Raw genomic sequence first — 63,382 nt, forward strand, 5'->3', positions numbered from 1 at the left:
TTTGTGGTTTTTCTTTTTCTTCTATTTTTTTTTTTTTTTTTTTGTAGAGATGGGAGTTTTGCCATGTTGCCCAGGCTGGTATTGAACTCCTGGGCTCGAGTGATCGCCCACCTCAGCCTCCCAAAGTTCTGGGATTACAGACATGAGCCACTGTGGCTTTCCAGGAAAGAGTTCACAAATAATTGTGAAACAAAAAGAATTAAATCCCTGAGAAGAGGTGCTTCTTAAGAAGAGAAGTTATTTACTGCAGCAATATCTGAAAAAGTTTTCCCTTTGTTCCAGACAATTATTTCTCTGAGGCTAAAATCATTCCACATTAAAATAGACAATATATGAAGATGGGTTAGCTCTTCAGCAATTTGGGGGAAATATACATCAATTTAGATTCAAGAAAAAAAATACAGATAAATCTTAGAAGTCAACTGAAAAATAAAGCCACAGAAGAGAGAGAAGAAAATAGAATTGTATAGCATTTTACAGAATTTTGGAGGTTGGAGGATATATTATTAGTTTGCTAGGGCTGACATAGCAAAGTACTACACACTGGGAGGCTTTTCAACACAGAAATTTATTTTCTCACAGTCCTGAAGTCTAGAAGTCATAGATCAAGGTGTCAGCAGGGAACCAAACCAATCTTCAGAGGCCTCTCTTCTTGGCTTGTAGATCGCTGTCTTCTCCCCGTGTCTTCACATGGTCCTTCCTCTATGTCTGTTTGTGTCTTATCTTGTCTTTTTAGAAGGACACCACTCGTACTGAATTAGGGCCCACTGAGATTATCTCATTTTAAATTAATCACCTCTTTAACGACCCTATCTCCAACTATAGTTATAGTCCGAGATACTGAAGGCGAGGACTTTAACACGTGTTTTGAGGGGACACAATTCAGCCCATAACAGACGGAAACTGATCTCAAAAGGAATAGAAGAAACCACAAAGGAAAAAAGCCGATATGGTGGTACATGCCTGTAGTCTCAGCTATTTGAAGGCTGAGGCTCAAGAAGATTACTTGAGCGCAGCAATCTAGCCTGGGCAAAATAGCAAGGCCCCATCTCTAAAAAACAAACAAACAAACAAAAAACTAACTTAAAAAAAAATGAAAAGTAAAGATAAACATTTCAATATGTCACAACAATGTTTAAATGAAAACAAAAATATAGGAGAAAAGAGTTAATATCTTAAAAAATAGTTCATACAAATAATTAAGAAATACTATGATTCTAATAAATAGGCAAAACAAAAACAAAAACAAAAACAGACAATGCCGGCAGTGCTTATTTTCCATTTAACAAGTGATGTCCACTGTTTAATTAATTGTGTAGAAGGAAAGCAAGAGTTTGTTTTGAAGCTCAAATTTATTTTAAAACAGTGAAATGAGGCTATGATATAGCATCAAAACAAAACAAAAAGTTTGCATAATATGATATTTGGAGTTCTTTGATTTTGCATTTAAAAATGCAATTTATTATTTTTAAAGTACATACTATGTTTTGTTTCTAAATGATTAGTAAAGATTTCAAACTACTAATTTTAAGTATTCCTCAACTAATTAATTAGCAGGGTGAGGAATTTTTATTCACAATAAAGAAAATGTCAAGTTAAATTACCACTGTGTGTCCTCTTTTTAAAGATGTTTTAAGGTATCATAGACATCTTGGTGGTCTTTATAAAACTCAACAGAAGATGATTGCCTCTCAGATGTGACAAAGACCACTTTGGAGACAAATTTGCAGAATTACCATGCACCTTAGTAATTTATAACCTTATGTTATGGTGCTAAAGCAATCATTATAAGTTAAACAACTTATGGCTAAAAATAAAAGCAATTTAAACTGCATTAAAGTTAAAACCATCAACACGCTAGTAGTGGTCAGCAGAATGACTGAGTCATGAGTAAAAACATTAGTTTCCCCTAACACATGGTATAAATTTAGAAATTTTCAAACTCTTTTTTAAACTGAACAAAGTTACAGATACCCATTTTAGGTTTTGTTTTTTTTTTTTTTTTCGGTGAGGGGTTCACTTTGTCACCCAGGCTGGAGTGCAGTAGCGTGAACACAGCTCACTGCAGCCTCAACTTCCCGGGCTCAAGTTATCCTCTTACCCCAGCCTCCTGAGTAGCTGGAACCACAGACACACGTCACCATGCCCGGCTAATTTTTTTGTATTTTTTGTAGAGACAGTTTCACCATGTTGCCCTTCTGGTCTCAAACTCCTGAACTGAAGCCATCGACCTGCTTCAACCTCCCAAAGTGCTGGGATTACAGGTGTGCACCACAGTGCCCAGCCTGATTTTGGGAGGCTGAGGCAGGAGGATCGCTTGAAGCCAAAAGTTCAAGACTGGCCTGGATAACATAGGGAGACCCATTTCTAAAAATATATTTTAAAAAGTTTATTTAAAAAATTTAAAAAGACACAGAAAGAAAGATTACCACCTTGGATGATATTAACCTGCTGAAACACCTCTATGAGCTCCAGGGACTAGAAACCCTTGATGTAGCATAACCCTGTTTGCCTGAACTATTTATGAAGACCAGAGAAGTTAAATGGGTTGTCCCACACCACAGTCATTAGTGTGGCTTCAGTTCTCTTTAGATATTGTCCATAAGACAATTTATCATCCCATTTACAAAAGCTGCTTTCATTTGGCTTGCACATTTGAAATATAAATATACTGACATATTGGGTAAGATAGTTATCCTAAATTGCATCAAATTTGCTTTTAATAATCACAACATATCATTTTAAAGTTTTTATTGTGCATAAACTCTTTGAAGATATTGTGTACCATTTTTGAAAGTTTTCTCATTATTTCAAGTCTAAGAACCCAAACTTTTGAACAGATTGTGACTTCCATAAAGTCACAGGTGCTCTGTAAATTCAATATAGCAGGAACTTACAAAGTACCAAACTTTTCAAACAGTACGTCTAAGAAGCAGTTTGACTGTTGCTTTCTTTTCTTTATTTTATCTGTAACTGAGAAAAAAATAAGAATAGCAAAGAGGTAAAAAAATGAGAGATGTCCCAAGGAAAGAAGAGTCCTGGGGTTTTGACAATCCTTTAATTAATGTTTTTTTTTTCTAGAAAGTTGTTTTTGGTCCTGTTTAAACGCTCCCTTCTCTGAATTGCCCCAACAACTTTGAGCTTTGTTTTCCCAAAGATATCTGTTAAAAGTGAGTAGGGAAAGGACTTGCTGACCCAGAGCTATCTTTATCCTCAAGTGAAGGACTAATTCTGACAGCAATCCCCTAGACTAATCCTCATTTCAACCATAGGCTACCACATTAATACCTTCTGTCTTAGTGTGAGTTCCCTAAAAGCAAAACCTAACAAGATTTGGATGTGATGACTCATTAAGGGGATGCTCTCTGGAGAAAGGGAGGGAAGGAAACTTGAAAAGGCAGAGGAAGAAGCTAAACCAAGATTTCATCTCAACTTGAGTCTGGCATCAGCCTAATCCTTTCAGGAGCTCTGGAGCATGAACTGCACCAAATAGTTGGCCCCACCTTGAGACAAGGGGCCGGCCCTTTGTGCCCCCACCCATCAGTCACTGGCCATGGGAAGCTGGAGGCATCACATCCAGGGTAAAACTGCTTCTTTTTAGCTGAGGGCAATTCTCCAGGGGAAGTGATTAGCTAGGAACTGGACAGGAGAATATGGGAGACAGGTGCACTGGCCCAGTAGAGGGCATCTGGGCAGGGCATCAAAAACATCAATCACACACACTACACTTTGTCATCACACCTTCTTCTGAAACACCACCTTGAAATGATAAGGAAAAAGATGAACTATTAAAACTATACCAGTTTATACATAGTAAATAAAGAAAAAATGCCTGTTAAGAGCTCCACAGTTGTGAGGGGCATGGACGCAAAAAAAAAAAAAAGTCAGTTTTTTTTTTAATTCACATCGTGTGGATACCATGAGGCTTATCTTCATACTTCTCTGATCTTCAGATTCCAAGGATCATAGGCTGAATGTCCCCAGCTGAATCTGCCACTTTTTCATTCAGCATTTTTTCCAACCCCAAGGAAGAAAATTACAAAATATTCAGTTCCATAGCTATAAGCAAAAACTTTTCACACTTGGAATCTGGACCATACTATAAAACTATCAGAAATATCTATTATAGAAACTTTGTATCTTTACTATCTTAATATAACATATGGTAACATATAACAATGGAAAAATTCAATATTTTATTCAGTTCTGAGACACAACATGAAGTCTTAAAAATGTTTAAGACAAATACTCTTAGCATCGCACAAAAGTTAATGTTCTACAATGGTAGCAAAAAATGTATAAAGTTCCTTTCTTAATTTAACTCTCAAAAAGTAGAAATTAAGAAGTAACTTTAAAGAGCTTTATGTAGTTCCATTTAACACTTATTTCTGTCTTCACATCTAGAAAGCTTTTCTGTGTGACAGCAATGATTTTAAAGTAGCATGTATTTAGTTGGTTTTAAGGACCTCTGAAACTCTTTGAGCTATGATCACAATTCGTATTCCTATAAGACTTGACAGCAACTGACTGAAGGGACTCAGGATGCTAAACATAACTCTATGAGAGATTTAAACCTAGCTGGTTAAAAAATGCTTTGAATGTTTTATGGTCTCTGAAGCGACCGGGGAACTTACTGGTCTGTATGCCTTTTCCCAAGAGGCATTGCGGATATTACCAGCATTCAGCTCAGTTATGTAATAAGGCATACGTAGATACATCACAATCTATTTTATATAGAAAGTGGAATTGGAATCCTTTGATGAGAAAAAAAGATGTCAATCGTTGTAAGTAATGATGGCAGGAAATGCCTCAAAGGGAACTGAAACACACCTGGGGATGCTTGGCCATGTCTTTCCAGGTACGCCCATAGTCATTGCTCTTTCCTATTTCTTCCCATGAGCAGACCCTCCAAAACTCAGAAGGGAGCTCACGGATGAGATACAAAGTCAGCTGTTGATATCTCATTTAGCATTAAAGCAGCAGAGGCAGAAAATAGACCGTTATAACAAAATGACAATCCTGCATAACCTCCAACTTAAAAGAAAATTACATTACTGAAAAATGACAAATGTAAGTCTAAGATAGAAAGCAAGCAGTCTGTATTTTAGAAAAATCTTTAATGTGTTGTTTTAAATAATTATATGAAACTTAAATATTTAATGTAATTATATTTTCCATTAACCGATTTTGTTGTTAAACTCTTCCCTCGGGGCTCAATGGTTCTAGGATTATCAGTGACACCTAAAATTCTAAGAATGTCTTACCAAGTCATAGCTGGTTGTAAAATTTCTTCAGTTTCTATTTAAAAAAAAAAAAGATCTCTTCAGAACTCAGAACTTGGACAAGGGAAGGTATGCTACATAGTGAGGACTTTTTATTTTTATTTTGTTGGCAGTTCAGTTCAGTTGGTTTCAACATTTATTGAGCACCTACTATGTACCAGGCACTGTACTAGATGCTGGAGACACAAAGATGAATAAGACATGGTCCCTGTCCCCAAGAAACTGATAGTCTCTTGGAGGCAAACAGGTAGTGCAAAGATGTGGAGTTTAAAATGAATAAAAATTTCAATAATATAGTAATATTGGGCTTTTCAACACAATGGTATGTCATTGTAATGTCAAGGCAGACAAATAAAATGCATTTTCATGTGATAAAACAATAAAACCATTACGAGCTAACTTTTAAAGATTCACATGATAAAGGTAGTTAATACTAAAAATGTACATCATAGTTTTTCAAGTATTTCATACTTAGAAATATTATTGCCCACATTTGTGCTACAGTCAAAGCCAAATCCAGGTTGCCGCATCATTCGCATCTCAGCATGCTGGGATTCAGTTTCTCACTAAGTTTATGAATTAGAATGGCTAATTCCTCAGTTGCTTGGCTCTTGTCTTCCAAAAGTTCATAACGAAGGCTGGAGATATCTTGCTTGATTTCTTTTAATTCACCTATAGTATTGATATTAAAAAATTATTGGTAAGTTGCTCTTTGCATGTAGAAAAGAACAAAGAGTGAAATTCTTACAATATCAATGTATTTGCTTCATAAGGTCTCCAAAGTAGCTACTTCAAAGTTTTTTCTTTAAAATATTTAAGAAACATCTGTCTTTAAAGGTATACTGACCTTTGAAAAAAGCTATAAAAATAGTCCAGCTATATTTTTTAAGAGTAACACTCAGCTTAAAGTATTGTCCTTTTGTTCACCCACCTTTTAACATAAGGTGATTCTCTGTAAACTAATCTATAGCCAGGATATCTCCTTTCTGACTACAAGGGAGTCCCTTTGTTTCTTTCAAGTGTAAAGATTGACACCTGCATCAAACATTTCCCATTGCTAGGATCAAAGGGAATCCTAGAAAAACTAAATTTTACTAAAAATGAATCAATCTGTCTGACAGGCAAATAATTTTAAGGCAAATATGAAGTAAGGGAAAGAAAGAAAAAAGAGTAGAGAGTGTTTACTAGGGAAGGTAATGGCAATGGACATGAAGACATTAGTTTGTCCAGCATAAAGGATTAATGTATAAGGAAGTAACAAGCAACAGCGCAATTGAGGAGTTTAGATATGATACCACTGGCAATATATTCTTGAAGAGAATAGAAAAGTTTGGGCTATAAAAATAAATTGTTCCCATAGTTCAGTTTGGCAATATTTAGAGCATACGTGTATTGCAATTAGAAACTGGATTCTCTTCAAGGAGAGGCAGTATTTGGTTAAAAAAGAAAAGAAACACTGGATTCTCTTGCAAGTGACTGTAATGTAGATAAATCACTGACTTTCAAAGTGAATGTTGGAGCAAGAATTTACCTTGAATCTAAGAAATGATTCTTCAAACCATTGACTTAGCTTTTTATAATAAAATGGCATTTGAAACACACCTTTGATGATATTTCCTCGTATCTTTAATATGCTTTAAAGTATAATTTCAATATTCTTCTATTACATAAACATCAGAGCCTTTTTATTTGAAAAAAATTCTAACTCTCAGAAATACAGAACATTTAAGGAGCCTTTTGTGGCAAAAAAAAAAAAAAAAAGTGCTTCCTTTGGCATATGGCAATATAAAAGGAATAAACTGATCTTATTTGAAATCATGAGGCAGACTTCGGTGGAAGGAGTGGATTCTCACACCATTCAGTATCATAGAGGACCCCCTGCCCCATTTCACCTTCTACTATCCTTTCTTCCTTGTTCCCCACTCATGGGGAGACTACAACCTATGTGTTGTATTAAATATTTACTCTGCCAATTCAGGAAACACAAGTTACTCAAACTCTTCAGATTTTAATTTCCTCATTAATTAAATAAGGAGGTTATATGACACACTTTCTCAGTAAGAACTTTGTTCAAAACTCCAAATTCCCATTGATTTTCCTCCTTTGTGCAAGGGCTTGGGAAATGCTTCTTGTTTTTTATGCTGTTTTGGCCATACAATTCTTCCACTTTGTTCCTCCCTCCCCACCCCCATGGAGGTTATGGTACAACTGATCAGACTTCTGCTTTCTAAACTACCACCTCATTCCAATCCTTTCTCCTGAGACAGTTTGATTAGGTCACCATGATTAGATTTTTGCTAGTTATCAATTATAAATTCACAGGTTTCTTTTCTACATACATATACTATTAGATTGATTTCAATTTAAAAGGGATTCCTTGTATTAATCAAGTAACGGCTTCAAAGTCCATGAACTATAATATTATGAAGTTTAGCCCTTTCTTCTTTTATCAATGTAGATAGATTTAGTGGCATCTCATTGATGTTGGAAGGTACAGTTTGCATTTTTAGGGCAACTTATTTCTCTCTGGTTGATTTCTTTCCAACTCTGGGCCTGTGTTTAGCTCTATCTCCTAGACTTTTGTAAAAAATTTTTATAGTCCACACTGATGCCCTGCCTCAAATATGCCTTAAAAAAATAAGCTTGCTTAAAGTAAGGAGGCAGGGGGGAAAGTGAAATTCAAAAGAGAAGCACCAGACAAGAAAAACAGGTTAAAAATGTGTTTCTGAACAACAAAATAGAGGTTTTCCTGAGCACATGAATTCTGTTTGAGTCACTGTTCTTTTATCTGCTTAACTGGAAAAATGTTAACACTAATGTGAACTCACTGAAAATGTAACCAATACTACTGACTACTTTATGTCAGAGGGATTAAAAAACTGCTAGAAAGATGTCAGTCTTTACATTCTAAGAATCAGTTAGGGCACTATGAGTAGAGATAAATTGCCTCTGATCAATATTTTAAATAACTGTTTATTTTAAAAGATGAAGTTTTAAAAATGTAACATAAGATCCTTCTCCCATCTGAGAGGCATCCAAACTATAACCTGGGATTGGATTTTTAAAGTATGCCTCAATATGAAGTTTTCTAGGTTCATTAAGTTAGTTATAAAAGGATGTTTCTCAAGTTGGAGATGCTTACCTTCATTAACTTCATCATTTTCTTTGTCTACTTGTGCTTTCAAAACATACCGCTTTATAAGTCTTTTCATTATCTGCTGTTGGGCAAAAGTAAATGATTAGACCTCCACTGATATACATAAGTGCCCCGAATCTTATTTTCCAAAGAGGCTTACATACCTGTAAAGCAAACAACTTGGGAGAAAAATATTTTATAACTATGTATAGAAAAATTATGCAGGTTTCAGAACTTAACTCTCTTAACGCCTTCTACTGAGACTTATTGCATAATCCACCAATACTTTTTTTTGCCTCAGAAATGGAAGAAGCTTTCAAAAAGAAGTTAAGCTTGAAGATTTGAATTCACGGCTTCTCTTTCAACTGACAGTTTCTTTTTGAGTTACATTAATGCTACATTATCACTCATAGACACTACCTTATTTCCCAGTATTTAGAAAAATACATTAATGTATGCTCTCGATAGAGAATTTGTAAAATACAGAGAAGAGCAACTAAATAATGAAATCATTAGCAACCTCACCATCCAATGATAATCACTGTTGTCATTTTGGTGTATGTCCTTCCAATATCTTTTCTTCAAATTTTGTATATATACTAATTACTGTATTATATTTTACATTTTCTAAATGCCATATATTTTGTTACATTGCATGCTTTTCTCTAATATCTATATATAGTGACTATTTTCAGTCTAAATAAATGCTCTTCTAGGATAACTGTTTATCCTTATGGAAAAAAATAAATTGGAGCCCTATTTCATACCATGAATACAAAAATTAATACCATGTGCATCTTAAATGTGAAAGATAAAGCTTCTGAATCCTTAAAATATTATATAAGACAGTATATTTATAAATTTAGGGTAGGCCTGGATTTTAAAAAAAACAAGATTAAAACTTCTGATTACAATAGAAAAGACTGATAAATGCAACTTCATTACAATTTAAAATTTCTGTTTATAGAGATACCATAAAGAAAGTGAAAAGATAAGTCACAGACTGGGAGAAAATATTGGTAATACTTGTAAGTAAAAATAATTTGGATCCAAATACATGAAGAACTTTAATTCAATAAGAAAAACTCAAATAACCCAATTTTAAAATGGGCAAAAGACAAACGAATGTTTCACAGAAATGGAAATGTGAAGGGTCAACAAGCTTAAGAAACAATTTCAAACTCTGTTGCAGGGAAATACAAATTATGACTAAAAGGAGACACAATTTTACATCTAATAAAGAGAATGATTAATGAATCTGGTCATGCCAAGTGTTGGAAAGGAGATGAATCAATGGGGACTTTTATATTTTACTGGCAAGACTGTAGACAACTTTGTTGACAATTTAGTATTATCTTTTTAGTTTTTAAATTGATTTATATTAAGAAAATTTTAGAGGTGGTCTCACTATACTGTACAGGCTTGCCTCAAACTCCTGGGCTCAACGCTGTCCTCCTGCCTCAGCCTCTCAAGCAGCTGGAGCTATAGGCATGAGCCACTGCAGCCAGGTGGTATTATCTTTTAAAGTTGAACATTTGCATGCCCTTTCACCTAGAAAGTCCACTTCTCAGTATAAGGTCTAGAGAAACTTTGCAGGTATGAACCAAGAGACATACAACAATGTTTGTAGTAACTCTGTCTGAAATTGCAAAACACTAGAAACAATCTAAACAAATATTAACAAGAATAGACAAATTGTAGTATGTTATAATGTAATGTTATTGTGTTCATTAATGAAATTAATGCACCATAGCCACACACAATAGTGTGGATGAATCTTAGAAGCATAATGTTGAATGAAAAATTCCAGTTGCAGAAGACCGCAAAGTATGAAGCTATTCTTATGAAGCTCAATAACAAGTAAATCTATAAAATATATTTTTAGGAATATTGACATATATAATAAATTATATTTGAAAAGAAAATCAAAGCAAGAAGAGGAGAAACCCAACTTCAAGATAGGGATTAACTGTTAGGTGAAGGCAGAGGAGTAGGTAGGGAGGTGCATATAAGTAGAGGCAATGGATGGATAATGTTATCATTGTCAGGTCGGTGGTGGTTTCATAGGTGTGAATGTAATTATGCTTCATAATTTATTTTGCATTATACATATTCTTATGCATGTAACAAATATTGTATATAAAAGATAACAAAGGAAAGGGAAAAAGACCTGAACTAAGATGCAGGCATAGCGAGAGTAGAAAATATATACTTCAATTTTAAGAAAGTAGAAATTACACCAAGGTCAAGTAAAAGAGAGGAATCCAGGAAGATTCAAAATGTTATGCAAAGAATAACAAGAAACTGAGAGGGCCCGTGCTACTGAAAAGGAAAAGCTCATTTTACCAGTCACTGTAAGATATAAAACCTGTTGAATTTTATAGAATCTAGATCCCAAGACAGACTCACAGCTGGATGGATCTTAACCTGGATTGATTCATTCATTCGGCAAATATTTATTGAAAGCCAGTTCCGTGGCAGGTACTGAACTAGGTGCTAGGAATACAACAGTGAACACAGTCCCCAGTCCAGTGAAACTTCGTATTGATACGGAACAATTCACTATAATGGGTGAACAAATCAGGGATCTGGTTAAATTTAGGGGACAGTGAAGACAGATTCCTATAAAACGAAAATACAAAGTTACGTGTATCAGTTAATAGCAGCTCGAAAGGCAGTAATACAAATTGATGGAAAAGAAATGACTATTTAACAATTAGTGCTGAGACAAGTTGAGCCTCTGCACAAGGCAAGAAGGCACCTGAGGTTAGACAGAAATCAGTTTCCCCATATATGACACTACCTGGTAATAGTCCATCCCTTTGTTCGTGTTGGAAAGATAATTTGTGAGGATTCTAAAATGATCTGCAGCTCAGAGAAGGAGACAAAGATTGGCCATCCCCATTCTATTAGGAAGCTTGTCTAGTAAACCCAAGACAGTATTGTGTAATAGGCAACAAAGACTCTTGAGGCCTCTCTCCCCCTATTGCAATAGCTCCTGAATAAAATCTGTTTTTACCACTTTAGCTACTGTCTAACTCTGGTTTTCTTTAACACAGTTGAGATTGTGAGCTGCAAGAACAAATCATGTAGATCTGGAACCTTGGTATCTTAATCTGCATAATGGAAATGCTAGACTGTGTCTTGGAAAAGAGACAGTACATGTAAATTACATAGTAGGTCCTTGAATAATATAACTATTATTCTCTCATTATAATCTAAGCTTCTGTAAAGCAAATCTCAATAAATGCATCTTAATGATGGTATCATAAGCAAGGACCATGAAACTCATATGTAACAAGTAAAAGTACCATTTTAAATACTACCTTTAACTAAATTTCCAACTGATTCTTTAATTAAAGCTAGTACTAAAAATTAAACTACCAATAACAGATTCATCTTTTTTCCCTCTTGCTCAAATTGCTAACTAACTAACACAATAGAAGTCGACAGATTAACTTCCACATTCCACAAACCTCCAGAAATTATACAGCTTTCTTGGTACAAGCCTGTGAGTCACTCTTTAAGGAAGATATTCTAACTCTATAAAGACTATTGATTTTCTCTGTACAGGGTATGGAAATCCTAAACAGAGGTTCCAAAACAGAAATTCAGTAGTAACCAGGTAAAGATCCCAGGCGGTACTTACTTCAAACAGTCCTTCCTGCAAACAAACTCAATTTCATTTTTCAACTCTCCATTAAGACTGGGAGAAGAAGTAAGATGTGGGTGGTTGGGTAGCTGTGAGGTGGTTAGATATCTTCCTTCCCAAAAGGAGTGAAAGCTTTTCTTCTCACTTGGTATTTTTCACTGAATCAAATTCAACTAATAATTCTTAAGCACTCTATCAGGTACTTTTACATTCATTCTCTCATTTAATTCTACAGAGAAGCCAAATTGACTGTCAGTAGGTTTTGTACTATGAATTTTAACAATCTAAAAAGTGTCAATGAAGGGTAATAAGACTGATGTAGACAAATAGAAAAAAACTCAGAAGTATAGAGTAAAATTTTAGACAGGAAAAGGACCTTAGGAATCATTGTTTTTCATGTTTTTATACCACTCATGAAACTTTGTGAAAGATTACCATTACACAGCTTCTGTATAAACTTCTGTGACTGAGGGCCTGCTATTTTTTCAGACAGCTGGTTTAATCTATTTTTGGACAACTATAGCTGTTAGAAAACAACTCCTTTGTATTGAAGCCAAAATAACTATCAGTCCAAGTTCTGTTCTTTGGGGCAACAGAGAATAAATTTGTTTATCCTTCTACTTGATTGACTTTTACCTGTTACTTTTTTCTGTTGTTTTTTTTTTTTTTTGAAGAGGGACCTGCAAACCTATGGATTGACTTTAAAATATCCTCTCTTCTAGGTTTCCCAGTTCTGTTGACCTAAAGAAAAAATCTGAGGCAAACTAAATATATAAGTAGAGAGTTTATTTGGGCCAAGTTTAAGGACTGCAACCTGGGGAGCACAGATTCAAGTTGCCCTGGATATGTGCTTCAATTAGCAGCAAGTACTAGTGAGTTTTTAAATGTAAAGAAGAGGCAGTTCCTAAGTTGTTTATCAAGGATTTGAAATAACATAAGCTTTTGAATGGTTATACATTGTTCTTTGCATCACAAATTCCAGGGACATGAAGATAACAGGTGAGGCTGCAAGTCAGGAACAAATGAATTTAGACAACCGTCCTCAGGCATGGGTAGAGGTAGGGGGCTGTGACTGAAAGTCCCATACTCATGTTCTCTGGGCCTGCATACCTCACATAGTTCAGACTGCTCTGAGCTATTTTTGTTTTCTCTATTCCCAAACCATTTATATTTCATTGCATCTATATTTATTTCTATTTCATATATAGGCATAACTATACCACAGAGTATGTAGTGTTATGTGAGTATTTGTCTACTTATTCTTTCCTTTCTTTCTTCCTAACCTCAACACTGCCATTCTACTTCAATGGAGAGATTCTTGAAGCCATGACCTATATCTTTGTATCTGTATAACCTAACATCATGTATAACAGGGGTTGTCCTGAATGTGCCTGGAAGCTCACTGTGAGTGGAGTTCAGGAACATCTCATTTTGCTCCATTTAGAGAAAAACTGTCATGTGCTTCCAGTAAAAACAAGTCATCAATTATATCCTTCATGGACTGGACCAGAGTCCACCACTTGGGCCAAAGACTGTCCAATACTGTATTTGTTTGGACCAACGGTGTTACCAAAGTGAAGTCAGCTGTGAAAGCAGATCTGCCCACAAGAGACAATAGAGAGAATAAAACTCAAGAACCCACAGTCCAACTTCTGTGGAGTCTCACAATAAATTCCTATTTCTTAACATATCATAGCATATCTGCATGCTTTTAACTTGAAATAACCAAACACAAATATTGTTATAATAAATAACAAATAAAATATCGTTAAAATCAGCAGAATTTAATCATAGCCATCCTCCTAAGTATGTTCTTGAGAAAAAAAATCACACCCAGTTAAAAAAAGTTCTTTACACACATAAAAGAATTACTTCAACATGCTATTAATAATTAATTTTAATATAAATACCACTATTGATCAAAACGTTTTTGGTATTTTTGTCTTTTTTTGAGAGAAAGGGTCTTGCTGTGTCACCAGGGCTGGAGTTCAGTGACATGATCATAGCTCATTGCAGCCTCAAACTTCTGGGCTTAAACTGCCATCCTATATCAGCCTCCTAAAGCACTGGGATTGTAGAAGTGAGCCACCGTGTCTGGCCCTGATCAAAACATTTTTGAAACTCTTCCGCTGTGGCCCCTTGGGGCATATTTGAATCTCTGTCTTTAAATAAATTGTTTTGGAGAAAAAACCCCTCATTTGGATATAAAACACATAAGGTGATGACCCTATTGGTGATGGCTACATGTTTGTTGAAGTTGGATGTGATCTTTTTTTTAAAAAATGCAAAGTCATGGCACTAAGTCTTATTAACAGGAATAACTAGCTAAGTTCAGTAACTAGAAAAAAATGAAACATTTTTTGTCTTATGGACTAATTATAAAAGTATTTATTTAAAGATGTTCTAAAAATATTCTGAGTTGTGATAGCCCCATTAGAATTAGTATATTCTAAGAGTTATCACTTTGAAAGAAAATCCCTATTCAGCAGACCAAGTTCTGATTTTTGTTTGTTTGTTTGTTTTCTAGTAGAAACAGGGTTTCACCATGTTAAGCAGGCTGGTCTCAAACTCTTGACTTCAGGTGATCCACCCACCTCGGCCTCCCAGCGTGCTGGGATTACAGGCATGAGCCACCACACCCACCCCCAAGTTCTGTAATAGTTTTAAAGGTAAGTCTTACCTATTATAATCATGCTGCATGAAAAAAAAAATTCTCTAACAACCAAACAATTGTTATTATCACTCACTTGTTCACTTGTTATGAACTGAATGTTTTGTCCACCCCAGACTCATGTGTTCAAATCCTAATCCCCGATGTGATGGTGGTGATTAGGTTCCACCCTTACGAATGGGATTAGTGCTCTTATAAAAGAGATCCCATAGAACTTCCTTGTCCCTTTTCTGCCATATGAGACAGAGTGAGAAGACAGTTGTCTATGAACCAGGAAGCACTTACAGCTACCTGATTTTCAACAAATGCACCAAGAACATACATTGGGGAAAGGACAGTCTCTTCAACAAATGGTGCTGGGAAAACTGGACATCCACACGCAGAAGGATAAAACTAGACCTCTATCTCTCACCACATACAAAAATCATTTCAAAATAAAGTCTCAGGTGTAAGACTCAAAATGATAAAATTACTAGAAGAAAACATAGGGGAAATACTTCAGGACCCTGGTCTGGGCACGGAGTTTTTGGATAAGACCTCAAAAACACAGGCAACAAAAGCAAAAATAGGCAAATGGGATTACATCAAGCATATTTTCAAACTATGCAACTGACAAGGGGTTAATATCCAGAATATATAAGAAACTTAAAACAACTCAACAGCAAAAAACAAGTAATCCAATTTAAAAATGGGCAAAAGACCTAAAGAGACCTTTGTCACAAGAAGACATACAAATGGACAACAGGCATATGAAAAAATGTTCAACATCACTAATCATCACAGAAATGCAAATCAAAACCACAATAAGATTTCATCTCACCCTAGTTAGGATGCCTATTATCAAACAGACAAAAAAATAACAAATGCTGGTATGGAGGTGGAGAAAGAGAACTCATACACTATTGATAGGAATGTAAATTAGTACAGCCATTACAGAAAACAGTATGGAAGTTCCTTAAAAAATTAAAAATAGAACTACCATATGATTCAAAAAGCCCACTACTGGGCATATATCCAAAGGAAATGAAATCAGTATATTGAAGAGATATTTAAAAAATTAAAAATAGAACTACCATATGATCCAGCAATCCCACTACTGGGTATATACCCAAAGGAAATGAAATCAGTATGGTGAAGAGATATCTGCACTCCCATGTTTACTGCAGCACTATTCACAATAGCCAAAATACGGAATCAACCTAACTGTCCATCAACAGATGAACAGATAAAGAAAGTATGGTTGTATATATACACACAGTGGAATTCTATTCAGCCACAATGACATTCTGTCTTTGTGGCAACACAGATGGACCTGGAGGACATCATGTTAAATGAAATAAGCCAGGTACAGAAAGGCAAATATCATATGATCTCACTCATACGTGCCATCTTAAACAGTTTATCTCATAGAAGTAGCGAGTAGAATAGTGGCTACCAGAAATTGGAGAGGGCAAGGGGAATGGGAGGTGGGGAGAAGTTGGTCACCAGGTACAAAGTTATAGTTGGATAGAAGAAGTAAGTTAAGGTGTTACAGGACACAGTAGGGGGACTATAGTTAACATTGTATTGTATGTTTTAAAATAGCTAGACGAGAGGATTTTGAATGGTCTTACCACAAAGAAATGATAAATGAACAAGGCGATGAACACGCCAAATGCACTGCTTTGATCCTTACACAATGTATACATGTATTGAAATATCACACTGTATGCCATAAGTATGCATATTATAATGTGTCAATTAAAAATAAAATTAAAAAATAAAATAAAGTTTGAGAAAAAAGGAGCCTAAAATAGAAATGGATGAAAAATTCAAAATGAATAGGGAAAAAATGGTAGATATGGAAGACAGTCAAGAAGAATTCAGCAGGCTTTAAATTGGTGTCTTTGAAGAAGAAATCCAAAATAATGGAGCAGAAAAAATATTTCAAGATATTTCAATAAAATTATTCAAAAATTAAAAGAAGACTAAATGTACATATTGAAAGGCCATAGTGTGGCCGGGTGCGGTGGCTCATTCCTGTAATCCCAGCACTTTAGGAGGCTAAGGCAGATGGATCACAAGGTCAGGAGATCGAGACTATCCTGGCTAACACAATGAAACCCCATCTCTACTAAAAAAATACAAAAATTGACTGGGCATGGTGGCGGCACCTGTAGTCCCAGCTACTTGGGAGGCTGAGGCAGGACAATCACTTGAACCTGGGAAGTGGAGGTTGCAGTGAGCTGAGATCACGCCACTGCGCTCCAGCCTGGACGACAGAGCAAGACTCCATCTAAAAAAAAAAAAAAAATACAATGGCCATAGTGTGTGCCAGGAAAAATCGATACAGATCCACCTATAGAGCAATCAATACCGAGTTGTTGGATTTCAAAGATAAAGATATTTGGGGCATTCAAACTAAAACCTCAGGTCAACTATATGAGGAAAACAATCAGTCTGGCCTCAAATTCTTCCACATCAACATTCCATTCCACGAGGCTCTGGAGCAACGTCTACACATACATTAAAAATATCACCTAAGTATATTACAGGTAGTCAATATAAATACATAGAAATGGAAACTAATTTAGAATATAAACCCACTCAGAGAACATAGTTCCCATAAACTCTTCTTGAAGGAATTACAAAAAGACAAACTTAAGCTAACAAAGAGATAAATAGAAAATTATGGCAAAAAAGACTGCTGGTGAATACGGACTATGTTTAACTGTGGGACGAAAACTGAACCAAATGTAGGCAATAGTCCTGAAAAGGTAGTGAAGTGGATCAGAGTATGCCACCCCAAAATATAACATTTTGGCATAAGGATTATTTTGAGCCAAAGGCAACTGAAAAGTAGGAAACACAGAAAGAGCTCTCTGCCCTAACCCATCTGCCTAAAAACAAGACATACATTTCCCTTTGTGAAGGTCTTCCTCCTCTCCCCCTCTCAGATTAGGAGAAAAACAATCATTACCACTGGGGACAGAAAGTCAGCACCAAGGTGGTTCTGTACAAGCAAACCTTACTAAAATAACCTGTATCTTCTATCAGTTTCTCCCACCTTCCAACAATTTACTACCTTTAGCAACCCAAACACTTTTTCCTTTGTCATATCACTTCTCCACAAACTACTTGTCCTTTGTTAAGTTGGTATATAAGCCCCAAATGCTAACTACCCCTTTGAGCCGCTCATCACTGAGTTTTTCTACATGTATGTGCACTGCATGCATAAATAATCCTTTTTCCCCCTCCTGTTTATCAGTCATTTATCAGTTTAATTCATAGCCCCCAGGTACTGAACCTAAAGGGATTAAGAAAATTACTATTCTTCCTTCAACAAGCACAGTTCTAATAATTTAACAAGCAGGAGCTGGGAGAGGAAGGGGGAAAATGGTGTAAACACGCATATTGATTTTCTTCATAGTTTAGAGCTGAAGGATCAAAAGATAAAACTTGAAACATATCAATCAATTAACAGAGACCTAAGTATGTTTAAAAGTATTAAGATAAACACCAAGACATATAGTATAGTCCACTTCGGCAGACACTACCATTTCTCTTCCGCAGCTTTTTGACTTGGCGCGTGGCCACTTGAAATTAGGACTTTATTTCCCAGGCTCCATTGCAGATAGGTGGTTTGTGCAACTTTACAGAAGTTTCTTATAGGAAGGAACTTTCTTCTCTATCACTTTCTAACTATATTTTGGAATGTAGAAATAACAGGCAGAGCTCCAGGAGCTTTCTTGGAACATGAGATAATGTTAGACTGAAAGCCATTCATGATGCAGTAATATGATGGAAAAAGCCTGGGTCCCTGACATTGTTAGGTACCACATTAGGAACATGAGAGAGAAATAAATTTCTATTTTCTTTTAGCCATTTAAAGGTTGGTATGTGGTGGTTTTGTGAGAACTGCACCAAATTAATCATAATTAATATAAACAATAAGGGGACTACTTTAAAATGTCACCAAATACACTAAAGAAGACCTAATAAATCGAAAAGTATCATATCCTTAGAAAAGACAACCTTATAAAACTTCAATTTGCCTTAACGCGATCAAAATAAAGACACCAGCAGACAAGCCCACCTTAAAATTCAAATAGAAAAATAAGGAAGAGGTTGGGTGCTGGTGGCTCATACCTGTAATCCCAGCATTTCGGGAGGCCGAGGCAAGTGGATCACTTGAGGTCAGGAGTTCAAGACCAGCCTGGTCAACATGGTGAAACCCCATCTCTACTAAAAATACAAAATTAGCTGGGCGTGGTGGCAGGCACCAGTAGTCCCAGCTACTCGGGAGGCTGAGGCAGCAGAATTGCTTGAATCCAGGAGTTGGAGACTGCAGTGAGCCGAGATTGCACTACTGCACTCCAACCTGGGCAAGAGAGGGAGACTCTGTCTCAAGAAAAGAAAAGAGAAAAAAAAAAAAAAAGAAAGAAAGAAAGGAAAAATAATAGGAAATTCTGTAAAAAAAAAAAAAAACAAAACCCCTGAAGGATGTGTATGTGTGTGTGCACATGCATATGTACACATGTGCAAGCATGCACATGTATGTGTGTTTTGTTTGTTTGATTTTTGTCTTAAACTATAACAATTATGTTAATGTGGATTCTACAGCATGAATAGACAGATCAGTGGAACAGAATGAAAAGCCTAGAAATAGATTTATACAGGAATTTAGTAAATTATTAAAGTGGTATTTCAAATCAATAGAAAAGATAGATTATTCAACACACCCAGCTGTATAATAATCTGGAAAGACAACATATTTGGATTCCCATCCTACAGGTTAAATGAAAATATATTCTATATGAACCAAGTATTTTCAGAGTCCAAAGAAGTGAAAGAACTAAAGAAATATGAGTTAAAAATATTAAATAATCTCCTATGGACACAAAACCTGACTCCATCAACAATTTGTAAAGTTGACTATACAAAAATAAAAAAAGTTGTGGATGGGAAAAAATACTTTAAATATTAAAAAGACACAAACTGGTAAAAACATTCTTAACTCATAACACAAAGGCTGATATTGTTAAAATATGAAGAATTCCTCTTCATTGATAACAAAAAGCCCATCAAGAAAAGCAAATATATATGGAGTAACAAGTATATATGACAATAAACATAAAAAAGAAGGTAAAACTCATTCATGATAAAGAAATGCAAAGCAGCACATTTTAACCTATCTGGTGAAGATAAAAACCTTTGGTAACACAGTGTTTGTAAATTAAGGAGGAAATAGGTGCTCTCAACATATTTATTGTAAGAATGTAAGTTAGTACAAGCTCCATCAGTATGATAATAGCTAAAAAATTAAAATTCAAATATATTTTAACCAGACAATTCCATGTATTTGTTCATGATTGAGATGTTATATATACAAAATGATTTACTATAGTATTGCTTGTAATAGCTAAATACTAGCAATATCCTCTATTTCCATCAATAAAAGAATGATTAAATAAGTATAACCATATGATGGAATACACTGTAACTATTAAAAGTAAAACTTTAAAAAGAGACAAAGAAAGGCATTATATAATAATAAGGGGATCGGCTCAGCAAGAGAATATACCAGTTGTAAATATATATGCACACAATACCAGAGCACTCAGATAAATAAAGCAAATATTATTAAGTCTAAAGGGAGAAATACATCCTAATATAATAATAGTTGGGGACTTAAACCTCACTCTCAGCATTAGACAGATCATTTAGACAGAAAATCAACAAAAAACCATCAGGTTTAAACTACACCAAGACCAATGGACCAAAAATACATTTATGGAACATTTTACCCAACAGCTGGAAGTACACTTTTTTTTTTTGTTTCTTTTTTGAGACAGTGTCTCACACTGTCCCCTAGGCTGGAGTGCAGTTGTGCAATCATGGCTCACTGCAGCCTCAACTTCGTGGGCTCAAGAGATCCTCCTACCTCAGCTTCCCAAGTGTCTAGGATTACAGGCATGTGCCACTATGCCTGGCTAATTTTTTTCACTTTTGTAGAGGTGGGGTCTCACCATGTTGCTCGGGCTGGTCTCAAACTCCTGAGCTTAAGCAATCCCTCTGCCTTGGCCTCCCAAAGTGTTAGGATTACAGGTGTGAGCTACCAGACCCAACCCCAAAACATATATTCTTTTAATCAGCACGTGGTACATTCTCTAGGATTGACCATATGTTAGGACATAAAACAAGTCTCAGGAACTTAATAAAATCAAAATTATATCAAGTATTTTATCTGACTACAATGGAATAACATTAGACATCATAACAAAAGGCACACTTGAAACTATGCAAATACATGAAAATTAAGCAACATATTCCTGAATGACCAATGGGTCAAGGAAAAAATTAAGAATGAAATTTTAATATTCCTTGAAATGAGTGAAAATAGAAATACAACCAACACCCATACAACACAGCAAAAACAGGAGTAAGCGCCAAGTTTATAGCAATAAATGCCAACATTCATCAAAAAACTAGAAAGATTTCAAATAAGCAATCTAATGAAGCACATAAAGGGGAAAAAAAGCATAAAAAATGCTTGAAAAAAGCATGAAAGAAAAGCATGAACAAATCAAACCCCAAATTGGTAGAAGAAATAATAAAGATTAGAGCAGAAATAAACAAAATTGAGACTAAATACAAAAAATCAACAAAACAAAGGTTTTTTTTTAAAAGACAAACAAAATTGGCAAACCATTAGCTGGAGTAACTTAAAAACAGAGAGATAAGGCTCAAATAAGTAAAATCAGAAAATGAAAAAGGAGACATCACAATGAATAGCACAGAAATATGAAAGATCACTAGAGACTACTATGAATAACCATATGCCAATAAATTAGAAAACCTGGGAAAATAGATAAAATCATGGACACATTCAATCTACAAGATTGAACGAAGAAGAAATAGAAAATCTAAACAGACCAAAAACAGGTAACAAGATTAAATGAGTGCATAAAACATCTTCTAAAAAAATAATAATAAAGTCCAGGACCAAATGGTTTCACTGCTGAATTCCACTGAACCTTTAAAGAAGAATTAATACCAATTATTCTCAAACTATTTGGAAAAATTAAAGCAGAAGGAATTCTTCTTAACTCACTTTATGAGACCAGTATAACCCCAATACCAAAATAAGCACTCAATAAAACTACAGGCCAATATCCTTGATGAACATAGATGTAAAAATTCTCAATAAAAGACGAATAAATCAAATCCAAAATCACATCAAAATCCCACTTGATAAGTGGAATTTATCCCAGGAATGCAAGGATGTTTCGGCATACAAAAACCAATAAACATCACGCATCACATCAACAGAATGAAGGATAAAAACTGTATGATTATCTCAACAGATGATAAAAGCTTTTCATAAAATTCAGTATTCCTTAATGATAAAAAAAACTTAATAAATTAGGTATAGAAAGAAAGAATCTCAATGTAATAAAGGCATATAACAAACCCACAGCTAACATATTCCTGAACTGGGAAAAGCTGGAAGCTTTTTTAGAACTGTAACAAGAAAAGGATGCCCACTATCACCACTCTTATTCAACATAGTACCGGACATTCTGGCCAGAACAATTAGGCAAGAGAAAGAAAGAAAGGGTATCCAAATTGGAAAGAAGGAAATCAAATTGTCCCTGTCTGCAGCCAACATGATCTCATACATTGAAAAACTTACAGACTCTACCAAATAACTTTTAGAACTAATAAACAAATTCAGTAAAGTTGCAGAATACAAAATTAACATACAAAAATCAGTCGCATTTCTATACACGAACAACAAACTATGTGAAAAAGAAAACAAAAAAGGCAATGCCATTTACAATACCCAGGAATTCATTAACCAAGGAGATGAAAGACCTCTTCAAGGAAAACTACAAAACACTGATGAAAGAAACTGAAGAGGATACAAAGGGAAATGTACCCCATGCTCATGGATCAGAAGAATTACTACTGTTAAAATGACAATAGTGCTCAAAGCAATCTACAGATTCAATGCAACTCCTATCAAAATACCAATGACATTATTCACAGAAACAGGAAAAATATCCTAAAATTTGTAGGGAATCATGAAAGACCCCAAACAGCCAAAGCAATCCTGAGCAAAAAGAAAAAAACTGGAAGTATCACACAATCAGACCTTAAAATATATTACTAGGCTGTAGAAACCAAAACCACATGGTACTGGCAAAAAACAAACAAACAAACAAACAAACAAAAAAACAAAAAAAAACAGACACATAAACTATGGAACAGAATTAAGAACTCAGAATTAATCCATGTATTTAGAACCAACTGAGTTTTTACAAAGATGCCAAAAACACTCATTGGGAAAAGGACAGTCTCTTCAGTAATGGATGCTGGGAAAACTGGATATCCATATGCAGAAGAATGAGACTAGACTCCCACTTCTCACCTTGTATAAAAATCAGTGCAAAATGGATCAAAGACCTAAATGTAAGACCTGAAATGATAAAACTAGTAGAAAAAAACACAGGAGAAATGCTTCCGGATATTGGTCTGGGAAAATGCTTTATGAACAAGACCTCAAAAGCACAAGTAACAAAAGCAAAAATAAACATATGGAATCATACCAAACCAAAGACTTCTGCACAACAAAGGAAACAACAACAGTGAAAAGACAACCTACGAAACGGGAGAAAATATTTGCAAATTGCTCATCCAACAGGGGATTAATATCCAGAATATACAAGGAACTCAATAATCTCAACAGCAAAAAAAAAAAAAAAAAAAAAAAAAATCCAATTAAAAATGGGCAAATAATCTGAACAGACATTTCTCAAAAGAATGCATATAAATGGTCAACAATAGATGAAAAAATGCTCAACATCATTAACCAAACCACAATGAGATATCATCTCACTCCAGTTAGAATGGCTACAATCAAAAAGACAAAAAAAAAAAAAAATGCTGGCAAGAACGCAGAGAAAGAGAACTCTAATGTTATTGGTGGGAATGTAAACTAGTACAACCACTATGTAGAACAGTATGGAGGATTTTCCAAAAACTACAAATAGAGCTACCGTATGATCCAGCAACCCCACTCCTGGGAATTTATCTAAAGGAAAAGAAATCATCCTATCAAAGAGACAACTGCACCCACATGTTTTATTGCAGCACTATTCACAATATTCAAAATATGAAATCAACCTAGGTGTCTAACAGATGAATGTATAAAAAATGTGGTATATATACACAATGGACTCTATAAAAAAGATTGAAATCCTGTCATTTGCAGCAACATGGATAGAACTGGAGGACATTATGTTAAGTGAAATAGCCAAGAACATAAAGTTAAGCACCGCATGTTCTATCTCATATGCAGAAGCTAAAAAAAGTTGATCTCATAGAGGTAAAATGTAGGACAGAGGATACTAGAGACTGGGAAAGGTAGGGGTGGGGGGGATATGGAGAGATTTGTTAAAGGAAACAAAATTACCACTAGATAGGAGGAATAAGTTCTAGTGTTCTACACCAGGAATCCCCAACCCCTAGGCAAAGGACTGGCACCTGTCCGTGGTCTGTCAGGAACCAGGTTGCACAGCAGGAGGTGAGAGGCTGGCAAGCGAGCATTACCGCCTGAGCTCCACCTCCTGTCAGATCAGCAGCAGCATTAGATTCTCCTATTATTGTGAACCCATTATGAACTGCACATGTTAGGGATCTAGGTTGCGCACTCCTTATGAGAATCTAATGCCTGATGATCTGAGGTGGAACACTTTCACCCTGAAACCATCACCCCACCCCATCCGTGAAAAAACTGTCTTCCACAAAACCGGTCCCTGGTGCCAAAAAGGTTGGGGACCACTGTTCTACACTATTATAGCATGACCATAGTTAACAATGATATTTTAATATCATACAGTTTCATATAGCTAGAAGGAGGATATTGAATGTTACCAACACAAAGAAATGATAGATGTCTGAGATGACAGATATGCTAATTACCCTGATCTGATCCCTATATATGTATCAAAACATCACTATGTAGACAATGAATATGTACAATTATTTATCAATTAAAAATAAAGTTAGACAAAATCAATAACAAAAATAAACAAATACGTAAAATTTACAAAAATTTTCTTAAAAAAAAAAAAGACTCTGACAATTAGTGTGCTGAGTCATTTTGTGGCTTCCTGCTTCTAAAAAAATTGGATAAGGAATAGAACAATATGCAGTAATTGACATCACCAATATATTATAAATTCCTTGATCTTCACTTTTGTGAACTTATACACATCAGAAAGTCAAAGACTTGATGATCAAAATGATCAACTAGATGAAAAACAAAGGGTTATAACTTCCCCTGAGTTGGAGAATAGTGTTCAAATGTCACATCCAGTATCAAAATGCAGAAGATATTTTAAAGTAGTACTCATGAAACAGTATAGCCAAACAATCCATTTAAAAAATGGATCACCTGAAAGAAAAACATAGAGAAAAACCAAGTTTTTCTGCTGTGGGAGAATTATTCATTCTAACGTACTCTGTCTTCTACTGCTTTCTCCAGTTTAAGTTATACATTATTTGGTAATTGTAGCAACACTTTGCTTTCAATATTGTGAGAGGAACTCAGTTAAAAACAATGAAGGACTTGGACTCTGATTTCTAAAGTCTCCTCCAACTAACATACTATTTTCTTTTATTTTTAATTTTTTAAAAAAATTTCACAGGTGTTGAATCATTTTCTTTGTTCTGAGCTATCCTCATGGCATATCTCAAGAATATAATTCAACTCATGACACACACACAAACACACACGCAGACATATATGGAATCACATACAGATCAAGAGATACGTCTAATGAATGCTTACCTGATAACGTGTTGGCTGATTGAGAATGCTGTTAAAACTGTGTGATTCAAAAACTCTTGAGTTAGACTGAGTGAAGAGGTTTAACTAGGAAAAAATACAATTAACCTAGTAAATTAGAATACATTCATTTGGAATAAAAAATATAATCCATTTATTCTCCTTGATAACATTTCCGGAGTCAACATTCCCAAGAAACATTTTGTGGAAGTTGAGCTTTGTAAGTGATGTAATATATTCCCAAAGGTTAAAATTACTGTGAGTAATATGCTCACATTTATCAAAATGTTGGCACAATGTACTACTGTAATAGAACTATTTAATTGAAATTATATGTTAAAAATTGGCTCATAAGAAACATAATTTTTCCTGGGGACCTTGCATACTTTATCAAAATGTACTCAAGGCATCTAGAAGGCCAAGTTCCACAGAAGTTTGATCTGTTCCTGAGTCTAAGTTCCTCTCCTAGACTTGAATAGAAACACATTGCAGGTTCAGATGGCACCGTTTGGTATTTTGCAGCCCTAAAATATTAGCCAAAATAACCCATCTTCCAAAGTATCTTGGCCTTATACTGAGTCAGGTTCACAATTTTGGAGAGAATTGGGCTAAAGAATTTTGGTTTCCTTTTCTTTTCTCTCTTTTTCTTTTTAAGGTTTAGCTTTTGAGTGGGTAGGAACAGGAAACAAGAGGAACCCACAGGTACTACCTACTCTGCACGTGTATCAGCAGGTCTTCTTATCTGTGGACAAGCTCTGCCACTGTAAGGTGTGATTCCAAGATGTGGCCCTCTAGCCGAAGAGATGATTCACCTCACCACCTAACTTCCCACCATTGTAACTCAGGAAGGTGTGGGATGCTAAGAGAGAAGGAAGTAGCGCTGATAGGAAAGGACCTTTCTTTGCTCTCTTACAATTGTGCCTGGTGAAAACCTTAGCTAACAAAAAGTTAATTCTCCAGTCAACCACTGGAGGCCAGTATCTGATTGCTGACTGAGGTTAGCTGTCTAGGTTAGCAGGAAAGATTTCTCGAGGCTCCTTCCTCTCTTCTAAAAAAGAGAAATAGAAAAATATAATTTCTCCAAATTTCTGCTACATTCAATACATGAAGAGTATCTATGAATATGAGTAATATTAAAGAGATGTAAACGTCTGTATGCAAAATTTTAAAAATAAAATCAAAAATTTATTTATTTATTGTGGCAGTTTTTAACCAGATATGGGAAGAGTGGAAAGTCGAGGAGCAAGCCTCCTGAGAGATCAGTGTCCAACTTTCTATTTCCAGCATCTTCTCTGAGAAAGGCTATTCTTTCCTGTTAATGGTACCATACAGGCAGGAGAGGACAGCCTAAATGCAACGCTTCCTTCCCGTTCCTGTGAACAGGCTGTGTTTTCTTTACAGGGGTCTAGGTAGCCACAAGCCTACTGTGTGTGCTCCTCTCAACCTAACGTTTAGTATTTCCCCTTCTACATTATGATAGTATCAGGAATGAAGTCAGTGAGACCTGTTGCCTAGAAAAAGAAAATTCAAGGTATGTTCTGTGAAGTGCAAGGGTTGTGAGCTCCCACATTTGAGAGACTTCTTTTTTGCAATAAAGTCTCAGTTAATAAATCCCCAGAAAAACAAAGACCCCTCAAAGCAAAGTCAATTTCAGTAGCAGCAGGAGCTGCCCAGGGTGACAACTAGAGCCCGACTCCTTTAAGAGACCAGTTACCTCACAGCTGAAGGTACAGCTTGCTGAGAGGAAGTGGGCCGGTAACCAAGGGTGGACTCAGGTGCTGAGCATGAGGCATCCAGGTGCCGCAGAGAGAGCTAGGCATCTGATGCTAAAATACTTGAATTCTTCACCTACCCCACACTGCTCAGTTTATGTGACCTCGCATAAGCAAGTTATCTGAATAGCTTCAATTGTCTTATCTATAAAATGGGAATAATGATAATACCTACCTCACAGCGTTGCATGAGGTTCAAATGTACAGCAAAGCACTTTGTAAACTGTGAATGAGGAAGGGCACTGATATTTGTTGAGGCTGGAACTTTGTAGATCTCATGTAATCCTCACAACAACTCTACAGAGTTAGACAATTGTCTACAATTGGTGGACAATTAAGGCTCAGAGTTGTGAAGTGATTTATCCATGTTCCTTGCTAATAAGCCACAAGTGTCACAATTCAAATCCAGGTCTAATGCCGAAGCTCTCTTCTTTGTGTTATACTGCTTCTCACTGCATACATGAGGTATTATTTTAAATTATGGGCTGTCACAACCAATTGCTGACTTGTAACCCAATAGCCTTAAGAGCCCATATCCAGGTCAAACAAAAAAAGATTTAAAAGGTCACTTTCTTAAAGAATGCAATTCTTGAAGATTCAAAACAATTTTAAAAAGCAATAAATCACATTGCACTAATCTTAGCTTTTTCTCCCAGTTTCAACTGAGAAAAAATATCTACCTTCACTCAGGAAGGCATATGCTTTATGGAGATAACATTGATATCTTGTGGGCTTTTAGGATGTTATAGCTACAGACCATTTTCACAATTTTAGAAAAAGTTATACTTCATAACTTTGTTCCTGTCTGCCTCATTCCCTATTATTTAGGTTCACTCACATCCTTCTATCTATACCAATTCTATCTCTGAAAGTTAGTTCATGATAACAAAGTACCATCATGAAAATTATCTTCTTTGTTAAAATTAAACTATGACTCAACTGGGATAACTCAAGGGTTTCTTGCTTATTTATAAAATGAGTACTTATGATTATTTGAGGATGCTCTTGGGCCTGTATCTATTTTATGGCACTAATGGAAAAAAGATTATTTAGCCAAATAAAAAGTTTCTACAAAAAAGGAGAATATGGTGGTGGTGAACTATACATACACTAAGAGGAAGGCTGGAAGTTTAAACTATGTAACTTCAGAATAACAGTTGAGAAGCACAGAACACACAAAAACAAAGTGTTTTCTAACAGTAACTTTTCTGGTTACTTTTAACAAGTTAAAGGCTTTTTTGTTTGTTTACGATCTGGCAGTTTATATGATGTTCTGATCAAAACAGGGCCTTGACTCAGTGACTTCTTGAAACATCATGAAAATATTTAGTATTAGTCTGTGAAAGACTGTGGACTAGACAGTTACTTTTGACATCTTCTAAGTTCACACATAAAAATTATTGAACAAACATCAAAAGACAAGAAAAAAAAGAGACAGAACATTTATTTTAAGGTCTTGGTAAGTTTTCGATACCTACCCTGGACTTTGAGTTACCCATTCCCATTTCTATATCCTTCTGAAGCCTTCTCCTTCTGCATTTGGGGAAGTTAATGATTCGCATGATGAAATAAACAAATGATTTTGGACTAGGAACTAGACTGAAGGGTGGAGGTAATGTTTTTCCATCATCAAAATAGGATAACCAAAGTTTTGAACGAGCAAACTTCCATTCTACATCGCTGTCATCCTGTGTCACAAAACAGAAAAAACCTAATTTTAAAAGCTAAATATTCTAGTAACTGATGCTAATAGATTTTTTACAATGAATCTAAGTTATGTTTTTGACATAGGTAACTTATACACATTTATCTACATATATTCTATAGACCTACATAATATTCTCATTTTTCAAATAAAAGATTCTCATTCTCTTTCATATGCCTCTACCTGTACCCACTGAAATTTAACCAGAACTTCCTGTCTACCATCCAAAAACAAGGCAAAAAGACAAGAAAAATAGAGTGCCAAGGAAGGATAAAAAGATTAATTCCTCCCTCTGTCCCCCACCCAGTCAATTCTGCATGTTTGACAATAGTTGCCTATTTCCCATCCTCCTTCCTCACCTATACCTATCCAAGCCAGGTTGTAGACACAGCATATTATATTTCAAGGGCAAGGGGAAAAAATGATTCTCAGATGAATTGCTTTTTGGTATTTCTGTGTTTACCATATGTCCCCAAATGTCACATAAGCCCCTGAGTAGCCTGATCCTGTCTTACATTTCCTTTCATTCTCTGTGCTGCCCACAGTGATGGAGATAACCACTCTAACTGATAGGAGAAATGAAGGGAAGGGGGTTCGTATTAGGAGGAAGCTGCCTCTCTCAGTTCACACGGCCTAGAAGGCCATTAGGACCAAAACTTCTACTTTGAGGACACTATATATTATGAGTTTCTAAAACATACATAGAGATTTGGTGGAGTTAACAAACCACAAAGCACTAAAAAGACACTGAACACTAAAGTGAAGGACATAAGAAAACATATATACAACAGTGAAGAGAGGTACCAAACCCAGCCCAATCCAAAACCAAGAATCAAGAGATTTCTAGAATACTCAAAATTTTGACTGGATAAAGAACACCATTAGTGTTTGCCAAACATCTGGTCATTCTACCAGGTAGAATGGTGGGCTGGCTAATTGAAAAGAGAGTAATTTCCTTAGGGCCAATACTTTTTCTAGCCACTTATTTCAAAACTTCTGAAGTATACCCTGAGAGAAGGCAGAGCAGCAATAAATTCATGGGGAACCCTGCTGTGCACCTAGAAGACACCAGAATGTGGATAGCTATCTATCCAGGTAGAAAACACAGGGAAAGGCCCAGGCTCTGTGTGGATATAAGCCTCTTTGTTACATGAGCTGGAGCTCAGCCATAGGGTACAGAAGCAGATGTATACTATCAGAATAGGATGACAAGGATAGACACTATGGATAGAAAACAGATTTACCTCAATTTCTTGATATGAGCTATTAATCATAGCAATTAGCATGTTGAGTAAAACGACCACCATAGTTACGTTGTATATTCCATAAAGAACGTATCCAATATTTTCTATGAATTTGTGATCATATTTGAGCACAACAGAAGTCACTTCAGACAACCCAAATATTGACCAAAATAAAGTCTTGAAACTTTCTTCTACACTGTTGAAAAAATAAGGTAAAAAGTAAGTAAGTTAACAGTTTTCAATATCTAAGAGTGAAAAGTAAAAAACAAGTTAGGGTCTAATTACTGTACAGGTGTAAAATGCCACCATAATATACTCCAAGAGTATAACCACTCTGTTATGACATTTCATAGAAAAATTATTCTCTCAGGTTTTCAGGAACTGGTGATTAAATGGTGCCAATGCCTAGCTTTTCTGAAGTTATCATCAAGTGAAAATTCTCTGAACTCCACAGGAGAAAGCTGAAGTCAAGTCACAATAACCACTCCTTTCTCCTACAAAAAGGGGAATTTGCTGTCTGATTTTGTATGTGATTTAGAAATTTAAATCAGGTTTTCTGTAGTAGAACAGGGTTGGGATTAAAATTATATAACCAATTTTTTTAAAGTATGTAAAAACATATTCCTTGCAGCATCATTTGCAGTAGGGAAGAATGAAAGTAATCTAAATACCCATCAATAGGGGACAGGCTAAATAATTCTGGTATATCCATATGATGGAATGCTATGCAGCCACTGTGGGAAAATGAGACAGATCGAGCTTTGTGTGTTTATATAAAATTATATCAAAGATATACTAAATGAAAAAATAAGATATAGGAAGTGTGAAATATTCTATCATTTAAATAAAAAAGAAAGGCATACAAATACTTATATTCTTTTTTATATAAAAACATCTCTGAAAATATTCAAAAGTAACCATTGCCTCTGGGAACTAAGGAGAAGTAAGAGACTGTGCCAAGGGTAGGGAGAAGGACAGGCATTTCCCTGTAGATGCCTCTCTATTTAAATTTTTTATCACAGGAATATATTACCTACCTAGAAATACTTAACTGGAAATGAAGAGGAGGCAACAGAATGAAAGACTCCTGTTCTTTTCCCTTAATTTATATAATGTACTTCCTGATTCTTCTACCACAACAAATAGCACTTAGACCCTCACCAGACTAATTACCTACTTTTGTCCCTTAATTAAATGATATTTGGCAACATGTATTTGGGTGGTTTTGTCACAGAACCAAATTGTAATCACTGGTGAACTAAATTAATAATAATTAAATTAAAGATTTACACACATAAAATTCCATTACACCTTCAAAAGTAAGTCTTTTTCTTTCTCAGAGAAAGATTTGTGAAAAAGTACGTTTTAAGTTTGTTATAACACATCCTAAATAACAATGAATTTTATAGATTTGTAGGTTTTAGTACTAGTTTATTCATTCACTCATAAAACAAATATTAACAGAGCATCTATTATGTTCTAGAAATTTTGCTACACCCTGAGGATGGAGGGCTGAATAGAACTCTATTCCTGTATAGTTACTCTCTATTACAAAACATTTGGCTGTGTGATGTTATGGCATAGATGCTGAGAGCAGAGTAAGAAAAACCATAACCTTTTTGTTCCTGCCATTTATTTGACTGTGTCACAAAATTCTCCTGCACCTTCCTCTTGCTCCTTTGCAAACCTTGCTGCCCCTCGCTTCTCTTCAAATCTATATGGAGTGCATGTGTGGGAAGAGGGGGATAGTAAAAAAGGAAAGGACACTGGCAGTTCTGAGCTCCTACTGTGGGCAAGAGGCTTTATATAACTCACCTTACATAATTGTCACAACGACCTTATTTAAACTTTATTGTGCTTATTTTAAAAATAAGGAAACTGACACTGAGAAATGTTCAGGAACTTAACCAAAAGCCACAGCTAGAAAACAGCAGAGACTGCATTCAAATCCAGGTCTGCATGATTTTCAGCCTGTGTCCTTTCTATTACATTGTATGGTCACATCCCTAGAAAAAACACTGAAGAAAATAGAATGTATAAAATGAGTTACCATAGAGTTAAAAGGAAAATGGGGGCAGGGGTCACACTGTGTGCAAGATCTCTTTGTCATTTCCCTGCTGGGTTCAAAACAGGTTTTTTTCTTCATTACAATAAAGCGAGTTTCAAATCTCTTTCACCTCCAAGACCTGTTCTATATTAACTATTAAAAAATTCATTTTAGAACAACTGAGATGTCTACAAGGGCTTGATATTCTACTGTGGTCTATAGAGTACTTACTGAGTGTATAGTTTGTTTCCAGTAGTGGCATTATTGGGAACAAAGGGAGAGCAGGAAGGGTTTATGACCTCCCCACCTGGAAGAACTGCAGTACACAGCAGGGGCCCTATGTCCATGGCAACCAAACACCACCGGGGGAGAACAGATCTCACAATCTGGGTGTCTCCATGCTGAAGGAACTTAAAGGGAAAATGACTAAGGAAACTTGATCAAGGAAGACTTCATGGAAGAGGTGAGTCTCCAGTGCAGAAACCAGTATGGCCAAAGGAAGAAACTGGTATTACCATGATAGTGGGCTATAAAATGTTTAGCTATAATTTCCTCTTACACGACTCCCTGTACTGATCAATGAATATATTAAAATAAAAGCTGATGCTTCCTTTTTGAAAGAAGAGTATTGGCTATAAAATGATGAAACTAATTTTAATGTTATACATAATGCAAGAGACACCCAGTATTATAAATCTGTTATCCTGTTTTCTTAATATAGCCAGTTTTGTCTAGGGTTTTTCCAAGTTCTGACCCATTCTGTGGTCAAACTCTCACTAAGCTCAGAGATGAGCCTTCAGAGCAATGTAATCACACACAAGCACTAACTGTTTTTGACGGATTATTTTCTGTGCTTAAAAACATCTTTATTACAATCAGAGAAATTTTTCCTTTGCTTTCTGTAGATTGGTTAGAATTTCTCTTTCCTTTATAAAAAGATGTTTTACTTACGTGGTAAAAGCAGCATTTACTTTAGCCCCAAGGTAGTAAGAATAAAGTATGAACATGCCAATCATAAAGGCAAAAAACACCATAATAAAGAGGACCATGAACTTGAATATGTCCTTTACAGTCCTTCCAAGAGAGATCTGCAGGGGGCCAAAGCTCTCATTTGCAGGGAGGATGTACGCAATCCGAGAGAAGCTGAGCACAACAGCTATGGCATAAAGGCCTTCAGATATAATCTGAGGGTCAGAAGGGAGCCATTTATCTCTAGCTAGAAAAAAAGAGAGAAAGAGATTAAAAATGGAGCTTTCTATTCATTGTCAACTATGCAAAGCAAATACCTTAAATAGGATCTATCTTGTAGGTAGGTGGTTACCATCTCAGTTGAAACTACTCTAGATTTAATTAACTGTCCAGGGATTATTTTCATCTTCAACCAGAAATGTAAACTCTATATTACTTTCAATGGAGGGTACACTATTATAAAGATACTAAGCTGACTTCACATTGAGCAGAAACAGAATAAAATACAAAACATGAAGAGGTTAAAACACTTCGTTAGACACAGACTGTTTCCAGGATGACAAAACAACTGACTTGACTGATTTGTCCCTTCAGTTATTAAATTTACTGACCAGTTATTTTGTCATCCTATAGGCACAGCTGGAGTGTAACTTCTTTCCCATATTTTGTGGGAAAATTAGTTCATCCAATAGTTTATGCAAATAAAATATTTCGAGGAGTGAGAATGTCACTGAATCACCATGGTGCTGACAATATGATATCTCAGCAATATAACTTGTCCCTGAAAAATGTAAAATGCCACTGAAGTAAAAGAATTTTGGATACAGATTCAGAATGAGGACCCCTAAAAACCCTTTCAAGGTCACTTATTAAGTCTGCAGCAGACCTGTCAGGTCAATGAAGTATTATGTGGTTAATTTTGTACAAACTGAGTCACTCCCAAAAGAATGGATGTATTGCAGACATCTGCAATAACAACAAAACTTAACATTTATTGATCAGTTCAGCCACTGTGGAAAGCACTTTGAAGATTTCTCAAAGAACTTAAAATAGAACTACCATTCAACCCAGCGATTCCATTAGTGGGTATATATCCAAAATAAAACATATTGTTTTACCAAAAGACATATGCACTTGCATCTTCATTGCAACACTATTCACAATAGCTAAGATACGGAATCAACCTAGGTGCTCATCAATAGTGGATTGGATAAAGAAAATGTGGTACATATACTTCATGGAATACTATGCAACTACAAAAAAGAATAAAAATCATGTCCTTTGCAGCAACATGAATGCAGCTGGAGGCCATTATCCTAAGTGAATTAATGCAGGAATAGAAAACCAAATACTGCAGGTTTTCACTTATAAGTGGAAGCTAAACAGTGGGTATTCATGGACATAAACATAGCAGCAATGAAACTGGAAACTACTAGAGGGAGGAGGAAAGGGTTGAAAAACATCTATTAGGTATATGCTCAGTATCCGGGTAATGAGGCCATTCCTAGCCCCAAACCTCAGAATCATGCAATATACTCAGGTAACAAACCTGCACATGTACCCTCTGAATATAAAATAAAAGTTTAAAAAATTAACATTTCTTGACTATTTAATATGTGTCAAACACTGCTTTCAATGATCCTATGGATTTGATATTATTATTCTTTTTTAGAGATGCAGAAACCAGACTTAGAAAGGTTAAAAACTTGAGCAAAACAATACATATAGAAGATAGCGAAGCCTGAATCCATCCCTTCCAGACAACAGCCACTAAATATACATGAATAAATTTAAATAAATAGGTTATGAAATAGTCAAGATATATAAAATGCAATCTAAAATTAATTCTTTAATTACAAATGGTGATCATGTGCTCATTTGAACAAGTCTCCTTAGTATATAAAAATCTTTGCTTGCTGAGAATAACGGAGGTGCTTAATTACATCTTACATTTTGGAGCGGAAGTCCAGCCTTCAATAACGTTAACATGCTACTTGTACTCATCACAATGTGCCCTAATTACACCCAAAAAAATTATTCTTCACAACCAGATCACAGTTAAACTCTGTGCCTGAGTTCCCCTACCTGTAAGATGAAGATTAGACAGCACTTTCTAAAGTCTTTTCCAGATTTCAGATTTTACAACTATATACAAATTTGCTAGCTGTGGCTCCTCAATTTGGCCTCAAGAGAAGGGAAGCTAACATTACTTACCATTGGTTTGTACAGGGGAAGGAAGGCATCAATGTTCTTTCACACTGGGTGTCAGCTGAGGTCTCACTGCTCTTCATAATATAGAGATATTTGACATGAACCCCATTCCATGACATGTGAGCAGGACAACATCCTCCCCCAACATTTCTGCTGGTTCTCCAGAGCTTACATTCTCATGGTCACTTTAGGACCTACTTCCTGCCTCTGCTGAATTACTGTTCACTTTGCCTGTAGAGCAGTTTGGCAACTTTTATTATCTATCTCCTGCTCTCAGGGACTTATCTTTCACATCAAGCAGTTTATCAAACTATTTTTTCCCTAATTAAGACAGTCTCCCAATAGTAATTATTTTATAGGCTTAAAGGTAATTTTCTTCCACCTTGTAACATTGTCTTTTTATAGCTATGAAAACTGAGGCACAGTGAAGCAAGTTGACTTGAACAAGTTTACACAGTAAAGGGGGTCAGAGCCTTGAAATGAATCCAGTTTTGTAGGTTCCAAAGTTCATGATTTCTCCACTGTCCATAAATATTCAATACATCTCTTATACTAAACATACTCTCATTGGCATTTCCTTCCAAAATGTGGTTCCAATACCTTTCCTGAAACCTAAGGAGACCCTGAAGCTAATAACTTACCGTAAGTGAAATACTGTATCTCTGGTGGGAGTGTCACTTCACTGAGGTCGCTCTCTTGGACATAACTGTCCACATACTGTTGTGCCTTTGTTGCCTGAAGGAAAGCTAGGAATCTGGCTGTGAAAGCAGCAATGAAGATGGAGAGCATCCCAAAGTCCAGCACATTCCACAACTGCAAAATGTATTCCCTAGGTCCTTCCAGCCAGAGCTCTTTACACTCAGACCACATCATTCCTGTCACAACAAATACAGAAGGTGCAGGTCAGATTTTACAGGCTAGGCCGAGAAGCCATTACTGTGTCCACCACCAAGCCACAGGTATCTCTAAAATACCCTACACATCAAGCACAGTACTAGGCATCACAAAGCATTGACTGACTGACTGTATGGTCACTGAGGCCCCGTGCGGAGTTAAATGGAAGAAGCTCCTGCTAAGAAAATAATTCACCCCACAACACTAGAATTTGGAGAAGCAGTCTACATGTGGCACCAGAAACGTCTCTATTGATGTAGAGGAGGTAGTGGAGCGGGGTGAGGAGAAGGAAGGAAAGAAAATAAGCAAGGAAGGTTCTTCAAGTTGTCCTATAAGACTTTTGGAGAAGAAAATATGTTCTATATAATCACAATGGTTAGTTATCAAACTGTAGTGATTATTGGAGAAATAAGTCCCCAAAATTTTTAACAAGAAGAACGGTTTACCAATAATACTCATATCACACTCTTATCCCCTCTTCTCATTTCCATGTCATGCTAAAAAGTGAGCAACATTATTTGAAAAAGACGAAACCCTTAAGTGAGAGGCCCTAGGACATTCTGAAGAAACTGAAAGCAGAAAATGCCATTCTGGGACAAGAGGACAAAATAGTACAACTTAACAAATTGTCCTGACTACATAAAGGGAAAATATTGTAGAATTTTTAAAAAGTTAATGGCTTAAAAGAAAATGTATAAAATAATTACTTGACCTAGGCTGAGGCCACAGGAGTGAATGGGAGGAAGAACTAACCTACTAACTCAGAAAATAAGAAGACATCAAGACTCACACTGGATAAAACAGATACAAAAATGACTTTGGATTAATCAGAAATGAACAACCTGGTTCCAGTCTCCATTTCTTAGCAGAGAGCACAACAAATTCTTTTCCTCACATAACTTCAAATTCTTATTTTAACACAGCTATTCAAAATGGGTTATTGTAAGATGAAATAGGTTGGCACAAAAGCAACTGAAGTTTTTGTCATTTTAAAAATAGTAAAAGCCACAGTTACTTTTGCACTCAACCTAATAACAAACATTCTGAAAATGAAAACTCTCCTAAAATCTCTGGAACTAAACAACAAAGAAAGTATTTGTCATCAGTTGATAGTCATTGGGTTATTTCACAAGTATTTCAATTAAATAATTGATCACAGTGAGTCACATTTTAAAACTTACATCTTGTTCAATAATTGAAATTAGATTTCTGAAACATGGTATATTTGTAATTAGGATTGTGTTATACATAAAAAATTTTATTTAGTGTTAGGGGACACCTTTTAGCATTACCTAGCTAGAAAATTATTTGATTAGTTTGCTATTTAGCTTATCTTGCAATAGTGATGTTGTCACCATATAAGACATAATAACATTTTTTTCAATAGAAAATGGCAATTATTTCTATAATTACTTTTTGGTAGAATAAATAAAAGGCTTACCAAGAACCCAGACCATAATGAGCATTTCAGTCCATGTAAACTGGGTGGTTTTCACCCTGAAGATCTGTTTGGGATAGTCAATAACCGTGATATTGGGCAGCGTGGTGATGCCTTCGAACCTGTCTGAGGCATTGAACACAAGCAGGCCCAGGAAGATGATGAAAGAAGCTGCGTGTGCTACAAACTTCATAAAAGGGCTTCGCAGAATTTTCCCCAGCTGCAACAAAACAAAGAGGAAAAGTTTGCTTCAGAAAATCTGGCTTTCACTTGTGGAGATTACAATATAGGATTAAAAAAAAAATTGATGAAAGGAGAACACTCAAAATTCTGCTTCTGTTTCCAAAAAGTTCTACATTATGAAAAATATTCTTTTTAAGGGGGATGCTTCCTTCAGAAATAATTTAATAAGTCTTCAAAATTCATTGTTTCTAACTGTCCAATTTGTCCTACGGTAGACTGAATTCATAGATGCACTTCTGGAAATCACAGGGCCTATACCGGTTCTTGCTTTTATTTTTACACAAAAGAATATGCAAAGTCCAGATTTTTAGGGTCTAGAAAAAGAAACTTCAACTTTGTATTGTGTGATTCTTTATTGCTTTGTAACTGAGATGTTATGAGGTTCTCATAGACTCATATAAGACATTAAAAACCCTTTGAAGATTAAAAAAATTACTACTACAGAAGTAAATTTTAGTTCTCATTTCTAAATATTCCAAAATCAAGTTATACCTGGTATGCTATTAAAAAAAGGCAGAAAATATTAGAACTAAGATGAATATTGCATCTGTTACTGCCTTAATAAGAAGAGGGAGATACACAATAATTAAAACCTCTAAGTAGGTTAACTTAATTGAAAGTAATCTCTGAGTTGGATAATCATGTAAATGGTACAAAAGGACTTCCAAAGTTCAGTTTATAATTATTTTAAGGTGACTCCTTTAAAATCCCCTATGATATAATGTCCTTAAAAATCCCATGTTCCTGTGAAAATGAAAAACAATTCCTCCTGTCCCAAGGGCCTCCGTAGTCTAAGAATTAGGTACGTTTGGTAGATTCATCAAGTATGTTCTTTTCTACACTCTCAGACCCTGCTTTTTAACTCCGTCTGTGACCTTATAAAGTACTGAGGTTCACATTTAAAGGACTGTAACTCCGAACAAATGTTTTTGTAGGTCTAGAACCTTAATGTGATGTCAATAAATGATGAAAGAGATGGCAGGTATTTTTGGGATTGAACGTGAATGCACACAAAAGTCACATTTTCCATATTAGACACAGAAAAATAAACAACACATTTACATATCACTTTGTTACACAGCTGCAAAAAGGGCACGTTTGGGGGTAGCTTATCCATAGCACATAGAAATTTCTTGGGAATTATCAAGCCTGTTTCTCCTAAAGGTCAATCTCTTAGAACTTTAAATAACATGAAAAGAAAGCAGAATGCAAATCTCAAAAATGCGATATCCATGGAAAATTCTTGCTATGTTGCCTTTTTGTCATAAGATACGTGGTATATGGCAGCTCTAAACATGGGCTCTGGGAATGGCTTAACTTCCATGTTTCCCTTCTCTGCAGAGCACGCCACACTGTTAGTTGTACTTGTAAAAGTGTAGGGAGAAAAGAAGTGGACTCCAAGATGGTTACTTCAAACCTGATGGAATGTTTTAACTGATTAAGTTCCCCTAGAGACAAACACTTCTAAACCCGAACATTCCAACTCATTTCCTTCAGAAAGGAAAATTATTTGGGTAAGATATGATTTTTGTTTTATTGCATGCCCTCTCATATTATTTATAGTTTTTCATCTTTAGTGTTTACGTATTTGAAGAATCTTAAAGTAATTTTCCATGACATGTAACAAAAGAACTTGGCTGAGTCATCAAATACGATCAAAATGACAAACGTTCTGCCTTCACGTGCATGGGCAACTCAATGATGAAGTGAGATGGATGAACGTTCTCACACGTATATGGTGTTTGCAGAGCAGAACTCTGCTGGGGTAGATTGCTGAGCCAGAGAGATGACAGATTTCCAGGATCACTTGTAAGTGCCCTTGACTCATTTTGCCTTGAAACTACCTCTGATTTAAACAAAACCAAATTTCAGAATGTAAAAACAGGATTAAAGGATCTCAGCGGAGCTCCTTCTCTCTGGCAGTGCCCATAACTGGCATGAATAGTATTCCTTTCTGCATCTTGCTAGGGGATCTCTTGGGCACAACTAAATTGATCTTACATTGGAAAGTTGAGAGGAGAATAAAGGTACTAACCAAAATGATCCAAGCAAAAACAATAAACAATCTTAAAAAACTTAAAATCCCTGAACCTAAATCCTACATTTTTAAGAACTGTCTGAATTAACACAGGGCTAGGGGAACCTGACATGCATTTTCTTGAAGACTTTGGATACCACCACTGTTCTCAACTGTGCTTCACACACTCAACCTTGGATTTCTTCTGACAGGTCCAAATGGGTTGCCCTTCTAGTTCCCAGTGTAACTGCTTCTTGGTACTACTGCTGTAGTGCTCTCCATTCCCTGGTCTGTTCACAGGCCAACCCAGCTGACACTCTACTTATTAAGCTGTCAATAAAATCAGTACAAGTGCTACTTCATTCAAGCACCTTTTCCTTCTCTGTCTACCATGAGGATTTTATCTGAAAAGAGCCTAAGTACTTTATGCCTACAAATGTGATCTATCCCACTGGTACTGAATCCTTTTTCATCCCTTATTTGAATTGATCCAGTAATTAAAAAAGAGAATTTGTGTTCTTGAGTCAATTAACATTCAGGGTAAAACTGATAAGAGTCTTAAGCATGAAGCTTTTTCTTTTTTTATCCCAAAGAGACACAGTACACCACTAGAGAGGAAATAGATGTAGAAAGCGAGTACCCTGCTGCAAGGTGCAATCCAGTAGCCAATAGCAAGGAATGGAAGGCCCAGGGCCACGACCAGCACAACGAGACACTTGATCGCTATGGTCTGCTCCCTTAGGCCTGAGAGGTTCTCATACCAGATTGTCAAGAGCTGCTGCTGGCAGTTGGGATGAGCCACAAACTGTTGGGAGAGAGAGAGTTTGAGAAGGGGAAAGAAAGGTAAGTTACCATACCATTGTCAGTAGTTCAATTATTAAATACACGTGCATCCTAAAGACATTAAAGCATATTTTTCTAGCATATTGGTACTGGAAGGTTCTAGTAATATTCTTCTTTGCTTTCCCTCCATTTTTCAAAATTATTTTAGAACTAATAGAAGAACTAGAATGGAAATGAGAGGATAAAATTGGTGGTGTCCTTAATCATAGTTCTTTTTGATAGAAACCCTCCATGATTCACAGATTTCTCTGTGGAATCTGGGTGACATCTGGCTTCTTTTGTAAAAATGTGTCCCATCTTGCGGTTGGCCAGCTTACTTGCATTCAGTTCAAAATGGAAAAGAAAAAAAGTTACTTGGTTTATTGTAGACTATAGCTAAAAGAGAAATGTGTGAAGTTTCGTGAGCAACCCCTAAAATGCTACATATAAAAAAAATATGCATGATGCGCCCTTTGTGTAATGATGTACTATTACTGCAAATCTGTAAAAGGTCTGAAAAATAATCAATGAACCTGCAAATATTATGCTGGGTCTACACATGCACTTCTTCCAGGAACTGACATCAAATGTCACTTCCCTCCTGTCCTCTTTTTTATTGCTTCCTTTATCAAAAGGTCAAAATATCACGACTATTTATCTTCAGCAGTTCTTTAATAAATAAAATTCTAATCAGGAAAAATGAGCAAATTATACTTGTTTCAGCCCAGTCATTTGATTTTTTCCCATTTGATTTTGTTAGGTTATCTGCCTGCATCATTTAGAGGGACTGGGATTTCTTTAAAGCCCTGTCATTATTCAAGAAGCAGAATGTATTTGTAGTCAGGCCCATGTAAAGGTCCTTATGCCAAAATCTGCCCATTTGTAGCCAGATATGCCTTTTTATGAATGGCCATATGTTCTTTGTCCAAGCTCAGGAATTCAAAAATCAACTATGAGTGACAACATATTTTTTAAAGGAGTTCTTAGTAACACAAAAATCAAAGTATCACTGTCTTCTAAAAAATAGAATAAACAGTAATAATGAACCTGTTAAGAAACACCCATGAAATGTTTTTGGGAACTGAGAAACAAAGAAAGTAGCTGCAGTTCCTACTTGTCAAAAGGTTCCTCTTTAATCAAGTTGTAGTTAATGATCCTGATGATTCTTAGTAACTCCAGGCAACTCCTAGAGTTATTAATATTTGGCTCTTTATCAAAGCCCACCTACAAGGAAACACACAGGTTTCCATTGACTGGTGCATAGTTTCCCATGAACAATTTTGATTAAAAAAGAAAGTCTCATCTCCCAGGACAGGTGATGGAGGTGCAATTTCCCCCAAATCCCTGCTTTTGCCCCCAGAGTGCACCCAGTGGAGAAGTCCACTGATGGCTGCACTGGCAGCTGCCTCTGCACCACCATACAGGGGAACTCAATGACCCACGGACAGAGGTGGTGAGAATAAATTTACGAACATTAGATTTGAGATAATTAACTGAGTTATAATGTTGAAATTCTAAGCCTCAGTGTGATGGGTATTAGAAAGCTAGGCTTTCGGGAGGTAATTAGATCATGAGGGAGGAGCCTTCATGAATGGGATTGGTGCCCTGACAGGAAGAGGTGGGAGAGCTTGTTCTCTTTCCACCATGTGAGGATACTATGAGAAGTCAGCAGTCTGCAACCCAGAGGAGAGCCCTCACCAGATCTTCACCATGCTGGCATCCTGATTTTGGATTTCCAGCCTCCAGAACTGTAAGAAATAATTTTTTTTTTTTTTTTTGAGATGGAGTTTCGCTCTTGTTGCCCAGGGCTGGAGTGCAATGGCACAATCTTGTCTCACCGCAACCTCCGCCTCCCAGGTTCAAGCGATTCTCCTACCTCAGCCTCCCGAGTAGCTGAGATTACAGGTATGTGCAACCATGCTTGGCTAATTTTTTGTATTTTTAGTAGAGATGGAGTTTCTCCATGGCAGTCAGGCTGGTCTCGAACTCTCAACCTCATGATCCGCCTGCCTTAGCCTCTCAAAGTGCTGGGATTACAGGCATGAGCCACTGCACCTGGCCGAGAAATAAATTTCTGTTGTTTATAAACCACCTAGCCTATGGTACTTAGTTACAGCAGCCTGAACTAAGAAGCATATTTTATCATGCGAGTTCCTTTCCATTCAGTTTTCAAAATCCCAGGTCCTGATTTTCAGGAGCTGCTAGTTGCTAAGGATATATTAGATCTTCTCTCCAAACCCAAGATTTTGTCACTTTTCCAAGGTTGTAATTTTGAAAACAGCATTTCACAGACCAATGCAATCATTATTTGAACTCATGAATATAATCAAAGTTGAGGCTTCCTGGGTATATGTGACAACTTCCTAGGATTCTTGTTGAGAACTTCTCCAAACTTCCACTTCTGCCCCTGTACTGTATTTAGATCATTTCCTTCCTGCTTCACCTCTCCCTCTATGGTCCCTAATGTCCTTTATTCATTCATTCATTTATTCACTCATCAAAATGTCTTAAGCCCCTCCTATGATCCAGGCAGGGACAGTATGATCCAGATCCAGGCAGTATATTTGGCAAGTATATTGGGCAAGTATATTGGTACAAGAAGATAAAAATGGAAGCATCAGAGTTGAATTAAGTGATAAGAGGTCATTGTTCTAGGGTACACAGTAAGCTTTGAATAGACACAAAATAAGCTATTATAACGGAGGCTTCAACTCATATGCTTGTCAAGATGCCTAATCAGAATTTAAAATAGTCTTAATTTGAATGTTGGTACAATCATCTTGATATTTGAAGGATCTGCATTTGAGGGAAGTTAGACAGATATAAATAAAAGGCATCCCTGGTGACTGCAGCCAGGCTAAGCTTGGGACAGGTAATTGTTCATTCAGGGTAAACTACAGGTGGAATATATAATGTCATCAAATCAGATTACCACTTAGGATATCAACAACGCAGTTTTTAGACCAAGGGTTTCTGTAGGAAACAAAATTCCCATGAAGTTAGGAGACAGGTAGACATGTGTCTATATGGAATTGATGGACAAATTTCCCTTTTGTGAGTATCTGGTTAGCTATCATTTGAATGTGTCTCCTCCAAAATTCAGGTGCTGTCAATGTGGTAGAGTTAACAGGTGGAGCCTTCAAGAGGTGATTAGGCCATGAGGGCTGCTCCTTTGTCAATGGTATTAAGACACTTATAAAAAAGGTTTTATGCAGCATTCAACTAGCTTGCTCTTCTACTCTTCTACCATGTGAGGACATAGTGTTCCTCCCCTCTAGAGGATGCAGCCCTCACCAGACTACCAAACCCACTGTTGCCTTGATCTTGGACTTCCCAGCCTCCAGAACCATGAGACAAGAAAGTTTTGTTCGTATAAGTCTCTCCATCTCAGCATTCTATTAAAACAACACAAGTGGACTAAGGCACTGGTCGTTCTTAGGTTTTAAACTCTTGAGGACAGAAATATTAATGTTATATAGTATATCTCCCTTTCCTTCTCCTTGTTCTTGGACTAATTTTTAAATTTGAAGATGTGCTTTATGGCATTAATTACATATTTATAAAGATTGCACAGCTTCAAAGACTTGATAGACTCAATCCTTTCCATATGGCATATATGTGATGGTCAGTCTTTGACTTGATGTAACCTGTACAACAGTGCAAACCCTTACTCTACATTAAGTAGTAACCAAAATTGTGGTCTTTGCATTTTGCCTGTTACACTTTAAAATTCAGCTTAACAGGTCTATCTACTATGCTACTAATTCTACTCTTTTTTTTTTTTTTTTTTTTTTGAGATAATTATACACCACTTCATGGATTCTGTTGATTTCATTTAATCCACACAAACAGATTTTCCTCCAATGATTTAAAATCCTAATGCAAGTACACAAGGAGCATTTCAAAAAAGAAAGTAAAGTCAGTACAATAATAGCAAGCGAAGGCAAAAAAGCTAATCCCTTTAGGAGATGAGTTTTGGTCTTTTCAATGACTTCGAAATAGGGCAGTGACCTTTATACCTGAAAAGTGTTTTACCTCCTGAAAAATCTCCTTATGCCACTACACCAGTTACACCCAACTGGATAACATTTGTATGCTGTTTTCTAACTTCAGTGGACCAGCAAATTGAAGTTATCACAAAAATAATACCCTTATTTTGAGTTTTCTGATTTAAAGAGAGAATGCTTGACACAAGAAAATCTCAATCTTTCAATTGGAAAATCAGCATTGAGAACAAATGAAATGTTTTTTTCTTGCCAAATGACTAATAGATTATAAACTGAACCACTGATCAGGGCAGGTTAGGGAAAACAATCAAATTTAAAAATTAATTAATGTTACACTGTTTTGCATCAAATCAGTCTTCACAAGAACTGTCTTCATGGGAATACTGTTGTGTAAAAACATGGTAGGAACTCTGGATTTGTTTTTAATGATACTGTTAGAGCCACAATTCATACAATTTAAAGGAAAATATTCTTGTAAATAAAAACTAGGCAATTCAACTTCTTTTTAAAACTCAGTGAACTGTGAAATATAAACCCAAAACTTATACTGCAAAGGTTTTCTGGATTTTCAAACTTGCTGAGTGCAAAATGCTCTGTTATCTCTTGGTGCCTGAGGAAGACCAGGACAAGAGGCCACGCAATACAGGACACAGGACTGTGCCAGCCGGCACACCCATTCCAAAGTCTCAGTGGCATATTTATAACTCTCTCTTAGCATTTCTTTAATTCTGGGCTTCCCCTGTATACTTTTTGCACAGAAAGTGGATACACAATGGATGCTTTTATCCTGTTTATACTGCTGCATGTTTCTTTTTAGGATGGCTTTTCTACATTTAAAGCTAATCCTACTATGGAGGAAATATTAATAGAACAGAAAGGAAGAACTCAGGAAATGTTCTCCTTCTCTTTCTGAGAGCCCAGTTTTTCAGATTCAGTGGTCTACCAAGCTTTAGTATCTTTTGTCAAAAACTTTCTCACAATAGACATAGCTCATGGTGAAGCAGGTAGAACTTTGGTTATTTCTATGGTGGGGAGTGGATTAATGTTCAGCTGCACATCACAGAGCAGGATAGAGGTAGAGTCAGAATTAGAACTCAAGACTTTTTGGAAGGGGCAAACAGTCCATTATTCTAATTAAACAAAATTAGTGTTTTTGCCTAAAAATTAATTTTCCTGTACCCATTTTCAGAAAATCAAATTTCACCTTCCAGTCTATTCCATTCTCTTTTCAAAGAATAATATAGGTATTTCTATAAATAGCAATAGCGTTTACTATCCTTCCAGCTTTATAATTTACCTTAGAGATCCCTTAAAAATGATTTTAGGCTGGACGCAGTGGCTCACACCTGTAATCCTAGCACTCTGAGAGGCTGAGGTGAGCGGATCACTTGAGGTCAGGATTTTAAGACCAGCCTGGCCAACATGGTAAAACCCCATCTCTACTAAAAATACAAAAATTAGCCAGGCATGGTGATGGGCACCTGTAATCCCAGCTACTCGGGAGGCTGAGGCAGGAAAATTACTTGAACCTGGGAGGTGGAGGTTGCAGTGAGCCGAGATCTCACCACTGCACTCAAGTGTGGGTGACAGTGAGACTCCATCTCAAAAAAAAAAAAAAAAGATTTTAGGATGAATAATCTCCAAAATCCATTCCCTGTTAGTAAAGATGCAGGCAGATGGTTGCTGTTTTACTATCAGCACTGAGAATTATAAATTTTTATTCTTTGTTAGTTTGAGACAAGGAAAATGGTATTTGTACATTAGCATACGTTTATCACTAGAAGGTCTGAAAATTTTAAATACGGATGTTAGTCATTTGAATTTTCTCTTCTATGACATGCCTATTCAAACCTTGTGCTAATTTTTCTACAGGGCTCTGGATGTTTTCCTTACAAATTTGTTTGAGTTCTTGAGATATTAAGAAGATCAATCTTTTGTGAGTTATAATAAAAAAAAAATTTTCCCAGTTTGCCCTTCACTCTTTTGTTTATAATCTTTCTGATGTCATACAGAGGTTTTAAATTATATGTGACCAGATTACTTGTATTTTTGCTTTGAGACTCCTTTGCTTTTATATTAGAAAGTCCTTTCTGACATAAACATTAAATTCATGGTCAGATAGTTTCTATTCTGGTGTTTTATATATTCATTTACTGGATTAAGTATCATTGAGTTCTGTAAGGCCTGGGTTGAACTCATGCTTTGATTTCTAGGAAAGATCAGAGCTCTGGGAATCTTGAGCCCAGTTAGAAGACAACAGACTCGGAACCAAAGCTGGGAGTAGGTCTTGGGCAGTCGGTAGAAGAAAGACTTCCTAAGTCTCATATGCGGCCAATATGGCTTACTATTAGATAGGAATGGTTTCCTTGGTGGAATTATGGGTTGATTTGAATAAATATGAGTTTATTATGTTATCAGGGGTTAGGGGAGTCCATATAAAGTTACTTTGAAATCCCAATGACTTGCATATGGCCATAGACTACCTCTGTGCCAGAGTGGGCAGGGTTTATGCATCATTATAACCCAAGATGTGGTTTTGCTTGGAGACTAGAAATGATATGGTGGGAAAAGGAAGCAGCAGGAGTGGGTAGGGTGATATTTTTCCTCCTTGTGAGAGTGAAGACCGGTGAGTGTTGACTGAAAATGAAGGAAGCCTTTGAAAGGAAGAAAGAAAGGAGGAATTGGGGCTTTGCAAGTACTCTGGAATATAATTCTTATACACATTTATTATTCTAGAACAGAATTCTTACGTACATTTATTATTCTAGAATATAATTTTTACATACATTTATTGAGTGAGGATTCCAAATCAAAGACTTTACTCTAATTAATACTCCTTTTATAGCATAAAACAAACAAAACCAGGAAGGTTTGCAAAGTCCTGAATCTCCTTACAGTTCTAAATATTTTTTTTGGTTGCCTGATGGTTGACTGGGTATCAATTTATTATTAACGACACCTCATACACTGTAACCTACACGCCAATTTATTTAAAGTTAACATGCAGGAAGAAAGAAACTCTGCAAGGCAGTTTAGTTGACAGAAGCACAAGTGTAGATGATTTCTCTGCTCATATAACACTTTCAAAGCAATGATAAAAAACCAGTGACTACTGAAATCAATTCTCTCAGGTGTCAAAGAAAAGAGATACATATTGCAGGATGTGTGAATATATGTCCACAGAGTTTTCTGGAAAACAGTTTACTATCAATCTTGCTCAAAATTATCCTTTTCCCTCAATATATTAATAACTAAACCTCAACTAGCAAGAACGCTCTGAGCGGAGGGCAATTTAGCCAATTTAATTATCTTGTAACATACTTTCTTTGAAAAGTGGTTTTATTTCCATCTTTACTGAGAATCTTCACATTTGACTGTCTTATGAAATAGAGGAGAGATCTGCCATTAATGGTTGACCAAAATCTTGCAAATACTATGTGTATAAGTTTTCTACATTGTGGTAGCAGAAGTATGTGTGTCAGAAGAGAGAAAGACAGACAGGAGGGGAGAGAGAAAGAGGAGAAAGAGACAGAGACAGAGTGAGAGAGATTTCCCCATCCTCACTTGCTGCTAGGGTGCAAACATTGGCTTAGGTGCACTGATCAGAGGCATTTTGACCAGTGCAAAGAGCCATATGAAAACAGGCAGGATTCAGAGCATCCTCTCTGTGCTGATATGGGAGCAGCAGAGACAGATTTGTTCCATTTGGGCCACAGAAACTCCCTTAGCAGGTCAGCGCTGTGCCTGGTTCTGGGTGAGGTTTTTGGAAGCACAGCTTAGATAAGCTTGTTCCTGTACCTCTTCTTAGGATTCTGTGAGCTTCCTCAATATCACTCACTAAATTCCTTCCTGCTTAAATAAATTCCTCTTACTAAGGACTTGATTCAGTACAAGGGGCATGAAATCTATCTTTGATGACTGAGGATTAACTAGCTTAAGAGTCATCACTCTGGGTATGAATTTTCATAATGTAGAAATGTTATTATTAATAGCTAATACTTATTGAGCAATCACCATGTACTACTGTGTGCTAATTGCTTTACATGCATTATCTCATGCAATCCTTAAATGAATAAGTAGGTACAACTATTGTCTTCACTTTACTAGTGAGCAGATGGAGGCCTGGATGGTTAGGTGACTTGCCCATGGTCACACAGGAGCACATGGGTGTCGGGACCTGAATCCTTACAGGTTGGCTCTAGTGTCTGTCCTCTTAAGCACCATGTCACACTGCAGAAAAGACAGAACACTTGTCTCTTTGTAAATTGATCAACTTCATAAAACCAGAGCTGATAACAGATTATTTCTTTGTGATTTATCAGTTTCTCTTAAAGTACAAAATATCTGTTACATAACATGTATAAAGTAGTGGATTCTGGATAACTGAGATACTGATTATTGTGAAACATTACAACTACAATTTTTATGAATTATTTAAAAGTCCCATACAAGTTGGCAAATAGAAACACATAACAGTTTTTCTGCAGTAACCAGAGTAAAAAATCATAATTTTTATTTCTGGCACCTGCATGACCAACTCCAAAGCTGTGTGACCTTAGACACATCATTGAAGCTTGGCAATTCTCAGTTTTCTTGCAGAATAGAAACCCCATCATCTACTGATGTATTTTGTAGATAAAATGAATAATAACAGACTTGCTACAAGGATTCACATAAGAATGTAAAAGTGACTTACAAAAACATATACGAGTAACAGCATTATTAATTGTATTGTAATTAACAGTTTACAGAGTGCTTTTGCATATCATAACCCATTTAAATTCCACCAAAACCCTGAGAGAGATAAGAGATATTATCCTCCTTGTACATGAGGGAACTGAAATTTACACATTTATGACTTATTCAAGGTCCCACCATGGGTAAAAAGTGGAAAGTATCAGAAGCTACACATTTAACTTGCAACTTTACCCCCCACAAAAAAATCTTTTATCAATAGCATCTATTTTTTATTTTATTTTTTGAGACAAGGACTTGCTTGCTCTGTTGCCCAGGCTGGAGTGCAGCGGTGCTATCGTTGCTCACTGCAGCTTCAAATCTCCTGGGCTCAAGTGATCCTCCCGCCTCAGCCTCCCAAGTAGCTGGAACTACAGGCACGTGACACCATGTCTGGCTAATTTTTAAATTTTTAGTAGAGACAGGGTCTCGCTAAGTTGCCCAGCTGGTCTTGAACACCTGGCCTCAAGTGATCCTCCTGCTTTGGCCTCCCAAAGTGCTGGGATTACAGGCACATGCCATCATGCCCAGCTAATTTTGTTTATTTTTTGTAGACACGGTCTAACTATGTTGCCCAGCCTACTAGCATCTAGTCTTATTATTTTAATAATTTTCCTAGGATTATGGCATAGTTTGTATTACATGTTTATTCTAATATGAAACTAGATGAAAGTAGGCCCACTCACCTTTTTGACTTCATACTTAATGGCAAGTTTGACACGACTTAATGAAGCTTTGTGCCTGTGTACCTCCAGAGGTTCTGCTGATTCCAGATCTCCATTCAGAATGGCTTCTACCTCTTCTGAGTCTCGGCAGAGATCCAGCACACCCACTACAAAGTCTTTGCACTGCATGGAGAGCTTCCGATAGTCATTCTAAGAACAAGAGATTTAGTGTTTTAACACAAATAATTTGCTTTTATTCAATGGAAAGTGTTTGGGTGAATTAGAAAAAGGTATCCCTTCTTTTGGGGGTAGAAGGCTGCAGCCTACCTGGATGCAAGGCTTGTTGAACTGAATACAGGCTGGATTTGCACCCACCCAACCCCTTAGCCAGGTTTCCTTCTCCTGCAAACAGCCCAACCATCCGAGATAGTTCTGAAAATGGCTTGATAATAATCTCACTTACATGTGGAATCTAAAAAAGTCAAACTCAGACAATAGAAAAGTGGCTACCAGAGGCAGGGGGTGGGAGTAAGAGGCAGGGTAAAGTAGAGATGAAATGAGGAGATATTGGTCAAAGTGAACAAAGTTTCATTTAGACAGGAGAAGTAAGTTTTTGAGATCTATCTGTACAGCACAGTGACTATAGCTTTAATACTATATTATATACTTCAAAATTGATGAGTAAATTTCAAATATCTCACTACCACAAAAAGTAATGTGAGGTGATAGATATGTTAATTAGCTTGATTTAATCATTTCACATTGTATACATCTATCGAAGCATCCCATGGTACCCCATAAATATATACAATAATTATTTGTCAATTAAAAATTTTAAAAAGCATTTACTCAAAAAATTGTATGCTGAAAGACCAAAGGATCAAAGAGTTTTCTCTCTTTTGTACAAACAATAGTTCTTGTAAAGTCAAAACAAGACCATTTCTACATTGGAAATTTTTCTATAATGGCCATTTTTCTAAAATGGCAATTTGATATAGAAGATCAACTATATGTGATATGAAAGTTGCCAAAACTAAGTCAACTGTGTTAAAAAAAACACAAAACAAAAAACCCTGACTAATAGGGTCAGAGAAAGCCATGAAGGGAGGGTTCTCACACACAAAACTATCACAAGAGAGTGCAAAAACCATAACCTTGCATAAAGGCCATCGCAACCTTACACAAAACATACCTCTGTGAGGACGTCTGCCCAGCAACTGCCTGTACAACTTTGGACTAGCTCTGCCTTTGTTATTGTTCCTGGAGTGTAACCCTCCTCACTTTTCTTTTAAAAAACTTGTCTTTCTTTACCTCCCTGAATACACACAGAGTTTACCATGTCACTTGTATTTCCACTGCAATATTACATTCCCAGATAAATATGATTTTCTATTTTTTTTTTTTTTTGAGATGGAGTCTTGCTCTGTCACCAGGCTGGAGCGCAGTGGCACAATCTTGGCTCACTGCAACCTCCGCCTCCCAGGTTCAAGCAATTCTCCTGTCTCAACCTCTCAAGTAGCTGGGATTACAGGCAGGTGACACCACACCCAGCTATTTTTTGTATTTTCAGTAGAGATGGGGTTTCACCATATTGGTCAGGCTGGTCTTGAACTCCTGACCTCAAATGATCTGCCCAGCTGGGCCTCCCAAAGTGCTGGGATTACAGGCGTGAGTCACTGCACCCGGCCTCATTTTCTTTTAGAGAACCTCGCTCTCCGTTATTTAGGTTGACAGTGAAAAATAACTTGTCCAGTTCATTATCCCTTGCCTTACTGGAGACATTGCTTCTCAAAGTGTAGTCCTCAGAACAGCAGCATCAGCAGCACCTGGGTATGTGTTAGAAATGCAAATTCTCAGACCCCAGCCCACATGTCCTGATTTAGAAACTGAAGAAGGGCCCAGCAATCTGTGTGTGCTTTCACACACCCTCCAGATGATTCTGATACATGTTATGTTTGAGAATAACTGGTTTATAACAACTGTAGAGAGGTAGATGGATACCCACCTGTATACAGAGGGTTTTCTGTTTGTTTGTTTGTTTGTCTGAAGGGCATATTATTGTGCCCTGCAGAACTAGAAGAAGAGAAATATATCATTGTATGTAATGGAATTCTCAAGGGTTACAGAATTCAGTACCTGAGAGAAAAATTTCCAGGCCACTGGAACTAACACCTTGCTAAAAATAATCCATGAATCTTTAATTTCATTTGCATACTTATATACTGCCGTGGACGACTATAAGTAAATCAGTTGGTAGCATTCCTTGTTGCCTTCTGAATGGAGCTTTGTTTCTAGTCCGTTTGTTCTAATGAAGGTGTCAACGACCATCTCCTGAGCAAGTGTCTCATTTTTGGAAACCCTAGTTCCACTTTTATGACTTTCACTAAAATTCTAGCCTATTAGGAAGGCTAACCAGATAATAATCTAATGTGGAACACTTGAGGAAAACAGAATTCCCCACTGTAATATGTCCTGAGACACTGTAAGTGTCTATATAACTAAGTAATATTTGGCACAGTAGAATTACTGGGCTTCCAAAAATCATACTTAAAAAAAAGACGTGAAGAATTCCAATTTTTTTCCTTTAAATAATTAATGTGATTTGATGGGCAAAACCACGTCATCAGCTAAAATAAACAAGAAGAAGAGAGACTGTTTAAAGGCTACACAGATTAGAATAGTTTCCATTTCAGATATCAGAAATTCAGATAAAGAACAGTTACAGTTAATCCTTTTCCCCTCATAAGGGAACAGATAAAATGAATAAAACTTCAATCTTTAGTTTCCATTCAAGTTGGTACCATGCAACTGATAAAATTAATAAAATGTTCAGTCTCTGGTTTCTGTGCAGAGTGTCAGTTAAATATCCATCTGCTTTCCATTCCTGAAAGACTAATGAAATATTTTATTACAGCATCCAGAAGAAGTATTAAATCCATGCCCATTTCCATATAAAGCTTCCCTTTTAATACGATTTTTTTAGATGAAATTTCCTCATGTTATTCTTCAGTTCAGACTGTTCTGTAAGATTTGGTACAACATAGGGTGGTCATTTCTCCATTGATCAGAAATAGAAAGAGGCTACTTTCCATGCTTTGAAGAAAACATAGTACCCACATCTGCAGTAATACCTAAATAATAACTCATTACCTATAAAATTATAGTCTACAAACTGTTTAGTTTTAAGGAAAGCTTTTTTTCACATCCACTGAAAGATCAGTAAATAATCCAAAAAACTGATAATCAAACATGTTGCAAGGACAGCACTGTTTGTTTTTATAACAATTTAAACATTTCCCACTTAAAGAAGTCTGTTGCCAGAGTGCAGAAAATAATCAGAACTGGAGATAATGGTGATTTCTTTTGTTACAGTAATTGGATATCTTTTTTTAAACCTATGCAGAGCTCGCTGGGAAAGATGGAGAACTCCAGCTAAGAACAGCCTCTCTTCAGCTGCAAAAGCAATCATGTCCACATCGACTCTTAATTCCACCATGAGGCCGCATTGAATGGTAATTCCACCATGTTACTTCACAGATCAGACCATTTTCTGGTCTACATTTTCTAATAATTTTCTTTTAAGTTACTTTTGCATAATGGTCTTTAATAAACCACTCATCCATTACCACAGCCCTCCACAGTTAGCAGGTGGACCTACTGCACACCCTATAGAGCAGAACTTAAAACCCTAAGGATCCGCTCAAGCCAGAGGAAGAATAATGAAGTTCAGTCTTCATTACAATATATCTACAGGTTCTGCACACTCCTTTTAATGTATGTGGTTTAATTATCATTCTAATCCTTTTTTATCCTGAAGAGGAAAACTGAAATTCAACTCTTAACAGGCTTGGTTCTGTCAGGCCCTTTCCCTAATAACAAAAGAGGCAAGTTATCATAGTGATTAAAAGCATAGAGTCTGAAGCCAGACTTCCTGGGCTCAAATACTGCTTTACCACCTACTGGCTGTGTGATATTGTGGAATTCACTTTACGTCTCTGACATGAATAATCAATCCTACCCAATATTGGTACTATGAGGATTAAATGCTTAGAACATGTTTGGTACAAATTAGGTGCTAAGAAGTGCTTCGATATTACCAGGTACATTATATTAGATACAATACCTACGACTGGGACTCAAGACACTCAAATCTAGGCTTAGCATATGAAATGTTGCCTATAGCCTTTGCTTTCTCTTTTGCAAAATTAAAGATGATTCCTAGAGTATTTTCCTGCTATAAAATGTCATCTTGCTTTTTATATTCATTTTTTTTTCTTCCTTACAGCTGTAGTGTGATATAAGGTGAAATTGTTTTTTTACTTCAAGGAGAGGAAAACTGAGGCACGGTGAAGCAAACGCCTCTCCCCACTTCCTTATTTTTACAAAAAAGGTGCGTCATGACTCAGTCAGAACTAGAAAATTTCAATTTGCGTTCTCACAGCTTAATAAATGACTGGCTTCCTTGCCACTGACATTTTGGAGGATTAGACCAAGAGTCTATCCTTCCAATATTCTGTTTCTCAGAATAGCTTCAAATGGCATTTGCACATCCAAAATATTTCTTTAATAACCTGTCACGGAGCTATCCTCCACTAATTTATCTAAATCTGTATCCTAGAATGTTTGACCTCTTAGGGTATTGACCTTCACATGTTTTCAGCACCATGCCTACTACATTTCTCAAAGAAATGTGAAAACTGCAGAGTGGCTGAGAATCTTCTCTGAAGCACCTAAATGATGGCAATTTCAGGGGTAAGATACTAGATATTATGGGCCATTGATAAGATAAAATAAATATAGGTGTTTTAAAAGGAAAAAAATTACCTCTTTTTCACTAGAGAACTATTTTTTTATTTCAAGGCTAACACTTTGAGCTCAAAGTCCCCATGGGAAGAATATAGCGAACACCATGGAATAGGGCAAATTAGGTTACCTGCTTGCCTCAGAAATGAGCTTCATTTTCACTGCCTTTTCAGAGCTCAGAGTCTCTGGGTCAGTGCTATGGAAGCACTATTTTCTCTGTCTGTCTAAAGCCCTGACAGATGGACATGAACATGGGACAAGAGGGGAGAAAGGTGAAATAAAGACAGATAAGAAAGGAATAACAAGGACAGGTAAAAATGAGAGAGAAAAGGCACATTGAGTTAGGGGAGAGAGACGTGAAGTCCTCGGAGACTATAATTTCTAAAGAACTGTCTTAATTTCGGCTCAGAGAGGGCTATCTTGCTACACAAGCACTTTCCATATAATCTAGAAAAAAGAACTGGGAGATTTAGATTATTTTTGCATATCCTTATAGATATTTGGCAGCTTTATAGATGTTCTCTAGAATTCAACTGTGTTTTCTCTCTTTTTGCCTCTTCATTTGTGATATTTCCCCACCCTTGAAAGGTTATCAGAGGTGACTCTTTAAGTTACAATGAAAGAGATTCTAAGCATTACCAATATGGATCTAGCCAGCTTCAGGGTAAAACTATGAATAACAAATTCTCTTACCATAGTTGCACTGAGCTGACGTCTCTGGGTGGAATTGCAAACATCACCATCTTTAGTAAATTATTAAAACATGATCTTAGAAAATATTCCCTTTTATAGAATCTCTTGCAGACTTTCAGTGTATATCAAGAAAAATGTGTAAAAACAAGGTTTGTGTGGCATTTGAAACAGTGGCAAATAAATACGTTTAGAATTATGTTTTAATTACTGTTTCAAAATAACAAAGTGATATTTAAAAGTGCTTTACCTACGTGCTTTTCTACTGTCTCTAAACAGAATTTGGAGTTTCCAACTTGCTCTGAGTTCTATCTAAAAAAAAAAATCATTTGGGGGCCAAGTAAATAAATCTTTTCAAATACCACATAATGAATCTCCTCAAAGGGATTAGATATAAGGTAACATTTACTTTCTTCTTTGTATTTTACCTTTTTTGGAAATTTTTTACAATAAATGTGTGTAGCTTTTACATCAGAAAAAAATTTTAATGGATTAACAAAATTATAGTAAGTCCAGATCTCCACTGGGACAAAATGAGCATTGATGGATATCCAGGGAATTTTGTGTGTATGGAAAAGGGATGGGACCACTTTCCCACCATTTTCTTGCAACACTGGGACAAAGTATATTTTCTGTAACCTGAATTATATTGCTAGTTGCATTTGTGTAAATCTCACTAACTATAAAACACTATATTCAGATGTGAAAGAATAATCACTTTTTCTGTGATCTGACACCATAACACTCAACTAAAAAGATTAACTTAGCATCTAGAAAATAATTTAAGGAATTGATGTCTACAATCATCTTTTTAGATGGGAAATGGGAGACAAGAACCTGCCAAAAACAGTCTAAATGATATTGATCAGAACTATGAAATACCCAGATTTAGTAGCCAGAACCAATCAAAATGCATAGGAGGAGGTAGCAACTGAACAAAAAATAAAAATGACCTGTCGTTAATGTATAATTTTTATAAAAATAAATAATACTGCTTGACTGAAAATAATGTCCAGGAAAAAAGTTCACTCATTAAAAAAATCCCTTAAAGCAAATCACTTTGCTGTCCTCATATTTCTAGATTGAACTGACATCTGCGGCTCACCATTCTGAATATACATATGCGGAATTCAGGGAAAGGCATTTTGTCATATCAGTGAAATGACTTTAATAGTATTTTTTATTGGTCTTTTGACTTTTGATTCTAAAGGGATACACAAATACTTGGGCCAATGAACAGTGCATTCAAAACTAACACTATCGTGGAGATGGAATGGGAGCTTGCTCTGTCCAGTCCAACACAGACCTAGTATTGCAGGAACTCCAGAAACGGTACACTCCCTCAGGGGAAATAAAACAAACTATTACTACTTATGTGCTACCATACAACTAACTACAAAACAGGAGGAAGGATTTGGAAGACAAAAAGTCACACCAAAACCCTCCTTTTAGCAAAAAGGGGAGAAATCTTGAGTTTTATTTAATGCTTACCCAGAACACAGAGCGGCACCATAATTAGAGCTCTCTGATCCAGAATACTGGATCCCCAAAGCGAATTTGTCACAGCACCATCATTGAGAGGGAGAAAGAAAACATCAGACGAGGTCTGAATGATGCTCTCAGTCCCTCGTGATTTCACATTCACTGGGCAAAACCGAATGTGGAACGAACGGTGGCAGAGCGGGCCAGGCAGCAGTGGGGAAGTGGGTGAGCACGCAGAGCAGCCGGGGTAGAGCGCAAAGCTTACCTTGAACTCCTTCTCTATGTTGGCCAGCTTGGCCAGCTCGTTGCTGAGCTCTAGGGCTGTGAGCACTGGGTCTTCGCTGGACAACGAGAGGTACGCCGGGCTGGCCAGCCCCTTATAGGCGTTGATCCTCGAGCGCGAGTGGCTGAAGGAGTCGTGCCTCTGCTTCTCCATGCAGTCCCCGCACTTGCAGAAATAGTCGTGCGGCCGCTCGATCCTGGCGCCCTTCATCAGCAGCATGTGTACCACTTCGTATTTCTGGCAGTGCGCCGCCAGGATGATGGGGGTGATGTCCGGCGAGAAGCGCGTGCCGTCCTCGTCGTAAGCGTAGAAGTCGTCGTCCTGCAGCTCCTGCTCGCAGGGGCTGAGGGTGAGGCGCTTGCTGGCGGCGAAGCCAGGGTGGTTGAGGATGGCCTCTACGATGCGCACGTAGCCCTTGCTGATGGCGAGCAGCAGGGCGTCGCCAATGCGCGCCAGGTTCTCCTTCTTGAGCAGCAGCTCGGTCACCTCCAGGTGCTCGTTGCCCACAGCCAGCTGCAGCGCGTTCTGGCCCATGTAGTCCACGCAGTTGACGTTCAGCGTCTTGGACTCCTCCAGCATTTTGCGCACCACTGGGATGTTGCCGTATTCGGCGGCGTCGAGGAAGCGCTCCTCCTCGGCGGTGAGGCTGGTGCCCCGGTCATTGAACATGAAGGCCGGGCCCCTGACAGCCTGGCGGCGGCCCTTCTCCCGCATCACCGTCATGCGTCTCAGGGATGGGCTTCCCTCCATGGACCTAATCAGTAGCAATGATAAAACAACTGTAGAATATTAGGGCATATTCCTTCCTTTCACATGTCAGGACCCTTTCTGTAATACACAGTACCCACTGCAAACCTCTGTCTGCAGGGGGCCGGCTCAGTTGCTAGCGATATCGTTGCTAACTACTTGCCTGAAAGTGACACCTGTGATCTAACCCTGGCTGCTAGATCCCAGAAGGGAGCCGGTAGCCCTTCAGAACAAATGCCCCTGTTCTCTAGAACATGATATTCAGATGGAATAATACAAATTTCCATATACCCATGCCTTCCTTGTGACCCTAGTAAAGATGTAACTCATCATACCTTCTGCTCTTAAAAGTCTTGGACATTGAGGCTTGCAGGTACTTGGCATTAAAGTACTAGGCTTGAAGGCTAAGGGAAGTTAATTTTTTCAAGAATGAGACCAAAACACTCCTGCCAAGTCATTGCATCCTTTTAACTAAATAAAATCATTGACCCTCAGCCCCTTAAAAAAGCACAGGGTTTAGGCCAAGTATCATCTTGCAGGATCTTAGTTTCATCTTTTTCTCTTTAAAATTTTTGTTTATTTAAATATTTTTTTAGAGACAGGGTCTCTGTGGCCCAAGCTAGAGTGCAGTGGCAAGATCACAGCTGCAGCCCTGAACTCTTAGGCTCAAGCAATCCTCCGCCTCCGCCTCCCAAGTAGCTAGGACTACAGATACGTGCCACTCGCCCCCACACCCTCCACCTTATGCATTTCTCTTAAGGGGATTCACCCATCCCCGAGTTACAGGATTTATCTTTTCAAAGATGCAGACAACATTTAGCAATTTAAAAATTTGAGCATCAACCTAGATTGATTTTATTGAAAACAACTGTGCCTTTGTAATGAGAATTATTTAATTACTAGTATTACATATTTGCCTCTTGGAACTGAAAGGATAAGGTTTGATTATGGTTTAAAAATCACTAGAATTACTTTGTGAGTAAAGCAGCTGGGCACTATTTGTACATCCAGATCAATGTGCACTGAAATCCTAACACAACCACATTAGTTGAGATTTATTTAGCTGCATTATAAAAGTTATGTCAATTGATGTGTACAGTGATTTGAGTTCACATCTTAATTTCCGTGATGCTAGGTAAATAATTTCATTTCCTTGTGCATCATCCTTATGCCAGGTATAAAATCGAATTTTATAAAGTTCTCCAGATTTTCCTCATGAATAAAAAGCTTTTTCAGAAATTCAGGGTCTCTGAAAAATAATGCTAAATAAACACTTTTAACATTGTGACTATCTATAATCTTTCAATAGTCTGTGCAATATTTTGGTGGCTATTAAAATATTGCACAAATATTGTATAAATCTCTACCTTACCTTACCCAGTTCCAACATTCAAGATAACTTCCTTTTAAAAATCTGTGATTTTTGGTGGGATGAATTGTACCAAAAAGTACCAGATAAAGCTTTTTCCACAATACTGACTTTTGAAGCAAATAAGTCAAAGTTAAAAGTGAATGGCTAGAAAAGAAAATGCTTTATTTCTAGAATATATATTCCAGAAATACCTCATACCATTGAAAAAACTGTATTCGTGGAGTCAGAAGTTGAAAATTAACTAGAGAGGATACCGGCCTCCCTGGGTGCCTGGGGTGGATGACTAAATTGGGAAGCTTCCCTGGCAAGAGGAATCAGAGGCAGCCCAGTGCCAACTCCGTTTTCAGCTCTGAGGGCCCCAAACAGAGAGAGGAGCACAGAAGCCACTGGCAGAAGGTCTCCCGGATAGGGACTAAGGCAAATGTGGCTGGGCAAGCCTGACTCTATAGAGGTATGGCAACTAAAGGGGTCCCCATAGAGGCTTGTTGACTTATGCAAGGACACAGTGCTGTGACTGGCACCCAATTCTAATGGCTCGACTAGTGTCAACTAATCAACTTTTAAAAATTAAATAAACATATTTGTTTTATATACACATATGTATTTGTAGCAATTTCTAGAAATCAACACATGAAGCTTTTGAAGTCATATCTGGGCTGGGACTAAGAAGTCATAGAGGAAGGGGGACTTTCACTTTTCACTTATACCCTCTTGCATATTTTGAATAGTTTTAACCACAGTGTGAATCTCTTTATTAAACATAAAATTAATGTTTTACATTTTTATTTATTAAAATTTTTATTTTTTAATCCCTTAGTTGACAAAAATGTTAAAATATAAGTATTTATTAGAAATCATTACATTATAATCTTTCTGAAGTGAAATAAATGTCCTGTATTTGGCTGTTATGAGTAGGGTATGATGTGTAGGGGAGGGTGTGGAGTAGAGTGTATGATGTGTGGTATGTGTGGGAGACAAGGGCAGGGTGCAAGTCTGAGTTGGGGGACATGTGTGGGGGGTGTGTGTGTGTGTTGGTATAATAATGACTTTTAGGTGGACAAGAACTGCATAGAAGAGAACTTTGTCTCAAGACCAAACTCTATGACAAGGATTTTAAACAAATCTTGTAAATATGATAGCAATAAGTATATTTTATGACTATTAGTGATACTGACTTCATTGGGTCAATATTTTTATTATTAATCTATGAATTGATATTCTTCAAATGACAAGAAATTCCATGTTGTATAAAATATTATGTATTGATGAGAGGAAATATATGCGGAGTATATATGTCAGAATTTCAATACTCAGAGGCGTTATCTTTGGGAAAATAAACCCTTATTAAAGTGTGACATCTTGGTGGAAAGGCTTTTAATTTAATGATTGCTACCTACAGGGAAAATCACTTATAAAAATCCTATTATTTCTCCCAAAAGACACTGGGTTGAGAATATTAGGACATCATTCTTTCATGAATTTTTCCTTTATATTTCTTAGTATTTTAGGTTTTTTCTTAATACTATCTTATTCCTTCAGAAGCTATACCTCCATACTATGTATTTGAACTGAAATGTCTGATTTTAGAACAAATCACATGTCATTTTTATTTTGTCTTTAAAAACTTCTGACACTGAGAAGTCAGATATCTCAATTAGAACAAATTACACTGTTTTATCAAAATAAAAGAGCTGACAATGTCACTCATGGTAAATTCACAAATCGAAGTGTCTTTTTGTTAACTTTCCTTATAGTACTAAGATAAATTTCATTAGTCTGAACTGATGGAACGAGTCAATATTCACATCATCCACAATACATAAACATAATCTCAGCTGGCCTTGACAATGTATCTCTTCTAGCATGAAAAATACGGAAGGAATGTGGGTGAATGGGACAGAATGTTTAACTCTAGCAATGTTAACACTAAAATTATTTTGCCAGGAATTTCCTACCCTCTGATCTTCATCCAATAGGTCATTCAACACTGTGACAGTACATTCTGCAGGGACGTCTTTCTAGTAAAAGCATTGGAGTACCACTGACCCGCAGATCTATGAGGGCCATGTTTAAGCATCTTTTGACTAATACAGATAGCTAGTAATATCCAACTGCCAAATTGTGTCCCCACAAAATTCGTATGTTGAAGCCCTAACCCTTAATGTGATAGTATTTGGAGATAAAGCCTTTGGGAGATTATTATGAAATCATAGGATCATAAAGATGGGGCTCTGATGATGGGATTAGTGCCTTTATAGGACAAAAGGGCTTGCTCCCCTCACCCTGCTACCTCCTATGTAAGGAAACATCGAGAAGGTGGCCACCTACAAGGTACCTCTCCAAAAACCGAACATGCTGGCACCCCGATCTCAGACTTCCAGTCTCCAGAACTGGAAGAAAATAAATTTCTGGGTTTTTTTTGTTTGTTTGTTTTTTTAGTCACCCATTCTATGATATTTTGTCATGGCAGTCTGAATGAGGACACTGACAATACATTTTAAGGCAAAACATTTTTTTTCATGCTTTTTGCGATCCTAGAATTTGTCCAAACAAAACACTTAAGCAGATGAAAGGCTCTTCTGAGAAATATTGTGGTGGAACCATAGGGAACCCTCTGCTCTACTCTATTCAGAAGCTAAAATACAAGTAACACTCCTCAGTTCTCATAACTTTCCTATCAACTCATCTGACCTCCGACAGGGTTTCTCTAAGTGTGACCTGAGTACCACCTGCCTCAAGGTCACTTGGAAGGCTTGTTGAAATCAGATTTCTGGGCCCCCTTCCAGATGAACTAAGTCAGAATCTCTCATGGTTGGACCCTGAAATACGTACTTTAAATGAAAGTCCTTTACAGTTCCTGGGAACCTCCAATATAAAAATAATGGAGCATCCTGGATCAATGACCCCTGACTATGAGGCCTTCAAGCAGTTGTCACTCTGGTCCTGCCAAAAATGAAGTGGAAATAATATGTTTGAGCAGCACGGGCTAAGGGACAAGTAGTCTCACATTCATTTAGTTTCCCTAAACTTTATTAACTATTTAAAATTTGGTCTCCAGGAAGCTATTTACCTAAACCACAGCACAGCAAGTAGGCAGCCTACAGAAATGCCTTCAGCAGTGACCATTTAATGTCAAGACCTTGCTTTTATGAAGGAGTGATATTTTTAAAACGTAATTGTATCTTTACAAAAACAATTAAAGAGTTAAATAGATTGTTCACTATAGTATTCTTTGTACCTTTTTTGAAGATTAAAGTGCCAAAGTCAACCTAGAATTGCAAATCAACAAGCCTCTCTCTTCAGATGAGTTTTTGTCCTTTAATAATAAAAACTGTATAACCCTCACTCCCCTGACCCCTCTTACGGTATCCAGGAATATAGCTAGGAACTAAAACTGCTCAATTATTATTACTATCTTATTCCAAATTTCTGGCACAGTCTTTCTCCTTTTTTAAATGATTTCTCACATAGCTTTAAAAACAAATATCCTATATTCCATGTGTTTTAAACCTGTTTTAAGTTATTTGGGACAGAGTCTTACTCTGTCACCCAGGCTGGAGTGTAGTGGCAGGATCTTGGCTCGCTGCAACCTCTGCCTCCCTGCAACCTCAGGCTCCCGGACTCAAGTGTCTGACTTTATTTAAAAAAAAAAAAAAAAAAAA

At 36.6% G+C, this 63,382-nt stretch overlaps 1 protein-coding gene across 1 annotated transcript; it reads right to left on the reverse strand.

Annotated features, from left to right (window-relative positions):
• Positions 1-5,100: 5,100 nt before the first annotated feature.
• Positions 5,101-58,767, reverse strand: TRPC3 (transient receptor potential cation channel, subfamily C, member 3). The gene is made up of 11 exons (XM_011976370.1): positions 57,584-58,767; positions 50,365-50,553; positions 40,756-40,920; positions 37,859-38,075; positions 36,165-36,398; positions 33,295-33,559; positions 30,297-30,492; positions 28,826-29,035; positions 25,579-25,662; positions 8,425-8,500; positions 5,101-5,954 (listed from the first exon to the last, which is right to left on the reverse strand). The coding sequence occupies exons 1-11, from the start codon at positions 58,349-58,351 to the stop codon at positions 5,812-5,814; spliced, it is 2,547 nt and encodes an 848-aa protein (XP_011831760.1). The 5' UTR covers positions 58,352-58,767; the 3' UTR covers positions 5,101-5,811.
• Positions 58,768-63,382: the final 4,615 nt, after the last annotated feature.

This window comes from Mandrillus leucophaeus, unplaced genomic scaffold (genome assembly GCF_000951045.1).
Source record: "Mandrillus leucophaeus isolate KB7577 unplaced genomic scaffold, Mleu.le_1.0 Scaffold1649, whole genome shotgun sequence".
Taxonomy (NCBI): Eukaryota; Metazoa; Chordata; class Mammalia; order Primates; family Cercopithecidae; genus Mandrillus; species Mandrillus leucophaeus.

What these genes read in the sequence shown, in the direction of transcription:
- TRPC3 (XM_011976370.1), bottom strand. Translation starts at nt 58,351, where the DNA reads ATGGAGGGAAGCCCATCCCTGAGACGCATGACGGTGATGCGGGAGAAG. An exon ending in GATACAGTATTTCACTTACG is followed by an intron (nt 33,560 to 36,164) that starts GTAAGTTATTAG and finishes CTTTTTTTCTAG; the next exon opens with CTAGAGATAAATGGCTCCCT. An exon ending in GCTCATATCAAGAAATTGAG is followed by an intron (nt 29,036 to 30,296) that starts GTAAATCTGTTT and finishes TTTGTGACACAG; the next exon opens with GATGACAGCGATGTAGAATG.